The 72,089-nt window shown below is 41.6% G+C and overlaps 3 protein-coding genes across 5 annotated transcripts in view; 2 read left to right on the top strand and 1 right to left on the bottom strand.

Annotated features, from left to right (window-relative positions):
* Positions 1–19,287: 19,287 nt before the first annotated feature.
* On the top strand, positions 19,288–20,868 carry RAG2 (recombination activating 2). Its single transcript, XM_042476305.1, has one exon. The coding sequence runs from the start codon at positions 19,288–19,290 to the stop codon at positions 20,866–20,868; it is 1,581 nt and encodes a 526-aa protein (XP_042332239.1).
* Positions 20,869–35,359: 14,491 nt separating this feature from the next.
* On the bottom strand, positions 35,360–38,503 carry RAG1 (recombination activating 1). Its single transcript, XM_042459659.1, has one exon. It carries the CDS (start codon positions 38,501–38,503, stop codon positions 35,360–35,362), a length of 3,144 nt encoding a protein of 1,047 aa, XP_042315593.1.
* A 32,282-nt stretch (positions 38,504–70,785) lies between these two features.
* TRAF6 (TNF receptor associated factor 6) overlaps positions 70,786–72,089 on the top strand; it is a 30,783-nt gene continuing 29,479 nt past the window's right edge. For all 3 annotated transcript variants that reach the window (XM_042465180.1, XM_042465171.1, XM_042465198.1), the window contains exon 1: positions 70,786–70,938. The gene's annotated coding sequence lies outside the window, so the exon portion shown is untranslated. The remainder of the gene's footprint in view (positions 70,939–72,089) is intronic.

Here is a 72,089-nt window from a genome sequence, read left to right as displayed (position 1 = left end):
TCTTTTACAACCTTATACAGCACCTATGTGAATTTGAGAAAGCCTGGTGGCAGAAAAATGTTTTTATCTGCCACCAAAAGGAAAGCAGAGATGGGGCCATTCTGGCCTCTCTAGGGAGGGGGCTGCAGAGCCTGGGAGCAGCCACCAAAAAGGCCCTCTCCCTTCTTCCCACCAAATGAGCCTGAGAAGGTGGTGGGATAGAGAGGAGGGCCTCTTCAGATGATCACAGTATTCTAGTGGGTTTGTAAAAGGTGATATGGGCCCAGTATATACCTCCGTGAAGTGGCGTGCTGGTGCCAGTTCTAGCATTCTGGAACATGCAGCAACCGCACACTCTGGAACCCTAGTTCAGATGGACTCCATCATCATGGCAGCCTCCCGTCCACATGGGGGCCGCCATGATGATGACAATGACATGTGGTGTCCAGATGTCACTTCCAGGAAGTGGCATCATGGCAACACCCCTTCCCTTTTATGGCGCTGCAAAAAAGAAGCCGCTCTAGGCAGCTTCTTTTTGGCGGTGCATCAGTGCTGCAGCATCCGGCTGCTGCAGCACCAACTCGGGGCAAAGATGGGTGGTGCAGAGCTGCCTGTCTGTCAAGCCCCATGGTCCTTCAAATAGCTTGGGCTTTATAGATCAAAACCAGCTCTTGAAATTGTGCCCAGAAATGGAGTGGCAGCCAATGGATCTGTTGCAACAAGTGACTTGTATAGTCCCTGTAGCCAGCCCCAGTTAATAACTGGCTGCAGCTTTCTGAGCCAACTGAAGTTTCTGAGCACTTTTCAAAGGCAGCCTCATGTACAGCACATTACAGTAATCCAAATGGGATGTAACCAAAGCATGTACCATTGTTGCCAGATCTGACTTCTCCAGGAACAGGCACAGTTGGTGCACTTGTTTTAACTATGCAAAAATGCTCCTGGTCACTGCTGATATCTGGGCCTTCAGGCTCAGCCCTGAATCCAGCAGTACCCCCCCCCCCAAAAAAAACCCTGTGAACCTGTGTTTTCAGCAGGAGTGTAGCCCCATCTAACATCTCCCCCATCTCTCTATATATCTATAATATTATTTTATATTATATGTTATATTATTTTAGGATTTGTAGTCCAAAAGTAACCTTTTCAAGCTGTGAAAACATACATACACAAATACAACTAGAGGTGTGTGTGTGTGTGTGTGTGTGTGTGTGTTTAGACCTTGGAAATGTTATTCTTGGACTACAAATCCTACTATTCATCTGGGATAATTATGTGTTTTGTAGTGTAAAAATGGACCTTTCTCAAGCGCTGATAAAACTACATCTCTTCTGCAGAACAAATTGTGTGGATAATCACCACAGCATAGATTCTTTATTTCTGCCTTAACTTGTCAAAACAATCAATTGATAAATTAAACCTGCTACATTTTATTCTCACAGCAACCTTGTGAAGTAGGTTGTGCTGAGAGACTGTCTTATATGCTAGGGATCCTCCTGGCCAAGTTGAGATTTGAATTCACATATCCCTAACATAATATGAATTCATTAGCCTAGATGCTGAACCACATTGGTCCAATGTGCTTTATAGAACAGACTGAAACAAAAGAGCTTCACCTGGAGCATCAAAATAAACCATGTATCATTAATAAACCTTTCTAAACTCCGTAGAAAGGTTGATGGAGAAAGCACTGTTTTCAACATATGCTTTTTAAAATACCAAAATATGTTTGTGTGTGTGTCTTAGTTTCACAAAAACAAACCTAATATTAATCTCTCCAGAGACTGACTGTGCAGATAATAATTTACCAGACCATTGGAGTGGTTTATGCAAATTCTTGTGGTTTTACAAAAGGAAGAAATGTTGTTTTATTTGTCATTAGTGTTCCGTTATTACAGCTATTATTCTAAGCACTGTGGTATACTGGGGTACAGTATGAGACCTTTATGAAAGGATATTTTTTAAAATAAAAAATGAGTATCCAGGCAGTAATAAATAATCAAAGTAATCATTGTTAATGTCTTGCCCTTCTACATCAGCTCCCATCAGAGAATGTGAAAGAGCAACAGAATATTGAAAAACTGTATCCTGCATTGTTTCGTGGATGGCAACCTTTATGATGCTCACTAGGAAAATGTCTGTTTTCCACAAGTTATGACAGATGGCTTGTGTTGAGAGAGAGTGAGAGGAAGCTTGGATATGTCACACACTCCCAGGGGTATAACCACTGTCAGCTCCCTGTGCCACATACTCCCTGTAAAACAGTTTGGGGCATAAGTCCAGTTATTAACCCTGGCTGGAGTAGATTTACTGAGTTAAAGGATTTATTTATTTATTTATTTATTTTCCTGTTGCTTTTCAGTGATGAAGTGGTGTCAGCACAAAGGGGTGATTCAACACATATGTCAGTTCCATTCATCCAGATTTCCTCCAGTCTAAATGAATGTTTAGGAAAGAATGAAGTGTTTAGAAAAGAGAGGAGAAGAAAACATGAGGTTTGAAGGTTCAGGAATGAAGATTAGAAGAAAGTTATAGAAGGTGAAGATGAAAGGAAGAGTCATGTAGAATGAAGTATTAAGAAACTGATGTAATAGGAAGAACTTGACATGAATTCTTTAGCAATATGAAGAAATGTATTTGAATTGATTGTGATTGATGTGGACGTTTGTATGCATCTGAATAAAAGATTATTAATATAAATTTCATTTATATAATGGCCCCACTTTAGTTGGGTAAAACAACTGGATTTAGGTCTTGGTCTTGTGCTAATATAATGTCCAATTTAAAATTTAAAGTAAGAACTTACCTAGTTTTTCCATGAGAATGAACAAAACCATACACACACACACACACACACAAAGTATATATACAGTGTGTGTGTGTGTGTGTGAGAGAGAGAGAGAGAGTGAAAGCAAAGGATTAATTAGGGACATGGCATTGAGATTTCGGTTAACTCCAGCCATGGCAATTCTTATACTCACATGTGTACACTAGAGTCCAGATTCCCACTCCCTACTCTACTACAGTCAGAGAGAACTAGACTGGTAACTACTTCCCAGAGGACGTTTTCAGCTGCTGCTCCAAAAATCTGGAACAATCTGCCAGATGAGATCTACCAACTAAAATCTTTGGAGGCCTTTAAGAAGGCAATAAAAACAGATCTCTTCCAGCAGGCCTTCCCAAACTGATCCCCTAATCTCACTCTCCACTTGTCTAAATTGTTCTCTTCAGACTGATTTGTTCTTGACTGATCTTATTGCCCATTGTTTGGTAATTGCTTTTAAAGTTAATTTTAGGAGGGGAAGGAGTGGGAATCTGGAGACTAGTGTACTTTTATCTACCGTTTCTGTGCTTTTGATTTTATTGTTTTCTCTTTTTCATATGCTGTTACCCGCCTTGATCCAACACAGGGAGAGACGAGTTATAAATTATTATTATTATTATATTATATCTCAGTTTTCAGAGCACTGGCTCTTGACCACTGTAAAGTATACCCTAGAGGCTAATCCAGCCTTCTGTGTCTCCTGTCACTTTATCACTTCTTGAAGCACCTTCCCTTATCAAAAGCCTCATGGAGGACAAAGGAAAGGTAACAAAGACAGATGTGCAGAGTCAGCTAGAAAAGCCCCATGTCAATGAGATGTGTTATAGTGGAAACCTACCAGTGTTTATCTGGAGAAAAGCCCATTGTGTCCACTGAGATTTCCTCCATTGCATGTGTGTTCAGGAATAGAGCCCCAGTATAGAGCGTCTGTACTGTAGAAATAATGCCATTTGTTACCACTTTAACTGCCATGGCTCCATCCTACAGAGTCATGGGATTTGTAGTTTTGTGAGACACCAGCACTCTTTGGTGGGGAAGACTAAAGAACCTGTAAAATTACAAATCCCGGGATTCCATAGGATGGAGGTAAGCGCTCTACTGTGTAGATGCACCTTCATGCAGAGGAATAGGCCAAGTGTAGCTCTCCACATGTAGATTAATTGAAAGTATCAGCATTTCTCACAACTGACTGTACTGGCTAGTGCTACTGAGAGTTGTATTTAAACACCTGGAGGGCCACACCTTTCCCACCCTGTCTCCAGCAAATAGTACTCCTCTAACCAATGACTTTATTTCCTTATCAAGATGATTCTGGCCTTCCTTCTTCTTTCCCTCCCACTGCAGTCTTCTGTTGCAATGAAAATCTACTCCAGAGAGTTTCCAATGGGTTTGAAGGTTTAGGAATGAAGATTAGAAGAAGATTGTAGAAGGCAAGCATCAAAGGAGGAGAGATGTAGAATAAAGTATTAAGAAAATGATGTAATGGAAAGAACTTGGTATGAATTCTTTAGCGATATGAAGAAATTTATTTGAATTGGCATAGTGGCATAGTGGTTTAAATATTGTACTGTGACTCTGGAGATCAGGTTTCTAATCCCTACTCAGCCATGGAACTCCACTGGGTGACTTTGGGCAAGTCAAACTCTCTCAGCCTCAGAAAACCCTGTGGTAGGTTCACCTTAAAGTCACCATAAGTCAGAAACATCTTGAAGGCACACAAGAACAGTGACAAGAACAATGCTAATTAAAAATTGGGATCGGTTTCCTTAGTGCTAACATCTCTCTTTCCTTCACTTGATACCTTTTGAATCTGTGTCTTCAAAACAAAAGCCGTGTTTAACTTGGTGGCAGTCATCTCTGCTGGCTCTCAGAGGTTACAAACACAATGGCAAGTAAAGCTACATTTCATATCAGTATGTACTGGATTAATTTAAACTGGCCTGGGGAGTGGGAATTAGGAGTTTATCACATGGACTTTAAATCGTCTCAAGCCTCCCAGACCACAGCCTGGATGTGGGATGGAGGCAGGGATTATTGCATGCTAAATCACCACCTAATCACTGCCCGCCATCAGCCCAGGTCCAAGCCAGGTCCCAGCTGTGCTCCGCCAGCACTTTTTCAAAGTCAGAAGCTTGCCGGCTTCAAAAAAATGCTGGTGGAGCACAGCTGGGACCCAAGCTGATGGCGGGTGGTGATTAGGTGGAGATTTGGCATGTGATAATCCCCACCTCCATCCCGTGTCCCAGTTGCAGCCCAGGAGGTTTGAGTCAGTTTTAAAGTCCATGTGATATAGGAATTCCTTGGTAATTCTTAGAGCTCCTAGGATATAGAGCTCCTAGGTTAAAGAAAGTGTTCTGTGGATCTGCAAAATCAAATTGGTTTGCACAAGAGCAAACCTTGGTACTTCCATAGTTCATGTGTTTGTTTGTTTGTTTTGTCATCTGGAGGTGCAACATGTCTAGGGAAATAAGGGTCCCTTTGATTTCAAAGTGGCTTACTCTCAATAAGCATTTCATCCTAAACTCAACATGACATAGATGTACGTTATTTTTACTTTTTGGGGATCGTCACCATGGTCTCTTCCACACAGAGTTGCATTAATTATTTTTTTTAAATCAAATTTTAGTAACAGCCATATCCATCCTGAAAAGCGTGTAATTCTCTTTCTTACAACTGGAAAATCCAAGGATTTTTTTTAAAGATTTAGTGAAGCAGAAATGATTTTCTTTTTCTTTGAAAAATAAGCATTTTCCCCTGCTCATCCATCCAAGTTCCTTGTAATGAGGTTACTTGAAGCTATCCTTCATTAAGGTTTGCTGATCATCAGCAGATTGTGCAGAATCAATTTATGCATTCCCAAATGGGAGTCTACCTCCCCACTGTTTAAGTCAAATGAGGAAAGCCACTGCTGAATCATGGAAGCAGGTCAGCTGGGGATTAGCATCCGTTCAATTACACAGTTATTAATTCCATTAAACAATGAAAAATGTAGCATGGGCTTGGCAACAGGCTTCCCATTATTGTATGTGCAGTGTACTTGAACATTTCATTGTGATTCTTATAGGCCACTTTATTTTTAGCTGCCTGCAAAGAAATTAAATGATGATGATAATAAATATGTGCATTTCCTAAGTTGCTTGTCCATACAACTGTGTACAGAAAACACATGTGCCCCCATTTGTTTTCACCTGCTTTGAGCACACAACCAATTTATACATTCACATGGCAGAGAGATAACTTCCAGCTGTCCCGATTTTGCAGGGACAGTCTGGATTAATTCTCTGTCATTCCATTTTTTACTGTTTTAAAAATATCCAAGGTTTTATCTCCTTCATTCATTTTCCCTTTGTCCTCAGCTTACTTCAGTTACTGCAAACTGAGCTCAAACTGTAAAAGACATTTGCACTCAGTTAATTCAGCAATGGAGTAGCAAAGGAAAATCTTTCCCTTGAGCAGGCTCAAGCAAAAGTGAAATGCTGCAGCCTTTCCTAGTGTGCATATGCTTCTTCATTTATAACTTTTGCCCTCTTGACCAGACTCTGATGTTACTTGGCCATAGGTGTCCCAGTTTTCATCTGTGAAATGTTGGAAGACATGCAGAGGATCATCAGTCCAGAGATACACTCCTTTCTACCACATGAGTAAAGCTATATCTTTCCTCCTTATTAAGAGTAACTGGAGATCACATCAAAGCTATGCCTGCCTGTGTCTGTTCTGTACTATCTCAGATGTAGACCACTGATGGCCCTCCCAGTGTTCTTGAAATGTGACTCCCTCTGGCCCTAACTAGCCCTTGGTAGGTCGATGCTAAGGTTGCTATGTGTCCCTTATTATAAGATCTGGCAAGCTTGTCCCTTATGTAAACTAAATTGGAAATCAAAAATCCTGTATTTGGGGCTGTGGAAATGAAAAGAACAGATGTTGCATAAATCCAACTAAATCTGATGTTCACTTATTCTGAATTTTAATAGTAATTAATTTTAATCATTAATATTTTATATTATTTTGTATTATTTTATTTTATATTATTAAAATGGAATGAATAGCCACTTCCTGACTGTCGACACTACAGACCATGAATTTATATGGCCCTTATTGTTATTTTGAAAACATACCAGTCCTAATACATACATGGGTAAATGCTATTGACTTAGCAGGCTTGCTCTAGCTGGAACTAGCAACAGAATTCTGGCAAGTGGTGGCTGGCACTTTCCTTGTCAGTGGGATGGTAAAGCCACACTTTGTTTTAGTTTTAGGATTAGATAAAAGATGGAAATTACCTCAGGGTTTATCAGCAAGGACAATGCTGAACAGAATGTGGGCAATGGTTCTATCAGAGATATTAAACAGCAAAATGAAATACAACAAAAGAGAAAAAAGAAGCAGGCAGTATTGAACCTGTTTGGTTCCCATTGCTTATTAATTCAACAGGAATATAGCATAGACCTCCAGCAATGCAATCTGACTTTTGGGCAAATAATAAAGGACAAATGTTTTATAAACTAGCAGTTAAGACTAATGGACTAGCATGTGTGAAGTTGAAGTCTTTCATGGCTGACATCCATAATTTTTTGTGGGTTTTTCAGGCTATGAGGCTGTATTCTGGAAGAGTTTACTACTGATGTTTCACCAGCAGCTGTGGCTGGCATCTTCAGAGAATGCTGGAATAGAAGAGAGTGGAGTATATATACTGTTGGTTGAGAAGAGGTGATTCCCATGTTAATCTGTGTATTGTTCTGTTGCTGAATGGTGTTTTTCAGGACTGGTAACCAAACTTTGGCCCAGTACAGTCCACCCCAAAGGGCTGGCCTGCACTTGCCTTTTCGTGCTGGATTGGGGCCAGAGCAGCTTCACTGGTGTTTTTCTGGGCCACTGTGATTTTCTAGGCCACGCCAATCTGGTGTTTTTCTGGGCCAAAATGCCACTTCTCTGTGGCCTGGAAAAGGGGTGTCCTTGGGGCTTCAGGCCCCCGGACACCCCAGCGCTAAAGAGGAGAAATGGCCAACCCCTTTCTCCTCAGGATCATTCCCGCGGCTGTGCAGTTGCTGCAGGAATGATCCACTCCCCAAAAGGAGCTCCATTTTGGAGTTTTTTGCAGTGCTCCTGACAGGCCGCCATAAGCTGCCTGGGGCAGCATAGAGATGTCACAAACGTGCCACGCTGTTTGGTTGCAGTGCACGCATGACATCATCAATGCACACAATGTATGGATGGCATTATGTAAAGATGACGCTGTCCATACGTATTAGGGTTGCAGAGCGTGCAGTTGCCATGCGCTCTGCAGCCCTAATTTTGGTGTTGACATGGTGCTTTGTGCCCGTGTGCACCGGGCCTTTGTTTACTTTAAGAGTTTCTTCTTTCCTGTTGAAATTGTCCAGGTGTTTATGAATTTCAATGGCTTCCCAGTGCATCCTGACCTGATAGTTGTTGGCATGGTCCAAACTTTCAATGTTTTCAAACAGCATTTTATATGCAGGATGGTTTATAACATGTTCTGCCACTACTGATTTTTCTGCCTGACCCAGTCTGCAGTGTCTCTCGTGTTCCTTGATTCATGTTTGAACACTGTGTTTGGTGTCCCTATGTCAACTTCTCTGCAGCTGTACAGTATGCAGTAAACTCCTGTGGCTGTGAGAGGGTCTCTCCTGTCCTTCACTGGTCGATCTATAGATCATCTGGATGTTGTGTGTTCCTCATTAGTTTCCCTATTCTGTCTGTGACTCCCTTAATGTATGGTAAAAATACCTTCCCTTTGGGTGATTGTTTGTCTTCACTCCTATGAGTTTTTCTGGATCTGGCAGTCCTTCTGATGTCTGAGCTGGAGTAACAGGCTAATGGTTACTCCAGGCTACAGACATCAGAAGGGCTGCCGTACCCAGAAAAACCCATAGGAGAGAAGACAAACAACCACTCAAAGGGAAGGTATTTTTACCATACATTAAAGGAGTCACAGACAGAATAAGGAAATTGGTGAGGAAATATAACCTCCAAATGGCCTACAAACTGACCAAGAAAATCCAGCAGATGCTACATTCAGTGAAGGACAGGCGAGACCCTCTCACAGTGGCAGGAGTTTACCACATACCATGCAGCTGTGGACAAGCCTACATAGGGATCACCAAACACAGTGTTCAAACATGAATCAAGGTACACAGTAGACACTGCAGACTGGGTCAGCCAGAAAAATCAGCATTAGCAGAACATGTTATAAACCATCCTGGGCATAAAATGCTATTTGAAAACACTGAAATTCTGAACCACGCCAACAACTATCAAGTCAGAATCCACAGTGAAGCCATAGAAATTCATAAATACCTGGACAATTTCAACAGGAAACTCTTAAAGTAAACAAAGGCCCGAGACAGACAGGCCGAAAGGAGTGTGGCGGCGGCAATACTAGGGTTCCAGTCCACACAGCAACTGCACAGTCCCGAACCCTAATATGTAATGGCGGCGGCCTGATGGTGGCAGCCTGTCCACATGGGTACTGCCATTTCACGTAAGGGACACACAGCATCCTCACTTCACTGCATGTCCGTTACATCCCAGGCACCACTAAAAGAACCTGGAAGAACCGGGCTCTTTTTACTCCGGAGGGATGTCACATGGTTTGGCGCCTGCGGCATCTCTCCAGAGTTAAAACGGGGGCCTGCAGGCCGCCATTTTCGGGCAGTCTGTACTGAGCCAAAGTTTGGCTACCAGTCCTGAAAAACACCAAAATCAGGACCCAGTAAATGCAAATGAAAACCACCTAGGGTGCGGGGCATTCCCAGCAGACAATGGATCATTAAGTAAATGGACACCCTGTAGGCCTTGCCATTCAGCAACAGACAATCCAGTACACATGAAAAATCATCTTCTCTCAACCAACAGTATATACCTCATTCTCTCCCATTCCAGCATTCTTTGAAGTGCCAGCCACAGCTGATGTGAAAAATGAAACTCAAACAAACTCTTCTAGAACATGGCCTCTAAACCCAAAAAATCTTCAAAAAAACTATGCTAACCAGGGATGTAGCAGGATTTTAGGAAAGGGGGGGTCCAAACTAAGTGCCACCATATAATGGGCTTGGGTCGGCGACACAGCAGCAGCACCTTCATTTTTCTAATGGAAGGGGGGGCTCCAAATACCCAAGAACCCCCCCCCTGGCTACTCCCTGGGACAAATGTTTAACTGTCTGGTTAAATAAAACACCCTAAATAATGGTGCCTGAAATAAGCTTATGTAGGCACAGAACCTGTCTGATCTTTGATTGCATCTGCACTACAGGAATAATGCAGTTTGACATTCTTTAATTGCCATGGCTGAATGCTATGGAATTCTGGGATTTCTATTTATGTGAAATATTTAGCCTTCTCTGCCAGAGAGCTGTGGTGCCACAACAACAACAACAATAAAATGTTTCTAATAATTTGAGCTACCATATTAAGAGGGGAAAAAAGAACCTAATATTTCTTCACACATATGGTTGTTGTGATATAGGGCTGATTGAGTCTGAAAGGGTTAAAGCTGCAACTCATTGGCAGGTTTCCTTCTGAACTATCTGAAGTGAGGGAAATGGTCACAGTCAGTTAGTCACATCAATGATCACTCAGAAGCACATCTGTGTTGCCTACACAAACAGTTTCCTTCCTTGCCTCCTTTCTGTGATACGAAGCAGTCAAAGAAACATCCACAAGTACTGACATTTGAATCTCTGTTTTGGTTCAAATATAACAGTAGGAAGGACACCTGTCCATCAGCCAGGTAGGTCCTGATGCTATCATATACCTGTCCAAGTGCACAATTTTTCATTTCCCTTTTTTTATTTTTTATTTTTTATTATTTTTTGAAAAATAATATAGGTGTACTTCAGCAGCAGGAAAGGCATGACAGGCCAGCCTTAAACAGAAGACAAACTGTGAAGCTTTAGGATACTGCATTGTCTTTAAGTGATTATTTACAAAACTAGCTTAGGACCTACCCATAAATTTTAGAGAATTTTTAGAAACGAAGTCTTGTGATGTGTAAAAGCAGCACTACATTTTCCGATATTCATTCATGCTTACATATCACAGAATATCTTTTTTTCTTTCTCCTGTTCCTCCACAGCCTCCCTCTGACACACTGTGGGTATGGGAGAGACAGTGGCAGAAAAATTACTTTTGGACTATATTTCTCCAAATATTCCAGCCACTTGTACTAGATAAAGCATTCTGGGTGCTACAGCCTAAAAGTTAAGTTTTCCATTCTCTGTGCATATATGCATGAAGTAACAGCACAGGGTGTAGCACTCCAATGAAGTCTATATGCAGATGTGGTGATCCAATATAGGATCATCTTATGGTATAAGATGAAGTAGGATGACTAGACATTCATACCCACTTGCCATGGGAGAACAATTTCATCCCTCTTAATGAAAGTTACAGGATATTTAATGTTTTATGCCTTAATTCCTTCCCTCTTTCTTTTCCTTCTATTTATAATATAGATCTTATTGGTGCATTTTATTTTATCCCTATCAAAATCTTTGTACTTTTTTAAAAAAGGACAAGGGGGAAGTAGAATCGGAGGGGAAAGGGGATATCTGAATCTTGGGGCATGTTTAAAATTGAGTACTTTTAAAAGGCCCATGTTTGTAAAGGAGTTGGGGGGTATTCATTATAAATCATGAGTCTATCCTTTTTCCCTCTTCATAACAGAGCTGTGGAGCATATTTGTACAGCACCTGACTTACTGCTTAATTAATATTTGTCATTACATTATTCACATAATTTTATATTTTTCACATGCACATTGCAGAAATTGGTGGTTCACTTCTGTTTGCAAATGACAGAGCACAGAGAGTCTAATGAAGGTACCACTAGGTGAATGGATGCTCAGAACAGACTTGGTTCTGCCTTGCATATATTTATTTTGTCAAAACCCCAATACATAATAGAATTTATGCATATACATCTGCTTTTCAAGATGATTTAGAATGCCCCCTTTTACATCATACAGTTAAATAAATTTGATACTACTGTAACTGCCATAACTCCACCCTATGGAACCCAGGGATTTGCAGTTTAGGGAGGACTCACTGCTCCACCAAACTACAAACCCCAAAATTCCATAGAATGGAGCCATGCCAGTTAAAGTGGTATCAAACTGCCTTACTTGTGCAGTGTGTAAGGGATTAATTTACTTTTAGAACTAATAATGGGCACTGATATTGAGAAATGACCACCTGTTTCCGTGGAGGGCATGTTATGTTCTTCCAGATATTTTGGACTCCAAATCTCTATCATCCTCAGCCGTGACAGTTGGGACTGGCAGCATTTAGAATCTAACAACCTGTCAGGACCTAGTTCCCTATCACACTTGCATCTAAAAAGCTATTTTTGTACTAAAGGGAAACAAGTATCAGACCTCAGAAAAAGAAGGTTAAGTAATCTTACCTTTTTAAAAGGCAAAAAGATTTCTTTGAATTTTTAGCAACCTGCTGTTGGGCCACATGCTGTGAAGACTTGGGGGAAACCAGCCATGTTTCTGTAGAACAAGGTTACAGTTGGAAAATGTTGTTGTTGTTGTTACGTGCCTTCAAGTCATTTCTGACTTACGGTGACTCTAAGGCAAACCTATCACAGGGTTTTCTTGGCAAGATTTGTTCAGAGGGGATTTGCCATTACCTTCCTCGTAGGCTGAGATAACTTGATACGCCCAAGCTCAGTCAGTGAGCTTCTATGGAGGAATGGGAATTCAAACTCTGGTTTCCCAGTGTCCTTGTCCAACACTCAAACCACTACATCACGCTGGCTCAGTTAGAACATACTTCTAATGATTATATTTATTGGCATTTATGTAGCACTTTTCACATGAAATGTAGGTCCCATTCCCACTATAAAAAGAATCGGATTGCTGAGCGAATTAAATGATGCTAGATCCCATTTGAAACCAGTTCCTGTCACGATGTGATCAAATCTGTCATGATAAACCGAGGCAAAGGCAAAATAACTGGTTTTTCCAGACACCAGCTAAAAAGAGGTCCTTTTGAAAAAATGTGATTCCAAAGCTTGTCAAGCAAGTGGGAAAGAAAGATTGGAATCACAGCATTTTGGAGGAGAGGGACTAATGGCAGAGGGGTGTTTAACATCCCTCCCCATTTTTTGGAAGATGTCATCCCCCCAGGTGCTGTCTTGTCATTGTTGGTGTGATGTTTGGTTCCTTTAAAAAAAACTAAGCGATGAAGCGACAGAATGGTTTAGCAACTACTTGCAAAGGTGCTAAACCACTCTGTCACTTAAGCGCTTAATTGTAGTTACAAAAAAGAAAGAAAGAAAGAAAGAAAGAAAGAAAAGAAAACATGCCCTGTCCTCCTTCTCACAAGCATCCCTGGGTCCCAGTGCCCTCCATTTCCATCATCATCATCCTCTTCTTCTCCCTTCCTGGCATGGCGATGTCCCTTCCCCATCCCCCAAGCTCCCTTCCCATCCTTGCCTCAGTCTCCTCCTCCTCCTCCTCCTCCTCCTCCTCTCTTCTCTGCTCCCCCCCTCCACCTTGCCTTGTTCCATTGCCATCCTCCTTGTCACACTATCTCAGCCTCACACTCTCTCAGCCTCCACCCCCTCCCCCATTTCCAAGCTGGGCTTACGTCAGATGATTGACAGAGGAGTTTAAAGCAGTGCTGCCAGTGTGAACCACAATCACCTCAAAAAAAAAAAAAAAAACTCTGATCACACAGGGTAAGGGGAAAAAAAACTTTTCATAATGAGAACTAGGGGTCTTTTGAAATTGCTTTCCAAACCAGGGCAGGAGCAAATCACAAAGCGATTCATCCTGCCAGTGAAAATGGCCCATCAGTGTGTCTTTGTCCATGTTTTTGTTCCTGACATGCACACAGACTTGTGCACACAGAGGTAAAGATGAGTGATGAAGATGTGGCAACTACAGTAAAATAAAATAACTCACCACGTGGAGAGCACACCAGAGTACTACATCAGCACAGATACTTCTTTGTGATCAGCTCCTGCATATAAATCACAAAATATTCAAAATCTGATGCTAGTCAGATGTTACTTTGGGGACTATAGCTCACATAATCTCACCCCCCGACAGCATGGTCCATTCCCATTCTGCCCGAGGGATTCTGTGAGCTGTCATCCAAAAAAAAAAAAAAATTAAGGTTCCCAATCTATAGCTTCTGCATAGTGCAATCTGAAGCGACCCCTATGTGGCACTTGTAATGTGTGCACTGACTGGAAATACTTCACAGGTCATCAGAACTAAAATGCAGGAATAGGAATAGAAATTTGAAATGCATTTCTAGCACAACATTCATGGACATTCAATCATATTCTTCACCATGGTTGATATCAGGGCTATAAATACCTCACCAGCATATTTTAATGTTTTTTAAAAGCAGTCAGATTAAACGCACACAAAGTGCATAAATAAGTATGCTTTGTGGAGAGGGCAATTGGTTACAATGTTTGCAGTATGTCAGATTGGTCCTTTTCTCATAAAAGCCTGTGTAGTCACCATGAGATAGATTAAAAGCAGAATGTCACATGCAGATAATAATTAAAAATAAATGGGGATGGAGGCCAAGTGGTTCAGAGCTGCCCTCCCAAAATGAGACCAGTGATAGTAGGGAAGAGTTTTATGGACTCCTCTCTCTCTCTCTCTCTCTCTCTCTCTCTCTCTCACACACACACACACACACACACACACAGAGAGAGAGAGAGAGAGAGAGAGAGAGGTCTTGATTCTAAGTTTTATCATGGCTGTGAACAATGGTACCTGATGGCACCTATGTTGTGGAATGGTGAGTTCATTACAGGTTTTAGTTGGAGCTATCCAGGATGCAAGAGCAGCATGGTTTATGGTTTGTGTGTCTCTGTTTGTTGTCTCTGGGAGATTAGGGTTCAAATCCCCACTCAGCCATGATACATCAAATAAAAATACTGATTTCAGTTAATTTAACCACGCATTGCTAAGTTATTTTATGATGCCCTTGAGCCAGTTTTTCACAGGGTTTGAGAGTTTAACTAGGATTCTATGAGACCAGGACCTTGTTCTGACTATGGTTTAAACTGGATCGTGATTCCAAATGATCCTGCTTAAACTGCCATGGTTCCCACTTAATTCAAATCACTGAAGCGATTTGGAAAGGGGGGCATGGTTTCTACCCATTTAACCCAGGTTTTATCCATTTAACCCATTTCAAAAAGACGCTGGTAAAATGGGGTGTTTTGGGGCAGAATTGATTTATTTGGAAATAAATCAATTCAGTTCAAGTGGGAAACAGGCAGATTCGAATTGGATTCAAATCTGCCCTGCTTCTCACTGGCAGCTGCTTCCCCGGCCTCCATGCCTGCTCTGTCCTCAGTCCTCCGTCCTCCTGGCCTGCCTCTCTCTTTCCACCCTGGCGTGCCTCAGTCCTCCCACCTGCCTCTCTCCTTCCACCCTGGCCTCTCCTCTGCCCCCAATATGGCCAGGAAGATGGAAGGAGGCATGGTGGGCAAGCTGCAGCTGTTGCTTCCTGCACCAATTCTTGAAACCGGTTGCTTCCTACACCAATTCTTGAAACTGGCGAACTACACTGTTTGCTGAACCGGTTTCAGGAATCGGTGCAGGAAGTAAACCAAGAGGTAACTGGGAATTAGGCCAAGTTTGAAAAGCCACTGAGTGACCTTGGGAAGTCACACTTGCTCAGCCTCAGAAGAAGGCAATGGCAAGCTCCCTCTGAATAAAAATCTGGCCAAAAAGACCCTGTGATAGGAGCAGCTTAGCACCCCATAATCAGAATAGAAATAGCAAACATTTCTATACCACTTATCAGTGCACTTAAGCAATCCCTAAACAGTTTACAAAGTGTAAGCTAATTGCTCCCAACAAGCTGAGTACTCATTTTAGTGACTTACCAAAAGATAGAAAGCTGAGTGGGCACTGGAGCCCTGCCTGGGATCAAACACAGCCTTGTGGCTGTGAAATTGCTGCAGTACCAGCATCACTGCACTATCAGGGCTCCTTCAAGAAACAACTAAAAGACACACAACAGCAGCAAGAACATCCAGGATGCTGGATCTACTTGGGAGATAGAATTCAAGAACTTTGATATCACCTTTAGTTACTGAAATCCAGAAGCTGATCCACATCCTGCCTGACATGGGAAACATCAGTTGCCATTGACTGGGAAACAATCTAACTGTAAAGTCTAACTATCAAGCCATTACACAGTCTGCTGGGCCAAGTCAAGCAATTCCATCCTACAAGCTACTCCTAGTCATCTCCCAGCCATGGGCTCTGCCAGGTGAAGGATTCCTTCTTGGTCATAAAGAAATGCATGCAATTTTATGCTTCATGTGAAAGTCCAGATGCTAGAAATTTATTTAGGCTGGGAGCAGACAATACATAAATAAATAATAATAATAATAATTTTTTTTATTTATATACCGCTTTTCTTAAAAAATCAAAGCGGTTCACATCCAACATCCTACTGCCCATTGTTTGTATCAGAAGTAAACTGTTCTTCTTGAAGCTTTCAGCAGCACTGGTTCATTTCTAAAGCAACGTATACAATCATTGGCCTGAGACAGACAGGCCAAAAGCATCGTGCTGCCGCCGATACAAGGGTTCCAGAGTGCACAGCATCTGCATGCTCTGGAACCCTAGGACATACAGATGGCGGCCTAATGGTGGCCTCCTGTCCACACGGGGGCCACCATTTTGACGTAAGCAAGGCACAGTGTATAGATGTTACTGCATGTTGCTTACGTCATGAGTGCACCAATGGTGACCCAAAATGAACCCGTTTTTTCCGGGCTCCCTCCACCTCTTTTTGGGGTGGAGAGACTCTGCACAGTTTGGCTGCTGCGGTGTCCCTATGTGGGAAAACAAGACACATCCAGTCCGGCCTTTCCCACAGGTGTGTACTGGGCTTACTTTTCTAAAAATGTCCCTTTTTAGTGTGTTTCAAATCAGAAGTAAAACTTGCAAACACTTCATATATTACAGGTATGCAGCCCAAAGTGGATCACAGTGTGGCCAAAAATGGCCCACTCCAGTTTCAGTTCCTTCAGAAGTGGCTGGGCTTTGTAATAAAGTTGTCAACATCTTTCAGTAGGGGCTTCATAGTGGTGGCTCTGTAACAGATGGATGGGGATTAACATAAAACTCAAACATAGATGTAGCACATATTTACTTAAATTTATTGGAACCCCAGGATATGAGATAAAAATTCTTTTGTGCTCTACTTTGGGATTGCTCGCTGTTAATGGGACAACTCTGCTCTATAGTAAAAGGAAGAGTTATATTTCTTTCATAAGGAAAGAGTGGGCAAAGTGACCCACAAGGATGTTTTGTAGCTCTCAGTACTTCCTGGCTGCCTTTTGCTGAGCAAAAAGAGGGTGAGTTGCCTCTTCTCAAGCCTCTAGGAATAGCCATTCACTTCTTCAATAGGGGTGCAACCACACTGCAGAATTAAATCAGTTTGATACTTCCGTACTTGTCATCACTTGGGAGCCATGGGATTTTGTAGTTTGGTGAGGTATTCAGCCTGGTTTGTTAGAGAGATCTGGTGCTTGCCAAACTACCTGTAGCATAGCATAATGGCAGTTTCAGTGGCGTCAAACTGATTTCATTCTGCAGTGTGGCTACACCCTAGGTTACACAGCCTCATCTGCATATTTAATAATTAAAAATACCAGTTTTTCAAAACCAGTTGCCCCTCATTTAAAATATGCAGTTGCCATTTTGGTGGTTTGTGTGGCCCCAGGAGTTCTGTGTTAAAATTTCTTATTTTCCTGTTCAAGAGATCTCAAGAAGACAGACCGTAGTAAACTTTCTAGCTAAATTCCTGGAATGCTGAGGTTGACATTTCTAGCCTGTGTGCACAATTAGTGTTGGTCAACCAGTCAACTGTACAATCTTTTGCTATTGTAAACTGCAAAGCAAATAAATTGAAAGCCATCAGCATAGAGCAATAGTTACCCAAGCCCAAACCATTATGTGAAAGTATATTTCACTGAAATCATTTCTGTTCCAGAAATCATTTATTATATTATGACTACTCTAGGGGCACAGATCAATGGATTGCAATGTTTAAATGAAGAAACGAATTCTGAACCCAGAACTTGGAAACATTACTTTTTGGCTTACAAACTCCATAATGTCCCAGCAGGCATGGCCAATGAGTGTGGTAGCTGTGAGGTCCTGGGATTTGTAGTTCAAAAAGTAACTTTTCAGAGCTCAAAGAGAAAGATAAGGGATGAGGCTCTTGGTGGGTCCTGGTGCCAAGAAATGAGTCCCATACTCTCCAAAGTTCTTCATTTCTACTCATGGCACCATTATTGTGGTTGGATTTCTCTCCTCTCAAAGTCATAATCCTACCAGTGTGCTCTTGCTGATCATTTGCAAAGGATCTGAATATTACACTCTGAATATATGGTTTCAACTGCAATCAAAGAATCTCTCATTCATATAGTTTCAATAAGAAATTCACATGGATCAGCAAGGTCAAGTCAAGATGTTCAGCTGACTGAGGTGAAGGATAATGAGATTGGCAGCTGAATCTCACTTCCATGTGGGTTGGTTACACCACATCTTGCATCAGCAGCCTAATTCAGGAGGTTAGTCAGGACCAGCTGTGGGTACAGATACAGTTCTCACATCCAGTAGTTCATCATCACTCCCCACCCTGCAGTATCTGTTACTAGAGACAACTGCCTCACTTTGCCTTATGGTAGGACTGGTCCTGATGATGAAATGCATAGGAAAGAGAGAAGACCTAGACTTTCTGACCTGAGCTGTGCCTGTCCAGCCCTTGCTCTTGTTTGGAACAAATGGTCTTTCAGGCACAGACTATTGGTAGTTCCACTGAACTGAAAGAGAGCTGGATAAGGACATAGTCATGCTCTTGTGGGTTCTCTTGTGTCTCATGAACTTCCACAGAACTTATGCAAGAAAATGTTCTGAAATATTGTGTCCTAAGGACACCAAGACCTTTACATTTAACTACTTTCATTGTCTTCCATGTGCCACCAACCCCACATTTCTGAAGAGCCCTCCTCCAAAGTAGAAGCTGGTGCAACTTGTTCAGACAATCCTGAAATGCCTCTTTGCCCTTGGTTACCACTAAACAAGGGCTGACATATGATGACATTTTTGCAGGTTTATGTTGCTCTGTTTCTGTTAGAAGCTCACTGAAAACCATGTTACTGAACGTTTACTGCACTGCATGACTACTGAGCCATATGGCCTTGTTCTCTCTAGAAGTAAATGTGTAATTTCAAAATGTCACATCTAATTTAGCCCCTTGATTACCTTTGCCATACCACTTTTTTTCCAGACTGTGCTTCCCATAGCATTTTTATGAAGGAATTGCTTCCATTGACAGGCGGTGATGCTAGGATGAGGAGAGATTACTTGATCCATTCAAAAAAGCTCACATAGCCAAACAGTGACTGATTTTATAATCCTGGATTTCATCTTCTCGTTCTGTTTTTCAGATATTGACAATAGCATCATGGCTTGTCTCCCACAGAAGATGTCCCTTCAGATGATATCAACCATTCATAACTCATCTCTGATTCAACCAGGGTTTTCTTTGCTGAACTTTGATGGCTATATTTTCCTGTTTGGACAGAAAGGCTGGCCAAAGAGGTCCTGCCCCACTGGGATTTTCCTTCTTGATTTCAAAAAAGAAGAACTAAAACTGAAACCATCATACTTCTCCAAGGATTCCTGCTACCTTCCACCTTTACGGTACCCTGCAATTTGCAGTGCAGCACAGTCTGAGAAATGCCAGTATATCATCCATGGAGGGAAAACACCAAACAATGAACTTTCTGATAAGCTCTACATCATAAGTTTGGTCAGCAAGAACAGCAAGAAAGTCACATTTAGGTGTACTGAGAAAGAATTGGTTGGGGAGGTCCCTGAGGCCAGATATGGCCATACCATCAATGTGGTTCACAGTCAAGGTAAAAATATGATTGTTATAATTGGGGGAAGGTCATATATGGCTCATGGACAAAGGACTACTGAAAACTGGAATAGTGTGGTGGACTGCATGCCAGATATATTCCTGATTGACCTTGAATTTGGGTGCTGCACTTCATATACCCTACAAGAACTTCAGTGTGGATTCTCTTTTCATCTTTCCCTTGCTCAAAATGATACCATCTACATTATAGGAGGTCATTCCATTCAAAATAATACCAGACCCCCTAATCTCTATAGGATAAAAATTGATCTCCCCTTAGGAAGCCCAGCTGTCAGTTGCTGTGTCTTGCCAGGAGGAATTTCAGTTTCCAGTGCCATTATGACCCAGATCAGTGACCAAGAATTTGTCATTGTTGGGGGCTACCATTCTGACAACCAGAAAAGAATGGTTTGTAATACAATCAACACTGAAGATAACAGGATAGAGATAGTGGAAAGGGAAGCACCAGAATGGACCCCAGAAATCAAACACTGCAAGATATGGTTTGGGAGTGACATGGGAAATGGAGCGATTCTCTTTGGAATTCCAGGAGACAACAGACAGCTAATATCAGATGCAAATTACTTCTATGTGTTGAAATGTCAAGGAGAAGGTGATCAGGTCTCAGAACAGATGACACAAGTGTGTAGTCAGAGTTCTACAGAAGATGCAGGAGAATCCACTCCTTTTGAAGAGTCAGAGGAGTTCACTTTCAGCTTTGATATTAATGACATTGACATTTACAATGAAGATGATGAAGAAGATGAGTCAGATTCAGGATACTGGATCACCTGCTCTGCAGGCTGTGACATTGATATAAACACCTGGGTACCCTTGTACTCAACAGAGCTCAACAAGCCAGCCATGATCTTCTGTTCCAATGAAGATGGCCACTGGGTCCATGCTCAATGTATGGATCTGTCTGAGGATACCCTTATTCATCTTTCACAAGTAAATGTCAAGTACTTCTGCACTGAACATATCCATTTGGCCAGGGGACTGCAAACTCCCAAGGAGACCATTCCACTGAAAAAGAAACCCATGAAATCATTGCGCAGGAAAAAACCCATGAAAATATTCACCCCTGAAAAAAAGTCCTTTATCCGGAAACTATTTGATTAAATTCACATAAGTACTCAATAGTCAATATTCTTTTGAGATGCAAAGCTGTGGCTCCAAATCCGAGGCCAGTTATAGCTCAAATAATTTTTAGACTTCTTAGGAGTGCTTTGGTTCCACTTGTTTGTTTTCAATCATTTGGTGGCAAAGGAGGGGAGTTGAATTAAAAGGCTATTTCCTTGAGTTTGGCCTTTATACTGTATAGTAAATACCGTTCTGAGCTGAGATCCATTTTCAGTGTTATTTGACCCTTTAATATGGGATCATCATTATGACTTTGCTTAAATATGGCAAGGGGTAACTCTGTTGTTAAGATAAGAAGTAACAAAAGCACAAAGGTACTCTTCATTGGTTCACTTTGCATGGCTCCCTCTCTGTTAAGAATTATAACAAGTTTTGTTTTGCTAATTGATCCCTTAACTCAGTATAGTTTACACCAAGAATGGGAAATCTTTTCTAACCCAAGTGCCACATTGGTATCCAGGAAGCATATCAGTAACAATTTGCCAACAGTATACAGCACCAGATTCCCACACTAGACTCTATGTGGGCTGACAGCGGCTGTTTCAGACTTTATTGGAGGTGCCAGGTTTAAAACTTAGAGATCTTCTGGCAAAGCATATTGTTTACTGAGCTACACCCCACCCCTTGTTGACCTTCAGCTGACTAGAATAGTTCTCTTCAGGTTAATGAATTTCCCTGAATTTATCTTTTGTTATTAGATTGTTTTAGTTAGCTATGATCATGGCCAAGATCTTATACACTTGTAGTGTAGCATAAATGTACGCCAACATAGTTTGCTTGGCTCCCATAGTTGTGCAAATGATTAAGATCAGTTCTTGAGATTGGCCATTGCACAAAAGTTGACTAGCTCCCCATACATCAAGCTAAAAGTGTGAAAGAGGTCTATGGATATGCTTGCAGAATGATAGGGACAATTCCTACCCAGCCTCTAAAACAGTACAACTGCTTCTGCAGATTTGTTTTGTTTTGTTGTTGTTTTGCTAGTGTAATGATCCAATGGGATTCTGGCCTATCACCTACCATGTGTCTTTTGGGGTGTTTGGATATGGCATTAATGCTCCCTGAAGTGAATGAAAATATTTAAAATAAATAAATGGTTATATGATGTGCAGTGGAAAGAAGCTAACTGATTTCTGCATCTTATAAAAAAAGAAGTGACTGTGGTGCAGGTCTGAATTTAGATTAATGCTCATAAATGGGTTTTTATTTTGTTTCCAATAGAAGAGAGGTTTGAGATAAGGAGACCAAGACTGGCAAGGCATACTGCTACTTGAAATATGGGCTTTGAGCATGTTTTTTTTTCATGTGTTGAATTTGTAATAAATCAAAGGTCTAAACTTTACATGTTAATTAAAAAAACGTAAAGGTAGATTTTGCAATGTCACCACCAGAAAAGTTTTTACTGGGTATTATGGATAAAGAATTGGGTAGTAAATATGGACTACTTCTTTGTTATATGATAACAGCAGCAAGAACACTGTTTGCTTAAAGTTGGAATTGAACCAAAGCACCGACAATGGAAGAATGGATTGTTAAGGTTGCTGAGTTAGCTCAAATTGTCAAATTAAAGTGGGTCTTAAAGGATAAATTAATTGGAGACTTTTTTTTAAAGATTAGAAACCATTTATGGACTTCTTGAGAAACAAGAAATCCAACGATGTAATAATCCATGGTTATGGCTGCGAGTAACTCTAGTAAGTTTATTTAGTTGTCTTTGTAATGGTATAATAACCTATTTCTTCTTTTGGGTTTTTTATTATTACTGTTTGGATTGGGAGAGTCTGAGCCCTTTTGTGTTTTAGTTAGTGTTCAGTGTATTAATCCACTTTTGTTTATTATTTTAGTTTACTGTTTTAGCATTGTGTTTTAACCTTAGTTTTATTTTAGTTTTACACACACACACACACACACACACACACACGAATATCTTTTTCCATTTTTTCCTTTTTTTTCTTCTGAATGTTTATTATTTTGGTTGTGAATTAGACTGTCTATATTAAAATTAATTAATAAATAATATAAGAGATTTGGGCTTTAAGCACTATGGCATTTTGTACTGATGACAAGTTGCACAACAGATGTTTGGGCTTTGTATTGGTGGCGGTGGCAGTGGTCTGGAGATACAGATGCACCAGAAGACACTGTTAGAGACACCACCAAATTATTTTATAGACAGTCATTTTGGTCTACACTACTTGCTTCCTCGGACCCAGGGGGACCCAGTTTATCCCCACCCACCTCCTTCACCAGGCCAGATCTATCCCGTCACCTCATTCTTGCTCAATCCTTTGGCCATGTAGGGTTGCTTAACTTTGGAGCAACTTAGAAAGTAAGGAATGGCCAGGGAGATGGTGGCAATCCCCAGGAGAAGGACATTTTTTTTCTACTTCTCTTCAGAGCCACCACTGCCTCCCCAGCTGAGCCTCGTTTATGAAGCTGCTCTGAAGTCAAATGATTCTATGGGCCAAAAGTGTCAGCCAGAATAATCAATGGCAAGGGGCTAGCCCAATGTACCCACTTAGGCCCACTTGGATGGGGATAGACCAGGTCCTGCTGGGTCAGAGAAAATAAGTTGAGGTAGACCAGGCCTGTCTGTTTATGTTTTTATGTACAGGTGCAACAAGGATCTTAATTTTAATCAATTGCAATCTAGGAGGGCATCAGAGATGCCTAAAACACATGAGGGCTGGGGGAGGGGTGGAAAGAAACAAAATATATTGCAAATCCATGATTTGAAGGTAGGTTTTTTTCCCCATAGGGATGACATCATGAGTTACCGCACAAGGTGACACCAAACCTAGTGATTCCACTCATTGGTGGACTCTTGCCCAATTTATGTTTAGGTCTCTCATTTTGTATGAAGAAGGATGGCCCTTGATGAGGCCTTTGTTGTGCAATTGCCCTTCCTTGTGCATGGATATTTTTTCTGGGTCCAGTGACTTTGATGCCTTCAGAAGACACATAATGCAAAGGAAATGTCTCAAACAACAATGTAGAGAGAGCAGCAAAAATCTTGCAGCTGTTAGAACTATTGGGACATCCAGTTTTCAGTTGTGATTAGAGTTGGACATAGGGTACAAGGCCCTGTGCCTAGTCCAGCTGACCTCCACACAGTGGAAAAGAAAGGCCAGCACAAGAGAGCCTGCTGGACTCATGTAGACTCCCAACATGATTCTCAGTATGTGGATAGAAGTGTGGCCAGATATAGGAAGAACTCCCTCCTCCTACAGTTCTAAGCATGCAGTTACAACTGGGAACAACTCCACCCAAGCCTTTCTATCCCCCAAAGAGCATACACAGTAAACACTGAAGAAGGGAGATTATCATGGCCCTTTTTTGTATCTTTTCATCTCTCTGTGCTTTAGTCATGCTGAGTATTACAAGGAAGAATGCAATAGATGGTGAAGAAAGAGAGTGAGACTGAAAAACTGAAAGAAAAAGAGAGTGAGAGTGAAAGAGAAGGAAGCGCAGAATTCTGAAAAAGGAAGGAAAGGAAAAGCAAGAGAAGGGAAACAGTGTAATGGTTTTTAATTAATTCTCCAATGGACATGTGTGTTTCTGCAGGTTCCAACTCGTTTCTTCCCAAAAATCTTATAATCTTTCTCCAGATCAAAGCTCCAGTTCATTGCATCAGTATTTTATTATAAACATACAGATTAACATACACACCACCAAAAATACAGCTTGTGCAACTTGCTCCTGCCTCTGTTTTTAAGCATCTTATCTCCTATTTTTCTGATAAATTAAATGTAACATTTTTTGCTTAGAAAAGGTGCCATTCATTCCAGTAATCTGTGGGAAAACATTACAGATCTGTTTTATAGATAGCAGACAGACCCCTATCCCTCATCCCTCTCTCTCTCTCCCTCTCCCTCCAGTCTTCCTCCACCATCACAGCCAACCACCCTGCTAGAAATATTGGCCAGAATTCTGTGTCTTTAGACTTTAGAATAATCTGTACCACAGCACAGGCAGAAGCAGCAGGAAGAAACAGGCCATCAGTGCATAAACATGAAAGAAGAAAGGCATTGGAAAAAGAGTCTGCTCAGACTTGGCAGATTGTACCTTCCTGCCCTCACTATAGTTGTGTGACTCTGGGAAAAATGCAACCATTAAGATGGTACATCAATAGGATGACAGCCACTTATTTCCCTTCAATTATAAGTTGTTTCATAAATTCTTGTTGTTGTTGTTGTTGTTGTTGTTGTTGTTGAAGTCCGTCCCTTCAAGTCATTTCTGACTTATGGTGGCACGAAGGCAAACCTATCATGGGGTTTTCTTGACAAGATTTGTTCAGAGAAGGTTTGCCATTGCCTTCTTCTGAGGTTGAAAGCATGTGACTTGCCCAAGGTCATCCAATGGCTTTCATGGCCGAGCTGGGAATTGAACCCAGGTCTCTGGAGTCATAGCCCAGCACTCAAACCACTAGCCCTTGTTGGCTTTTGTTTCATATATTACAGGATTACAAATTGATCATGAGCAGCCTACTGGACTTCTGCCTTTACGACACCATGATGGTAGGAGTGGATCCTCTTAAATGGAATGCAAAGTCTATAGAATGATAGTAACACTTACCAGTGGCTTCCATGTCAGTGGTGCTGTTAATCTACTCTGGATTTTATTCCAAACTTTAGAACAACCTCAAAACACTAAACTCAAAATAAGACCAGCACCTAGCTCTTTGAGAGTTTGGAATATATCCAAGGTAGATTCACTGCCCTGATAACACTACACTCTCTTCCTTTCATGGTGTAATGGTCCGAGTGTGGAACTAGAAGTCCAAGAGACCAGACTGAATCCCTGTTCACCCATGGAATCCCTGTTCACCCAAATCACCGCATGATTTGGAACAAGCCACATTCTCTCTTAGCCTTAGAGCAAAGAAATGGGAAACCTCCTCTAAATAAATCTTGCCAAGAAGATCCTATGATAATAGGTCACCATAAATCAGAGGTCCAAAACATATTGCAGAAATAATCCAGTTTTAACTGCTCTGGTTCAATGCTAGGGAATTCTGGTTACTTTAATTTTTTAAGACATTTATCCTTCTCAATAAACTACAATTTCCAGAATTCCCTAGCACTGAGCCAGGGCAGTTAAAGCAGTCTCAAACTGGATTACTTGTGCAGTGTGTTTGGACCAGAATCAACTTGAAGGCATATAATGACAATAAAAAAGAAAAGGTTGGAGCTTTTGCCACAGTGGGACACAACTAAGCCAGAAGGAGAGGCTTTGTGGTACGGGGGTGATAAAATTACTAGCTTGCACTTTCCTCTTGGCATTTTAACCCCTGAATTTGCTTAATAGGCACATCCAAATGTCTCAGATTTCCTTTAGAGTCAGACTCCATCCTGTGCAAAAGCTGGAAAAGTTGCACTTCTCAATTACAACTGACAGTGTGCTGACTGGACCTTTCTGGGACATGTAGTCCAAAATAATAACTTTCCCAACCACAAGATTACATAGACAGCCAGCTCCCATGGGTCTACAATAAAAATTACTGTTACTGCTGATCAGTAGTAAGCTATTTGAGAAAGAAAAAGAACTAGTACTGTATGATCTTTGTTCTTCCTTCTCAAATGGCTTACCACATTCACTTTTTGCTCTCAAACTGCAATTTCAAAATTGTTGTTGTTATCTCAACTCCTTAAATTAAGCAGATGCTTCCTTTTTATAGTTTTCAAATTCAAACTCAAACTGCTCTGTTATTCCAATACTTACCTGAATCAATCAGATGTCATTCTAATCAAGGTTTTGTTCTTGGTATGAGACTATACCATATCAAGATGGCATTGTACAAAATTGTATTCAGGTTGGGCCCCTGAAAAATCAGGACTTCTTCATGTAGCTCAAAAGCTATTCACCACTTAGGAAATATCTGAATCAAAATCCCTTTTCACTCCGTGTTTTATCTTCCTGTGTACCTAATCCATAATAACCCTTCCCTATTTTTCTGTCCTCAAATGTGTTGTGATAGGATCTCAAAAACTACATTCCCCACCTTTTTATGTGAAGATGTAGTTCATTTGTGGTGAGCTCTAAGGTCTGCTTCAAATTCTTCAGATCAGCTGTAGCAATCTGTGGAGCTGGATTCATTTCACAGATGTAGAGTTCCCTGAGACTGTTGTTAAGAGTGATATAACTGACTTCAGCACCAAGTTGCACTGTAGGGACATATTTACTCTATGAGAAATGTTATGTCAGTCAGCTTCCTTTTGTCCAGGAGTCACTGCTGACAGAATTGTGTGGACTGATGTGGAAGCAGGATGTTCTTACTTTAAAGAAAGCACTTGCAAGGCTAACACAAAATATTTGCCTGAGACAAAGACAGAACCTTATTGCATGGAGAAAAAGACCCAAAATAGATTTGTGGTTGCAAACTCAAAAGCAGGTATTACCACATGTAAAATTGCTGCTGCTGCTGCTGCTGGGTGACTACAACCTGGGTCCCAATTGTGCTCATCCACCTGCTTTGCAAAAATGGAAAGCTCCTGTTTTTGCAAAGCGGCCAGCTGAGCACAGCTGGGGTCTGGGTTGTAGTCACCCAGCATCAATGGTGGTGATTTTACATACAGTAATACCCACTTTTGAGTTTCCAATCCCAAATCTATTTCAGGTCTTTTTCTCCATTTGATAAGGTTCACAGTGTCATCCAAGGAGAGGAGGGTAGATTAAGAGGAGCAGGACAGGGCAAGTGGAACATACAGCACTTACCACTCTGGGCCCCTCAGCATCTGTCATATGGTGCAATAGGCTCACTCTGCCTAATGTTAGACCTGCAACTTGTGACCAGTGACTGGAACACAAGAGATTAGTATACAAACAAATGGGTTCAAATTACAAGAAAAGAGATTCCACTTAAATATTAGGAAGAACTTTTTTTATTGTATACAACATTTAGCAGTAGAATAGATTCCCTTAGAATGTGGTGGGACTCTCCATCTTTGGAGGTCTTTAAACAGAGGTTGGCTGAATAATTTCCAGGAGTAATTTAGTTGTGTATTCCTGCATAACAGGGACTGGACTATATAATTCTTGTGGCCCCTTCCAAGTCAAAAATTCTATGACGCTGTGAATCATCAGTTCTTTCTTATTATATGATTCTGTCACAGAATCCAACAGTGCCCCTAGGAAATGCATCTTGATCTTCGTTCTTGCCAAGTGTGGTAGGATTGGCACTATTTGACCCCATATCTGGAATAGATTCTTCTCTTCAAGACAACAGGATTTGGAGAGGTAAGACTGCAAATGTTGTAGGGTGCTTTACACTCTCTGAGACACTAATTTGGCAATAACCTGGTTATTCCCCGAAGGGGGATTAAAAGTATCATGCCAATAGAGGACACAAGAGCCAGTGAGATAAGAGATAGGCCACTTGAAGAGGACTCTAGGACATGCTCCCTTTTTTGCATAAGAATGGTGTTGGACAAGCTAGAAGTCATATGTGACTATCATACATGCAGTTTCTTCATGAGGGAACCCATGTGAGAAATAATTCACCATCCCAGCCAAAAGCAACACAAGAGAAACCTATGCACTATAGTGCTGAGCAGCCTAATACATATGTGAAATGAACAGGAACATTTCATGCACGTATGTCAGCTTACCATTAATAGCCTGAAAACACCACACATATGCCCTTATAGGCAAATACATATTTGGAACCCCATATAAGAAGAATAACTTGTGGTAAAATTGAAATGAGAAATAATCAGTTGTGAAAGTGTCAAGCACCTTATTCTGTTCCTGTCTTCTAGGGGCATTCTTCCTAGAACAACCCTCCACAATCGCACACACTCCAGATGTGTTTTGATTACAATCCCTATCATCCCTGACCACTGGCTATGTGAGTAAGGGCAGCTGGCAGAAGTAGTCTAACACATCTGAAGAGCAACCAGCAATCAGACCTCTCCAGATGTTCTTGTTCGATGCATACTTTATGGGTCCTTAGTGGAGTATTTCTCATTCCCTGCTCCAGCATTTAGCAAAATCCATAGGATCTCCTCATTGCATCCATACAATTTTGTGAGATTTCTCAAGCAATAAGAATAAGAGGGAAACTCAAGAAGTTTATTAAAATCTTTAATTTAGCAAAAATATGTCACAAAAGAGAGAGAAAACAAAATGGTAACATGTTTAACATTTTAAAAATTTATATTATGTTGGTAAAGAGTATACGGGTCAAATGACAGACCAATCTCTAATCACTCTGATTTCTTTCCCAGACATGAAGTTGCTAGCTTATGTTTACTTGCTAACACAAGTAAACATAAGGGACAAGTAACAGTTTAACATAGTATGAATCATTGCCTAAAATCATAAGAACCATTCCTACTGTAGAAGTAAATAAAAGGTGTGCTCTAAAAACAAGGAATAAAAGGAGTTTCATCCTACAATGATATGGGGACCATGGTGGCATGGATTGTTCCTGACATACAGGAAGCAATTTTTAGAAGTGTTTTTAGAATTCTATATTTTAGTGATAGTGGTTGAATACAGAATTTCAACATTCTATAGAACACAGATGAGTACACTACAGGATGCCTGTAGCCTCTAGACACAACTTTTGTACCTCCTTAAGTCCCCCACCAGTTCCCCTGGACTCCAGTTTTAATAAATGGTGTAATTTTTGCCCGAATCAAACAGTAATAGCAATAGCAACTACACTTCTATACTGCTTATAATTGCACTTAAGCACTCCCTAAGCAGTTTACAGTGTATAAGCTAATTCCCCCAACAAGCTGGGTACTCATTTTAGTAACCTCGGAAGGATGCCAAGTTGTGTCGCCCCTGAGCCCTGGCTGGTATTGAACTCACAACCTTGTGGTTTGTGAGTGAGGGGCTGAAAATCAGGCATTTAACCACTCCACCACCAGGGCTCCTACAAATGCATGAAGACACATGAAAATATGCCCTAAAGCATCCCAGAACTCCATACTACCCCCAAATACCTCCATTTTCATTTGAAGTCTATCTCAAAATGATGTCTGTGAGTCAAACAATGACATTTCCTGTCACCATTTTGAAAGGAAAGGGGGTATTTTGGCTTGCTGTGGGTGTGTGTCCCATGGGAGAGAGGTTGGTGGAAATCAGCCTCTGTCCCCAATGCAGTTGGCCACCCATGCTCCAAAACCTTGGACACCAAGGATCAAACCTATTGAGCCTCCAAATTGTTTTTTTTTCCCCCATTTTGGAGTGGCACTTGATCTCAAAATTTGGAATAGAAGGGCTGACTCAAGAGTTTAAAACCTTCGATACTGGCTCAAGCCCATTTCCCTTAACTACAATGTAATAAAGTGAACAAAGAACAGACTGGGACATAAGAAACCAATTTCACTTGGTAACATTGGCCCAGTCCAGACGAGCCAAAAAGGACACGCTTGTCACGTGCGAGGGGTGCCTCGGGTGGAGCTTCTAGATGCCCCTCGCCCCTCGCACGTGACGAAGATGTCAAAATGGTTGCGCCCTGTCCAGATGGGCACCATCATTATGACGTGCCAGATGCATAGTGTCCACATGTCACGGCACCATTATGAAATAGCGAGTGCTCTATTGGCGCACTGCGACATAATGGCATCGCAAGAAGAACCTGCTTTTTGTGGGTTCTTTTTGGTCTGCGGGGAAGTCCCGCAGTCTGGAGGCTGCCGCTTTCCCATGGACCAAAACTAGGCGCCGGGAAACTGTCCTTTTGGGGCAGTCTGTATCCTGTCATTGTTACCAAAAAGAGCCCCTGCCATCTATCTGCCTTCAGATTCACCATCCAGTTTAATCACTGGCTCTGGTAGGAGTTCAATCAGCCAAATTAATGCACTGAATTAATCAAATTAGCTTAGATCCAGGTTTCTTGGCTACCAATCAGGTTGAAACACCACACACAAATCTTTAAGACAAGAAAGCTAGAGAAAATGATTGCCAGAAGCAAGGTTTCAATACAGTTTAACAACAACAAACTTCTCAACTAACAGTGTGAGCATCTGAGGTATTTATACCTATTTAGAGCAGAAAGGAAGTGTAATTCCAAAGAGGAGAGGGAACGTTAAGTGCTTCCACTTATTTAAAGCTACTTCAAAGCCGTGGCCCCAAGCATCACAATAAACCATTCACCTAACCGTGAGTCAATAGTAATGCATTTCTTGACAATCAGGAGGAGGGGACCCATTCTCATTCAGATGGCTGTGTGGGCCTCCCATTGTTTTTCTCACCCTTTATCCTAAAAAGAATCAGTTTCAAGTGTATTTTTTGGTTTTTTAATAAGAAAAAGAGTCAAGACTCTCTCAACTAAACAGACTCCTCTGTCTACATAAAATAACAGAAACAAATGCATCACTAAGTGAAAATCAAATAGATAGAGAGCAAACACCTCCCCCATAACAATAACAACAAAAGCAGCCTCTACTTTCCTAGGCAGCTTGTGCATACAACCCTCCCTCAAAACAAAAAAAACCTGACATTATCCCTGCCAGGTGTCTTGGGGGTCTAATAGTGTAACTTCCAAACTAATATCTCAAATGAGAATATTGGCCATCCCTTGTAGTCCTCAGGCACAAATATTATGAAGAAGCTGTGTAGTTCAGAGTGCTAAAATTTCTCTAAGGCATATGTCGTTCAGAAGATGGAACAGAATCCTTACACACACACACACACACACACACACACACACACACACACACATATCTATATCTCTGCTGGCTCTAATAAGTAAAACATCTGGCTCCATGAATACAGTGTGTGAAAAAAGGGGCAGGGGGGTGTCTTGTGGATTTATCCACAAGCTATGTTAGCTACAGCTCAGGCCCTAAAAATATAATTGTATTTAGGGTATTTGTGTCTCTGTGTGCTATCAGAATAATGCATGGTAGGGTGGACAGTGCTATGGGCCTCTTAAATTTGGCATGGTTTAAGCCTTAGTTTTATTTAACTGGATTCTCAGATTCCAGACTGCAGTCTACCAAGCACACTCATTTGAATCTCCCCCCCCCCCCCATCCCCAATCATGGAGGCTTTGGAAAGAGATCACAGAAATATATTTTGGAAACAGATTAGGTATGTGATACCAAACTATTAACCACTGTGCTATATATCCCAGACTAACGAAGGGGCAAAATAATTGAAGTGTGGGTAGATTGGAACAGATCTGTTGAACTGATCTCTATGGGAAAAGGAAAGTACTGGGCTGATTGAGCCTTCATGGCTTGTCTCTAAATGGGTCTGGTCTTGAACAATTGAGGCATGATAAACATTTATGCATTCACCAGGTTTATTTATGAGAGCCAGTGTAGCGCTGTGTTCTGAGCACTTGGCTAGAATTCTGGCAGACCAGGATTCAAATCCTACTCAGCCATAGAAACTTACTGGGCAACTGTGGGCAAGCCACTCTCTGTCAGCCTAAGTGGAAATCAGCAGCAAAACTCCGCTGAAAAACTCTTGCCAAGAAAGCACCATGAGAGGTTAACCATAAGTTAACCTATCTACTATGCTACTAGGTCTGTATATCTCTTGAAGGGAAAAATCAATAATAAAAAGGTTGTTTATATTAAAATCTATTTGCCACATATCTACCCAATAAGGGGATTCAAAAAGCAGAGGCTTGTAAGAGTCACGAGATGTGAGTTCTGTACAGTGATCGCTGTGTGAAAACATCAAAGGCTGGAAATTTGATAGGATGGATTAATAATTTACAGGCTGCCCAATCCTCTTTACAGACAACAGTCCTCTTTTTGAAGGGCTGTCAGAGGGCATCCTGTCAAAAGACATAAAGCCATGAATCCTGTGTGAATAGTGGCTAACATATCAATAGTAGCACATGGCGAATTGCATGCAAAAAGAAAATCAGGTCAAGGTAGCATAAACGTAACTTCCTTGGACTGTGTTTAGAACCAGATGAAAATTATTAATATACATATAGATGTATAAATCTAAAAGTAGAGAATAATTGTGTATATTAGAGTATTATCTAAGCCACTGAAATACCAGTCAGAATATAACCAACTGATATAAACTCTACTGTAAAGCTAAAATATGGTATATAAAAACACAATGGAAAAACTTCTTTTAAAAAAAATAGGAAGTGCAAGAAAACACTTTTTAGAACAACAAAATTGGTTTAAAACACATTAAATGATAAGACTGCTACTATAACATCAATTGGGTTGGGTTTTTTTGTTCAGAATTTGGCAACAAAATATGAGACTGTAATAAAAAGCATATGCTGTAGTTGTTTGAACAGCCTAGATAGGCATCATCCTAGTGTATGAACAATTTAATAAATACTGTAATGAGGGCTAATAGATAAGCAGCATTGCAGATATGTAAATTACATTAATCAAAGTCCAAAAATGCAATCAAAGCAAAATGTGTACAATGGAGCAAGCTGAACTAGTTACAATAAATTCACTGGAGTTTTAGCAAACCTATGAAATTGCTGGTGCTGATGGCAGTAAGAATGAGATTGGGCATTGGAAGTCTTCTGGCTAAACATCAAGCATTCACTTCTTTTTCTCCTATCGTATTGTTCAAATATATGCATGTACACCAACAACAATCTACTACAAGTTCACCAGTATAACTGCTTGTTTTTGGAACAGCAACTGTTTTTAAATTATTTACTTAACACAGGCCAAAATACAAGAGAGTTGCTGTTTTTATTAGCCATGTCCATTAGCCATACAGTGCAGTTTAGAAGTCTGAGTATTGGAATAGGATACAAGGGTCCAAATCCTCCTTTCTGCCAAGGAATCCAACTGAGTGACCTTGGGCAGGTCACAAATTCTCAGCTTACAAGGAAGGCATTGGCAAGAAATCTTGTCAAGAAAACCCTGTGTTTTCAATAACTCTTGCAATGCAAATCCTATGATGGGTCACTATAAATCCAGTCAACTTGAAGGCACGTAACAATAAGAATAGTAGTTGCTGTTCCAAAGCATTTGACCAGCACTAAAAGGCTTTTTAAAACAGTTCGTTGAGGTATGTAGATAAGTTTTCCATTAGTCAAACTTGGGGAGTGAAGCAGAAAAGCGAAATCGTGGTGGAGTTAAGATTGCAGTGTTACAGTTTTAGTACCATGGACAGATAACTGTAAAGGATATTGCAAAATTGTTAACTTTCCAAAATACACTGCCAAAATAATCCAGTTTGAGAACACTTTAACTGCCCTGGATCAATGCTAGGGAATTCTGTGATCTGTAGTTTTGTGAGACATTTAGTCTTCTCTGTCAGAGAGCTCTGGTGCTACAATAAACTACAACTCCCAGGATTCCCTAGCACTGAGCCAGACAGTTAAAGCAGTCTCAAACTGGATTATTTCTGCAGTGTGTTTTGGACCACAGATATACCAAAAATAGCTTCTGTGTGCTTCATTTATAACAACTATTACATACCTTCACAAAAATATTGTGGGCCCCATGTGGACCTATTTATCTCCAGTTCAGAATGAGGTAGCAATATTTAAACCCATTCAAAGTAATGGGATTTGTCACAACTAGCTTATCTCATTAATTATAATTGTATTTAAGCAGGACTGACTTTCTCTGGACTGAATAGAATCTAGATTTCACCTCATGAATTTCACCACCAATGGGTCTTAAAGGAATCCAAAGTCATATTGCTGTTGATGGGTTTACTCTAAATATGACCAGATCTGTGTCCTACCTTATGTGCTTTAACTAATGATATTCTGATATATTTCTATTCCCTACTTTTTAGATTCACACAATTACCAACTGTCATTATTTTTTAAATTTAAAGAACACCTTAAACACAAATCAAAGATATATTTTGTAAAATTCTGATTTAACAGCACATAGAATAGTTAAAAATCAATAATTACAGAGGTTATTATTTTAAACCTAGTTTTATGTATATTATATATCTAAAATATCAGGACCCATTTAAAGCCTAAAATAGCTTCCCAGTTAAAAACATTTAATCAACATTTTTGCACTCAAAGTTTTATATGCTACAAGCCCTGTATATAAATGCCTTAATGTCATGGATTTATTAGAAACTAAAGACTGATGGTTATTAACATGGAAATGTTTTAAAATGAAGTGAAATATTATTTATTAGAGAAGTTAACACCCCACCCTTTATATAGATTCCTAGAGCACTCAACTTTACAGTTATAAAAATAATTTTTCAGTAAGTAGAATTTAATAGGATCTACAACTGGCACTTCCACAGACTTTTCTGAACTTTCTGAAATTTTCTCCCTCCCACAAAAAAAGTTCATGATATAGTGAAATCAGGATAAAATTACCCTTTCCATTCTCCACATACAAGCTGAACAAAGTAGCCCAAAACAAACTACCACGTTCTGAAATCTTTTGTCCAGAACAGCCCACATAATGCCTTCGATCAAGGGCAGAACTCTTTACCACCATTAAAAGTGTTTAAGAGAAATGCTATATTCAGATCTGCCCGCACCCTATTAAAGGCAATTCAGCTGTAAGATCAATGCAAATTATTCCCCCACTTAAAATTCCATAGAATCAGGAATTTCCAAAGACTCATCCAAAGTCATGAAATCTCGCTCATTATTTTCTGGACTAATTGTAAACCCCTGGCTTTTCAACATATTATGAGCATTCATGAACTTTTGTAAATGTTTTGAGGTATACAGCCAATGGTGCTTTAAGACATCTTCCATTTCATAGCATTTTGATTGCCTGGCATTCATTTTTCGAAAACGTCTGAATAGTTTGTTCCCAGACTCATTTCCTTCACTTGCCCAAGCACCAATAGAGCCATCTCTTTCAATTATTTCTGGAACATGAGCAAGGGTTTTGTGAAAGTAATTGGTAATCTTTCCGCCATATCTGTAACGGAATTTTGTAGCCAGCAGCTCTGCAAAACGTTGGGAATTGAAACTATACTGGCATACTAGTTCTGGGCATTCTTTGGTGGGACATGAAGACCGCCACACTGGTTTCATCTTCAGGTAAAGCTCCATGAGTTCTCTGAGGGCTTCATGTCTCTCCTCACTCTTTAGCAGTTCACAAACTGCTTCCACAGTCTCCTTGGTCATAAGCTTTCTGGCAAAATTCCCATTCATCCTTGTTACGGGCTTCAAGTTCACCTTCTTTCTGAGGTGTTTGTCAAGAGCTGACTGCCATCTCTTTCTCTCTTCTTTTGATGCATCAGGATTTTTGTACACTTCACCAATCTCAAACTGGAATATCTTGTAAAATTCAGCTGCATTGCCAATGTCACAGTGCAAGGCATCTATCGAAGGAACAGTCTCTAGAAAGGGCTTTGCAGAAACCCCCTTCACTCTGTCACGCAATTCATCAACGGTCTCTTGGTAAGGATTGGACCTCCATACCTCGTACCGTTCTAGGTTTTCTGCATGACTCCTAGTGATGGAGTGAAGGATCAAATTCTGGGAAGCTTCCAGGCGTGTTGCATCACACAGCGTGCAAATGTAAGTAGAACCTGAGGCTTCAAGGCCCTCTACTTCACGAACTAGCTTTTCATCATAGCCAGTGCCTCTAAAGATAAATTTGAATGTTCTGGGGATTCCAGCCATATCAAGTGTCAGTACACTGTCTTTCATGGCCTCTCTTTCTGCCACAAGAGGACTCAGGATGGCTGTGAGTGTCTCGTGGTCTGACTCATCAGCCAGCATAAGGCACAGTGGTTTGCAACATAGCTCTGAATTGGGCTTGTTTTCTTCAAAAATCCTTATGCTTGCATTTTCATGAGTGGCAGAGATGCTCATGAGTGTGAAGGAGAATCGAACTGCTTTCTCAGGGACAGCTGGTCCACAACCATGTTTCTCACTAACATCTCCCATTCCATCACAGGACTCTTTAATCACCACAGTGAAAGGGCCTTTGAAGTAGTCGTCCAAGTTCTTACTTTTCAGGCCTTCTAGGATGTCTTCTTCCATATCCATCAAGGCAGAAACCAAAGCTGCATCATATCGAAATCTCTTTGCAATTGTATCTACTGGGTAGTCATCAACCAACTGTTGTATGCCTGAAAGCCCATCAATAATGCCTACTTCTGTGTTACTAGAGACATTTTTCAAGGGTGGTTTCCACTCAAATGGATGGTAACCTGGCAAGAGGGACTTTTCAGCAGTTCGGAGCGCATGGAGTGGCTGGAATATCTGTCTCCCAGTTACAGCTTTTACAGTCCTGTACATTTTATGGTACTGGCTACAGCTGAGAAAAGTATTGACTCTGATTGCCAAGCAAACAGCTGGATGGAGGCCTGTCCCTTTCCCTTGCATTATAGCTTCCAACTCATCAGCTTGTCTGTGTTCATTTCTGGCTCTCAGAGCCAGTAGGAACAAAGTTAGACACACAGATTTGACATCTCCCCCTTCTTCTTTTTCAGCAAAAGCTTTTACTTGTAACTTCAGTTCTCTTAGGCGGTGCTTTTGAGCTCTCCGTGTCAATGAAAGTAAGTGTTGTCTTGGTCGGCCACCTTTGTTTATGTACACATAGCCCTCTTTGTCTTCTACCTCTTTGTGTCTGGAAAGATGGTAACAGTATTTTCCCAAACAGATTTCTTCCTGACAATCTTTTACTGGACATACCACAGGTAGACTATTCAGGATGTTCAGGAATGATTTCACAGGGCTTACTAGATCAGTAGGAAAGCAAGGATAGCGACAAGCTGGACAATAGCTTCCCACTATTTTGAGATATTTAAGGATGCAGGCTCTGCAGAATAAGTGTTTGCACGTTGTTTCTACTGGGTCAGCCAGGATGTGTTCACATATCTGGCAAGAAATTGACTTTACAAAGTCTGCAGGATAGTCTACTGCAAGGATTTTGGTACTGAGATGAATCTTCTTGCAGCTGGCAATCATTTTCATTAAACTCTTTTGACTGACTTGTTTTGGATTCCTTATTTGTCTTATTTTTCTAGCATGTCCAGATACCATTCTCAATTTTTTGCTCAGCTGTGGATTAAGAACTTGCTTCTTTCTCTTTACTCCATGTAAGGAGGCACCACAAACATCACAGCTTGAGGAATGGGGATTCCACTCCACTGGGCTTTTCCTTGAGAAAAACATTTCACATGGGGAATTGTTTAATTTCTTTTGAACCACAGTCCAACATTGATGACAAAACTTTGTAGGATGGATTGTGTCAATATCTCCCTTCACATCAATCTTAAAAACTTTGGCAAGAAGATCTGGCCAAGATGTTGCCTTTTTCTCTTTCTTTCTGAGAAGGGCCTGAGTCTCATCATCTACTGGTCCATGAACTGGGTAGCTTCTCTTATGAGGATCAGTTTTAAATGAGCCTCCACAGAGGCGGCAGAGATGCTGCAGATTTGCCTGATGTGTTTCTGCCTCTGTATGGCTCATAGAAAAGGCACTTTTATCTATTGGCTGCATACCTTTGTTCAACTCAGTGTCTGTTTCAAAGAGTGGATGTGGCACTAGAGCCACTGGCTCAATCTCTTTCTCAATGACTTTATCCAGAATAGCTGCCACTTTTCCTTTATTGTTGTTAGCCAGACGGTTGTCATCAGGAAGTGGCTTCTCAAGTGATCTTACTTTGAAGAGCTTGAATTTCCATTCTGAAAATTTCTTATATGGTTGTTGACTTTGTTCTGACACAAAGCACAAATTCATGCTTGGAGGTGGAAGCATCTCCATTCTGGTAAATGTTTAATTGCCTGTGAAAGAGAGAAAAGAGAGTAGATGTTGGTAAGGAACTTCAGTGAACAAAAATAAATGATAAGATGAACAATGAAATGATATGATGAATAGATGTTAATGCTAATGTTAAGGTCAAGGCTGCTTACATTATTTGATACCTAATTTAAAATATTATGGCTGGCATCCTCTTGGTGATATATGCAGGCAGAAGTCCGATTTACCCATGTGCTTGCCTTCATATGTGTTTTTGTTTGTTTGTTTGTTTGTTTTTTGTGGGAAACTGATGCATCTTTTTTGGGAAACTCATGCAAGGACACACAAATCACAAATATCACCTCCTGCCCCATACCCCACACTAGCTGGAAGAAGGCATGGGACAGCTACATAGTATCCAAATATGTTATTTGAGGACTTCATCATCTTAGACCTTATAAGTGTCATCTAAAGGTTCCAGAAGCTGATTTCATCATCATGCATCCAGATCAGAATGTATCCTATATTACTATCCCCTGTCACCCTCTGTCCAGTAAATGGCTGGAGCGGGTGGCAAGAGATTGGTGAGTTCTTCAAAAAAGGAGGTAGGATGGGTCAAAGTTTCACCTGGGGCTTGAAAATGGGAGTGGGGTAGGCACTAGACCCTTCACAGTTACCCACCCCTGATTTATAATTGAGCTGGGGCACTCAGTTCTACTGATTTGCTACAATAACCAGTGCTAAGTGTTAATTTGGCTGACATTTTGACATCACAATTCTCACCCTAAAACAAATGAGAAATTGTGTTGTTTTTGTTGTTGCTACATTGAGTTAATGTTTGTCTATTCACCAGAAAAACAGCAATGGAATTTACTGTGTAAATATGTTCTACTCATCAGGGCTTGGAAACATTAGAGTGTGGACCACAACCCCGAAAATTTCCCACTCATCATGGCCACCATGGTTATGGGATCTTTAGTCCGAGAAGTAACATTTCTGAGCTCTGTTGTCCATAGTTTTGTGAAAGGTGGAAAGAACCAAGATTACTATGCAGAACAGACAATTTGTACCCTGCAGGTATGGCTGCACAAGGAATCCATAATATATAGTGGTTGAAGGGCAAGGTCAGAAAGTGTCCAGGGTGGAGAACCTATAACTACAGAGGTCATTGGTCTAAAACTCCTGCTATACTTCACTCTTGGTGGAGGTTGATCAGATTTAGAGTTCAACAAATTCTAAAGGGAAATTCTAGAATTCTAGTGGGAATCATCCAGATGTTGTTATCATGTGGCTGTTGGTGTTTAACTCCAGCTCTAGCCAGCAAAGCCAATGTTAAGGAATTCTAAGAGTAGCAAGCAGTCTAAAAACATCTGGAAGGCCACAAGATTCTTACCCCTGGTCCAGAGGTCCACAGTTTTCACATGTTCACATGTTCTAGGTGATTTCACACACTTGCATATTCCTGTTATCATACTCTGAAAAGTTGAATTCTACATATCATATTGCTGTTAAAGACACAGGAGCAGACCAGCTGTGGCAACTATAGGCATAAAATCCCATTGGCCTTTTGAGCTGCCGCATTGCACTGTCGATTCATGTTCATCTTGAGTCAACAGTGTGATGCGGCAGCTAAAAAGGCCAATGCAATTTTAGGCTGCATCAATAGAAGTATAGTGTCTAGATCAAGGACAGTAATAGTGCCATTATATTCTGCTTTGGTCAGGCCCCACCTGGAATACTGTGTCCAGTTCTGGGCACCACAATTCAAAAAGGACATTGAGAAACTGGAGCGTGTTCAAAGGAGGGCAACTAAAATGGTGAAGGGTCTTGAAACCATGCCCAATGAGGAATGACTTAGGGAGTTGGGGATGTTAAGTCTGGAGAAGAGAAGGTTAAGAGGTGATATGATAGCCCTGTTTAAATACTTTTTATTAATAATTTTTATTATACAAAAAATACATATAAAACAGACATTACAAATGTCATGAAAAACATACAAGAAAAATCATTCATATAAACAAACAACAAATTACATACTACAAAAAAATTATCAGAAATACTATACAAAAAGATCATTTTTCAGCACTTCCAGTAGATCATATGATACCCTGCTTACTTAATTTAATGTATTCCCACTAAATTATAGTTAATTGTATAACTTCTGTCATAAACTATAAGAAACTCATCTTCTTTACATATCCTCACTTAATTTTCCCGAGATGAACCAAAGAGAGGGGGAAAAACCCATCCATATACGATAATTATAAAAGATAATTATATCTATTAAATCTATTATTTCTATTTATTAATTTATATTAATATATCTTATATCATCACTATAACAGTTTTACTCCACAATAAGTATCTAAACACTCCCATTCATTTCTGAAAGACTCAATTTTATCATTTCTTAAATTTGCAGTAAGAATATCCTATCTTTTAGCCTCCCTAATCTTAACCAACCATTCCTCTTCTGGTGGTATCTGCGAACTTTTCCAATATAGAATTCTGGCCAAAGTAACCATATACAAAATTAAATGAGATACTTTTTTGCCTTAACACTATCAATAGAACAGGCCATATTTAACAGAAATAAATGAGGATCCATTGGAATATAGCCCTGTTTAAATATATGAAGGGATGTCATATTGAGGAGGGAGCAAGCTTGTTTTCTGCTGCTCCAGGGAACAGGACTTGGAACAATGGATGCAAACTGCAGGAAAAGAGATTCCATCTCATCATTAGGAGGCACTTCCTGACAGTAAGGGCTGTTCGACAGTGGAACACACTCCCTCAGAGAGTGGTGGAGTCTCCCTCCTTGGAGGTCTTTAAGCAGAGGCTGGATAGCCATCTGTCAGGTATGCTTTGAGTGAGATTTCCAGCACGGCAAGGGGTTGGACTGGATGGCCCTTGTGGTCTCTTCCAACTCTATGATTCTATGATTATGTGAGAAGGAAAAGGGATAGAATCCTTGTGGTTGATGAATGCAATCAGTGTTATTACAGAAGATAACAATGCTTCATAAACACCAGGGTAGTCATCCACTGAGTCTTTCCCAGAGAATGTTCTAAACGTAAGGAAACTATGGCTCATAATATATACTTGTAAAGAATCCCTGATATTAATTGTCATACATAATATGGTAATATATCATATAAATAAATAAATGCTGCCCAAATCTAGGCAAAATAACAAAAAAAAAAACTGTATCTGTTCAAAGGAGTTTGTAGCCCTAGAGACATATGTACTGGATTTTAGTTACTCCATAGTAAATATTTATATTGATGTGCCTTTGATCCACACATCACTTAATACATCTCTCAGCTGCATTCCACAAATTGCTCAAACCAGCTTATTTTGCAAGTGGGACTTCTAAGTCCCATCATTTTCAATGGGGCTAATGCAATTTATATGAAAAATTCCTCATTTACAGACATCTGAGATGCAAGCTTCTCACTTGTTCATTCTGCTATGGATATGAACTAACAAGCTCATCAGATTGAAAACTGATACCCAGTTCTAAACATTGAAAACAATGATTGAAAACAGCAAGAAACAGTAATCTATATACTGTAGTTTCTGCTTTAACTCAATGAGGTATGGCTTTTCAAGTGTAAAATAAAATGTTTCATAGCTCACATATTTGTACCATGACAAGTCTGGCCAAATGTTCATCCATCCTTCTCCAACACCAACCAGTCACTAGGAGCTGTTTCTCATAAATAACAGATAAGGGAGAAAACTTAGCAAAACCCTAAGTACCACTGAATTAAACGGGGTTTACTGAGCAGCAAGCTTCCTGAGGATTGTGCTGCTGATGGCCATCTATACTCTACATGCAGAGAAAAGTGGCATATTAGTGAAACAAGCTTATTCTCACTCCTTGTGGTGAACCACATTGCAGTAGATGTCATTAAATCAAAGCAGTTCATAACGTCATCTCACCTTGTCTCACCTTCCCACAGTGAGTCATCAAATATCACCCACCCGGGCCTAATACTTTCTGTGGTTCTGCAGCTCAGGAGTTAACATGAAATTGATTTCATCCCCTTGCTAAGAAAAGTTCAATGCTAAAATGCCAGTGCAACATTACCTAATCCCTACGGCCTCATCATCAGATACTTTATCTGGTCTCAATGTAACTCCTATCTACTTGCTCAGGAGATTTTACAAAAGGTCTTCCCATTAGGGATTTTTCCTCACATATTACATCTGCATGTATCCGTGCTTTCTCGGTTCTAATTAAATGAAATAACCTTGCCCAAGGGCACAGCCACTGAGATGATGTCCTGTGCAAGGTCCATGCACAGACATTCTCAGTGTCTTTTGGCCCTGGTGTTCTATCTTAATAGGCAGTCACATACTCTTACAGTTATCTCCAAACAGCTCCTTCCCCTCCCCCAATATTACAAGGGCTGCTTTCAGATTGATGTGTCCTAGTGCTATTAGTCAAAAGATGGAGCTGTTCCACCTTTCCTTTCTTAATACATTTCTTTAAAATAATGTTGAAGTAGCAATGAGAAAACACAGGAGGGTTCAAATGACAGGTGATATCATTTGGAGCCCAGATTTTTTAAAAAAATATATGAATAAAACTGGGCAATGGTACAATAAAAGCTTCATCTGAAAGTACACTTAGTCGGACAACTTCTTTAATTCTCAAAAGACCAAAAATATTGTTAAATCTATTAACCTTCTTGCTTTCCATGCAAAGTGTCAAGGAGGATGTTCTTTTCACTCTATGAAATTTAGATGGAAGGACACAATCTGTTTTTTCCTTTTTTTTTTTAATGGGGCATTGGTTTCATTCCAAAATATCAGACTGGCTAGAGGAAGCTGCTATTTTTCTATTACTTCTGCTTAGGAACTATACCCTTAAGTAAACTGCGGTCAGAACTCTTATTTAATTTATCATCATCTTCCCTAAGATGGATTCTGTTCTGGAGAACAGGTCTTGATTCTGAGGTCCAGGCAATAAGAGAAACAAAGCCAACATAAATTTTAGAGGTAGAAAATAATTTAATCCAATAACAGTTCTCCCAAAACATTGTAGTAAATTCTATCTGCCTACCTTACTCCCACTCCCAATTTTGTACTGTCGCTTGTTATATCTTCTCACCTGGCACCACGGTCTTTCTTACATGCAGAGAGAGATGTACATCTCTCCCCTTTACTGCTTTGTGTTTATAAAGCTCCTTGAGATGTTGTTTATCTTATTATAAACCTGTCCCTCCTCCCAACTCCCTGTACAGTTTGCTTACTAACCACAAGCTGCTTACAGTCATCCACAGTTGAGATGTCCCAGCTCCAGCTGACACCTGGTTTGGTTTGTGTGTTTTTTTAACACACCAGTTATGCAGCTCATCAAAACAATATCTTCCTGTGGGAGACCAGGAGGTTACGGATATATTTCAAATGTTGCTAATTACTTTCCAAAATTTTTCTAACCACAGCTATTGGGTTATTTGCATCATATAGAAAACTGGACTGCCACATTAGGATAATAGCTGGAGCATGGGAATTAAATGTACAGCTCTTCAGATGTTATTGGACTGCATCTTCTATCTTAGGAAGATTAGGAAGAAAAGGCTTAATGTGTTTTGTTAACTAGTGGGAAACACACAAATCAAGCCTGTTCATGTTAGCATTGAGAGGGAGGAATTTTCAATACTGAGTTACCATTGTGCTACTCATTAATGTTAATATCAGAAGCCATGGGAAAGACAAAGAAAATGCCAGATTATGGTTTGATTTGACACCTTTTTTACCAAGTGACACATTTTCTTGTTGGCTCCTTCAAGGATGCTCTCTGAGGAATATAAGGTGCCCTTTCCAACACAAGTTTTCCTAGAGTTCTACAAACTGCACAGTTCAATTGCTATTAGTAGGAATTTTAGTCCAACAAATCTGGAAAGCGATTAATTGGGGAAGGTTGTCCTTAAAGATTGTCCTGTGCAATCAAGTTTAGCCAGTGATGTGCTACATCTCATTTCTTATTTCTCCTCCCTTGCATCCCCAGCAACATGTGTGCTGTTCATTCACCCTTCAAATATCATGTATTGTTTAAAACACGTTGGCATAAAAACTGAGTAATTTTTGTCCTAATGCCTCTAAAGTGGCTGAACATACCCTTCAAAAATAACTTTAGGGCCTGAACAGACAGGCCAAAATAAAGCTGCTTCAGGTCACTTTGGAGGTATGCTGCTTAAATAACACACACATCTTAAGAGGCCAGAAGCTGCACCAAAGCTGTGCTCCAGTCCTTAGAACAGGAGGATGGCTTTGGTGTGGCTTCCGGCCTCTTAGGACGCATGCATCATTTAAACATCATACCTCCAAATGACCCGAAGCAGCTTTATTTTGGCCTGTCTGTTTGGGCCCTAATATTACTTGTTTCACACCAAAAAACCAAACAAACAAAACCTGTGTTATTGTCATTATTACTCATTATATTGCTTTTCAAATGTAACTCTATTATGCTCTTGTTGTGGGAAAAGAACTAGTTATTGGAAAGCTGTGTTATATTCCAAGCCAGGATCAGATACCTCCAATTTCAAGTCTGCTAGAAACAAGGATAATTCCTGCCCACCTTCACAGCCAGTTGTCATCCCTTCTTATTTGAGAAGACAGCAGGAGTTACCAATGGTGAAAAAAATCTAGAAACAGAAAATTCCAGAAAAAAATACTTTCTGGAGTACAATTCCAAGAATTTAGGAATCTAAAAAATAAAAATAAAAAAGGGAATCAAGGATTTAGAAGACGTTTAAAAAAAAACCACCTGCCCTTTTTACAGTTGCAAAACAGTAAGGACAAGACTCAGGTCAAAATGATAATGGGTGAATCCATAAGGGAGGGGGGGTTAGATAACTAAAGGAATCATACCAAACTGTTGAATCAAAGTGAATCATGTGAATCTACAGAGAAGGGTAATGTAAACCAAATAAGAAAATCAGTCAATAGCCACACATTACAGTTTGAGTCACAGTCTTGAGGTCAAAGAATTATAAATCAATGGAGTGTTTATTGACTCCCTGTCTTATCCATCCATTCTTTCTTTCAAACATGTATATGCTTTGTTTCTTGAAACAGCTCATCTTAACATGTTGTCCTACAACTGCCATCATCCTCTGTCAGCACACCATAATGAGGATTGTAATTCAAATACATCTCAAGAGTGTCACATATGTTGGCAGCTGCTCTAATGGCAGTTACTGCCTGCCCCTCCACATTTTTTTTAACATTTCAGAATGTGGTTTTATTTTGTTTTATGATAATGTTTTTGCAAACATTATTCAAAAAACAGTGGCTGGAATTCTGTATCACCCACTTAGTTACATAACCACCTTACTTACATAGCTAAGTACTGTCTCCCAGCCTGACCTCCCCAATTCTCACTTTCCAGATAGCAGCTGCTGGAATGAACAGGGGACCTCCAACCATGAGGGAGGACTGGAAGACCTTTGTGGTCCCTACGTCAATAGCTTCTCCACTAGAAATTACCTCCAAACCATTTTATTTTTTTTTTCCTTTCTAGCTTTCCTTCAACCTTTCTCTTGCTTTGGGATCTCTCCAAGGAAAAAAACTACTGAGTAGACAATTTGGATGGAATATATGAAAGATTATTTTGTTTTTCAAAAGAACAGACATTGGCAATTCTTTTATGCATCTGTTTATAATCTCCCATTACTTTTAGCAAGAGTATTTGGTGAGAACATAGGAGAGAGCCTTTTTACTGGAGACACCCAGCTTGTGGAATTCTCGTGACAAGCTCAGTTGGCCCCCGTCTGCTTTCTTTCCAACAGCAAGCAAAAACTTTTACTTAGGCAGATATTTACCACTTGTGGAAGAAGAGTCTTTTAATGTGGTATGTTATGCTTTTATTGTATTTTTTACATTTTAATGATTTTTAAAACTATTTTTAGTTTTTTCAGTATAATTATTTAGATGTTTTTGTATCAAATAAGCCTAAGCTGTACTTCATTTTAATTGGTTGTAAGCCATCTTGGGTCACTGAACAAACACATATAAATAAATAAATAAAATTTTGTTAGACTCAACAGTCTTGATGACAATAATGTTTTCATACTTCCCAAGACTAACAGCAAGAAAATGACCTCCTTTTCTTGACCACTTGCACAACTGCAAGACTTCCATGACATTTCAGAGAAGCAAAATATTATTTATCATTTATTTATTTATTTTAAAAGGCCAGTGGCTAAGATGTGTATAATCAGAGCTGTACATAGAGACAAGAGACACATAATCAGTGCATAATCAGAGCTGTACATAGAGACATAGAAACACTACACAGTTATAGCACTGTGATTCCACTTTAAGTGCTGTGGCTCCATCCTATTGAATTTTGGAGCTTGTTATTGAGTAAGGTACTAGAAGGCCCAAACATTTAAACAGCCCTCCTAAACTGTAAATCTAAAGATTACAAAGGATACTGCCATGGCTGTTAACATGGAAAATTTGCATTCTAATTAAATGAAAAGATCCATGGTTTAGTCAGTGGGGAATTGTATAAATTCAGCAGAATTTACAATAAATGGCAAGTTAGGAAGAAAATATTTCAGAATGTGCAACTTTCAAAATTCAAAAAGGATGTCGACAAATTGGAGCGTGTCCAGAGGAAGGCGACCAAAATGGTGAAGGGTCTGGAAACCATGCCTTATGAGGAAAGACTTAGGGAGCTGGGTATGTTTAGCTTGGAGAATATACGGCTAAGGGGTGATATGATAGCCCTGTTTAAGTATTTCAAGGGGTGTCACATTGAGGATGGAGACAGCTTTTTTTCTACTGCTCCAGAGACTAGAACAGAGAACAATGGATGCAAGCTCCAGGAAAAGAGATTCCACCTCATCATTAGGAGGAACTTCTTGACAGTAATAGCTGTTAGACAATGGAACACACTCCCTCAGAGAGTAGTGGAGTCTTCTTCCTTGGAGATCTTTAAAGAGAGGCTGGATGGTCATCTGTTGGGGATGTTTTGATTGTGATTTCTTGTATGGCAGGGGCTTGAACTGGATGGCTCTTGTGGTCTCTTCCAACTCTATGATTCTATGATTCTATGATCTTTCTATGACAAAGTCTCACTACTTTGACCAAAACAAAAGTGGTGGTGGGGGGGAATGGAAATGCAATTCAACCCAATCAAAACAAAGAGATTTCATATCCTTTGTCTTGCTTCACTAGCCAGATTGTGCCTGACTGTGGTAGAAGAACAACCCAGATGTGAAAAGGACATTCTTGAAAAGGGAAAGCAGTATAGGCAGGGGAAAGTGTGGCAGTCTCATAGCTAATCAGGAGACTGGAATCAGTAAAGAGTCCCAAGAGAAACATATGTAGAAAGCTAGAGAAGTCCAAGATGGAACAGATGTACAAGGTGCTTAAAGTGATGATGGGAGTGAAGATGGAAGTCATTGAAGTAACTGGTATAAAACACTGACTTAATGTGAGTGGCAAACAGAAAGTAGTCAAGGGGCTAAAGCTTTCGTAAACAGAATGAAAGTTTAAGAGCAGAAGCAAACAATTTTTGTAAAAATACAGTAATACATACAGAAAATAAGTAGAATTATCCAGATATTCAAGATCCCATTGTGCTTAATTCAGTACAAGTAGGGTTGACATATCCCGCCAGTAGGCGGGACTGTCCCAGTTTTTGCGGTACTGGGACGGTCCTGTCCTGGTTGCTGCCAATTCCTGTGTTTGGCTGATGATACCATCGCCGCGGCCGCTGATGCAACCAGCCACCCTCCTCTGCCTCTGCGCAGATATGCTGCCGATGGCATTTGCGTGGGCCGCAGCTGGCACCAGCTCGCGCTCACCCCACTTGTGTGCCCGTGCACAGGGCTAAAAAAGAGGTGCTCCTCCCCTTGAGACTGGCTGGCCAATAGCAGAACAACGGGAGGCGGGGCTGTTTCCAGCTCCAGTCTGCCATTGGCCAGCCTCAAGGAGGAGGCGGAGCTTCTCTGTATTTAGTCCTGGGCCGGAGCCTGTGATTGCTGGCAAGGGGTGGGGCTGTTCCAGCTCCAGTCTGCCCCCATTGGCCAGCCAGCCTCAAGTCCCTGCGCGGGCCGGCGGCAGGTGACTAAGGCGGCGGCGGCGGAGGAGGAGGACCACCACCACCACCACCACTGAGGGTAGGCCTCTGGGCCAGGGGTAGGGGAAAGGGCCCTTTCCTGGTGCCACATGGCGCCATTTCTGGCCTAGGCCACAGTGGGGAAGGGGAAGGAAGGAAAGGGCCATTTACTTAATTTTTTGATGACAACGACGATGATGATGATGATTACCACTCTCTCTGAGAGAGAGTTTGACTTTCCAAAGTGTATTTTTTGTGCTTTTAATGCTAACAAGTCTGCCTTGTTGTGATAATGATGGTGATGATGACGATGTTGATATCAGCAAGCCTCTAAGGCATGGGCCCACTCTTTCTGAAGGCGAGAAAGTGTGACTTTCCAAAGTGTATTTTTTGTGCTTTTAATGCTAACACAGGTCTGCTTAGTTGTGATATAGTTGTGATGGTGATGATGATATTGATATCAGCAAGCCTCTGAGGCATGGCCAATGTAAGTTGCTCTGATTTTTTACAAACTCATGAGCAGTGAAGAAAAATCAAAGTACAGTGGTGCCTCGGGTTACGAAATTAATTCGTTCCGCGGCTAATTTCGTAACCCGAAAAACCTTCATAAGCCGAATTGCCATAGGCGCTAATGGGGAAAAAAGCCGCGGCTCCATTTAAAACAGCGCCGGAGTTTTTTCGTAACCCGAAAAAACTTTCGTAACCCGAAACAATAAATCCCTATGGGATTTTTTCGTATCCCGAAAAATTCGTAACCTGGGTATTTCGTATCCCGAGGTACCACTGTACCTTGACCAAGGACACACTTCTGAGAAGTACAGTTGGTGTAAGAAACCTGAAACCGAGGGCACAGCCCCTTCTTGTTAAACCACCTTGACATGTTGCATAAATATGCATAGTCATGTTAACCCATGTTAAATGTTAAAACCAAAGAGGTTATGGAATAAGCAACTAAAATATGTAAGAAGCTATGTTAAATATATAACCATGTTAAATGTTAACCCATGTTAAGTGTTAAACCCAAAGGGTTTGATTATGCAATAAGCCTCTGAAATATGCAACAGGCTGTCATGGCCAGCCAAGATCAGCTCTCGGAGGATGAGGAGGAGGATGAGCCTCCTCCAGAGCAAGGGCTGATTGAGGCAACGCCAGGTGCTGTTCCTGCCCTGCCAGGTCCCAGCTGTGATCCTCCAGTCCCAGAGGAGGAGGTTCAACCAGGTCCTAGTGCCACAGAGAGGCTTCCTTCGGTACCACAGCCTAGTGGTGAGTCTGGAGACGAAGCTTGCCTGCAGGTGCCTTCTTACAAAGAGAGAAGAGCCGAGAGTTCTTGCAGACGCAGATCACAGAGGATTGCCGAGAGGCAATCAGCCAACCAGCCTCAGGTGGCACAAGGGAGAGTTTCCCTTACTTAAGTGGGAGAGAGACTAATGCTGGTTGCTAGAGTTTATTGCATGATCCCTCGGCATGATTGCTGCTAGCTCCTAGTATCTAGATTCTCTGTTACCTTGACCTCGGACCGGACTTCGTTATCTCTTGGCTGTTTTGACCCTGGACTGTTTGACTACGCTGTTTCCCGGTATCCTGACTTCGGCTTGACTTTCGGAACGTTGGAATCTCTGGAATCCTGACTTCGGCTCGTATTCTTGACCTGCCCTCAGACTGCTTCTTTGCTGGGTCTGCTTTACTTCCACTGAACTAAAGGCTCTGTTATCAGCTACGGTCAGTGTTGCTGGCAGCTTTCCCGGACACAGGCCATGTTAAATGCCCAAATGTGCTGTTGTATGTGTTTTGGAATGGGGGGATAGGGTTGCCATAATTCTCTACTAAAAATTGGCACAAAATGTAGGACAAAATTTAGACCAAAATATAGGACAATTGTAGGATAAAATTTAGCCCAAAATGGAGGACATTTAAGAAAAATTGAGGACCTAAAATGTCTTACATTTTGGGCTAAATTTTATCCTACAATTGTCCTATATTTTGGTCCAAATTTTGTCCTGGTTTTTAGTAGAGAATTATGGCAACCCTGAGGGGGGGGGGTTGGCCAGAAAGGGAAGTACATTTCTGCCATCTGTCTAGAGATAATGCCAAAATGTCCTCCATTTTGAGCATGCCTAAGAAACATGTGTTTATATTAATGCTTTTTAAAATTATTAATTATTTTAGTTGTTTGTGTGTCCTCCATTTTAAAAATATGTCCTACATTGGGGTTGTCCTACATTTTTTTACATTTGTCCCAGTTTGTAGGTTGACAGTTATGGCAACCCTAAGTACAAGGTCAGAATTAACACAGGTCCAAAACACACTGCAGAAATAATCCAGTTTGAAACTGCTTTAACTGCCCTGGCCCAGTGCTAGGGAATCCTGGAAAATGTAGTTTATTGTGGCACCAGAGCTCTCTGACAGAGAAGGCTAAATCTCTCAGAAAACTACAGTTCTCAAGATTCCCTAGCATTGAGCCAGGGCATTTAAAGCAGTCTCAAACTGGATTATTTCTGCTGGATTGTGTTTTGGACCATAATATCTTTTATTATATCACACATTTCAGGATTCCATCCCTAGCTATGAAGATTTGAATCTGGTTTTGAATCTTCCATCTGCAGACTTCTGACAAGCTTTAATGCTGGGAAAATATTTATAAACATGCTCCATATGAATCAAAATCATAATCCAAAGAAAACAAGTGATCCTGTTTCCCTCCTCCTCCTTTCACTTTTTTTTTTTGCAAGGAATAGGAGTCAGGAAAAATTCATGTCACAGTACTATAGGATTGAAATAAAACTGCACATGCCAAATATTTTTTACATATACAAAAGTTTAGTCCTTAAGACCTGTACAAACAGAATTGTTTTGAATTTAATTTCACTTTATGTGCCAAGAATATATGATTCAGAATTCGATGACTTGGACACCTATGTGAGTTAATGCAAAAAAACACAACAAAAACTGTGAACACTGTTAACGGTTACCACAGGGCTGAGATAAAGTATTCTTTTCCTGTTCCTTTAGCACCATCATGTGGTGGAGAGAATCTTTGTACTATGAATGTCAATATAGATTTGCCTACAATATTTTTCCCCAACCTGGTACCCTCCAGATATTTTGGACTATGATTCCTGTCAATCCTGACCATTGGCCATGCTGGCTTGAGCTGAAGGAAATTAAAGTATCAAACATTTACAAGACACCAACTGAGGGCAAGCTGGACAATAAGGTTCACTGCCCAGTTTCTAGCCAAATTGCAAATGTATGGTTACAGTGGTTTTACCGAGATTTTCTTTTCTTCTCTAGTTATCTTTTTATTGGCATTTATTAAACGATTATATTCAATAAACACATCTCAAGAGCATGCAATTCCATGGGTATATTTGAGTCTGATAGCAGATAAACAAGGTTTTTACTATGCTCCGATCACGGAATCATATATATACAAACATGTCCATTGCTACAGCATACCTTCCAAAACAGACAAAAAAAAATCTATAAAGCTTTAAACTCTGTTATAGCAATATTCAAGTTTGGCTTTCAAGGCATTTTGCATTAGCCTCAGACAGATCACATGCATACAACACAGTTTACACACTGAGGCCAATGGCAGCAATTTTCACTAGAGACACATTACCATGCAACATGAAAAGGTTTGTATAATATTTTATTTTATTTTTATGCCACCATTTTCATATGCAATTATCATATCATGAAGACATGCCAGGACCATGCCTCCTGGCCCTTCCATTGTTTTTGTGTGCCCTGCCTCCTCTGCCCCCATGTTGTTCCCATGCTGGAAGCAAGTCTGCCAAGTTTCTATTGCAGGTTTTCAGCTTACAGAGACTGAAGTTGTTGGCTTCCCTCAGCAGACATGCACATTTTGGCCTGTCTGTTTCAGATCAATGTTGGATTTTTGGCTAACCTAAAGCACTTAGTGGAAATGGGAAAACTGTCTATTTTGATTTTAAAAAATTCATTATCCACATTTCTCAAAGACTGAAAATTTCTAACTGACTTTTTGAAAAATAATGGTGATTTCATTTTTATCATTTTATCAATTAATACGAGTTAAATATATAGATGAAATGTAATTAATAGGTATGATAAGGTATGATACATAGGAGTGGAACTTAAAGATGAAATGTGCCTACAGAAAAGATAGTTGGAAGTCATATTTTTTCTTTTATTTTGTTGTTGTTGTTTGGAATGTGTAGTTTGCAGTTTATTGTGTGTGCCTTGTTTTGGTTAACTCTGTTATCCAATTTTTATTTCCTGTAGGTTTTTTATTATATAAAAATATGTTTTTAAGAGAGAGAGAGAGAGAGAGAGAGAGAGAGAGAAACCACCTAAATAACAATTTTCATTTTTGAAAATAATTTATTAAATGTGTATGCCACTTCAGTTGTACTTGCGGAATATGCAGGATTCATTATAGAATTAATCTTAGGGAACAGTTGTAGTGCTACCAACTATATCCATAGGTATAATATAACAGAACAGTCTATAAGCTGAAAAATAAGCAAGGAAATGCCAGGAAAAGCAGTTATGTGCAGTCAAGAAAGATGTACTAGATTTAGGAGTGCTATTTACTTCATATAATGAGAAAACATTTACTCCATAAATAAATCTGCTAATTTGGCTGCATGTGTGTGTTCATGTTAGAAGTGAACACCCAAAAGTGAATGGACTTTTCTCACACACACAATAGCAATAGCAAGTACAGTTCTATACCACTTATCCATGCACTTAAGCACTTTCTAAGCGGTTTACAATATGTAAGCTAATTGCCCCCAACAAGTTGGGCATTCATTTTAGCGACCAGAATGCAAGGCTGAGTGGATCCTGGAGTAGGGATGCCATATCCTGGCGGCCCCCCGGACAAAAGGCCCCTGCCCGCCCCGACCCGGTTCCCCCCCAATTCCGGCCTTTGTCCCAGGCCCAGCCTCCGGGCTGGGTGCACTCATGCGGCCATTACCGCGGCCGCTAACGCGGCTGGCCAGCCACCCACCTCCTCCTCCTACATGGCCACGCCACGCCACCCTCCACCTCCACCGCTCCTCCTCCACCGCCCCCCAGTGCAGCTGCTGCGCAGCCCGCGGCGCTTGCCTGGGCCACGGCCGGCAGCAGTGCACTCGCCCCTTTTGTGTGCTTGTGCACGGGGCTTAAGGGGCAGTGCTCGCCTCCTAAGCCTTCTGGCCAATGGCAGATGAGCAGGGGCTGGCCTAGTTTCCAGCCCCAATCTGCCATTGGCCAGTGTCAGGAGCCTTGGAGGAGGAGGAGGAGGCAAAGGAGGAGGATAGGCCTCTGGGCCAGGGGGAGGGGAAGTTTTTTTTTTAAAAAAAATATATCCAACCCAGCCTTGGTTTTTTATTTTATTTTATTTTATTTTATTTTATTTTTAAATATATCCAACCCAGCCTTGGTTTTTTTATTTTATTTTATTTTTGTTATTAAATAACAAAGTGTCCTCCATTTTGACCATGTCTAAGAAACATGCATTTATATTAACATTTTTTTAAAAATCATTATTTTTGGCGTGTCCTCCATTTTTAAAAAATGTGTCCTACATTTGTAAATCTTGTCCTACATTTGTCCCGGTTTGGAGCTCCTGACTTATGGCAACCCTATCCTGGAGCCCTGCCTGGGATCAAATGCACAACCTTGTGGCTGTGAATGGCTGCATTACCAACATTTAAGCACTGCACCACCAGTCACAATTACATTGGATATCTATGAGAAGTTGGGCTCTATTAAAAGTAGGTGGTAAACCCCAGTAGCCAAGTAATCTCTAGGTTTATCAGCAAAAATTTAGCAAAAATGTTTCGGCAGATTATTCCCCCCCCCCCCAAAATGTACTCTTTCACACACAAAAGAGGTTCAATTAAAAACAATTAAAATAATATATTTAAAACAATATAAGTTAACATAAAACATACAAAAGTTAAAAACATAACACATATCCCAAATAAGCCTCCCTGTCATGGTTTTTAAAAAGCTTACCAAAATAAAAACGTTTTTACTTGCTGGCAAAAGGCAAGGAGGGAGGGGTCCAGCCTAGCCTCCTATGACTTCCAGAGGGTGGGAGCAGCCAGCAAGAAGGCTGTCTCTTGTGTTCTCACCAAGCGAGCCTGCAATGGTGACAGCACTGAGAGAAAGCCTTCCCATGAAGATCTCAGAGCTCTGGTAGGTTCATATGGGGAGACACAGTTTCTCAAATAGTCTGGACCTAAGCCATGTAGGGCTTTATAGGTCATGACTAGCACCTTGAATTGTGCCTTGAAACAAACTGGTAGCTAATGAAGCTGTTTCAACAAGGGAGTTACATGCTCCCTGTAACTGGTTCTAGTCAGCATTCTAACTGCAGCATTTTGAACCAGCTGAAGTTTCTGAACAGTTTCCAATGGCAGCCCCACATAGAGTGCATTACAGTAGTCCAAATGGGATGTAATCAAGGCATGTGTCACTGTAGCCAGATCTGACAGATGCAAGCACACCTTCTAGTCCCCTGTTGACTTATGGTGACCCCATGAATTTTAAAAGGTTTTCTTAGGCAAAGAATCCTCAGAGGTGGTTTGGCCACTTTCTTCCTCTGAAATAAACAGCACCTGCAGTTCAGTGTTGGTCTCCCATCCAAATATTAACCATGGCTGACCCTGCTTAGTTTCCAAGATCAGATGGGATGTAGTGTTTTTGAGATATTTAGCCCAAAAACATGACGATAAAGGAAGATATCATGATGGTGGTGGTGGTGGTGGTGATGATCCCTGTCCCCAGCAAACTGTTGGATAACTTCTACTCTGTAGAGTATATTTGCCAACATGTTAACCTCAATTTCCTTGTTTACAAATGTGTTAGCAGATTTGAGGTTATTTTCATTCAGTGCTAGCATTGGCAATAGCTTTTCTCCTTGATTCAGACTGCGAGGTCAAAAGTGCCTCAGATGCTGAGCAAGTCTTCATATCACTGTCCAGCCTCAGATCCACAGGAATACTATATTATCTTATGAAGACAGATGGTGGCAAAGGAATAGAAACAATGAAAGAGTTGCCTCTAAATGCTGTTTGCTTGTTTCTTCTTTATATCATCTGTTAAAGTGTCTCTCTAGAATGAGTGTACTTGCTTATCTTTGAGAATAGAGGTAGTGATGTGGGCTCTTGCAGACAAGCTGCTTCATCTATTTTTCCCCCCAGATCTGTCGGTTAACAGTAAACCTCTCTGAGCTGAATTTTTAAGATGAATCGACACATAATATTCCTCTGCTTTTCCCATAACTATAAGATCAGTTCCAACTATGTGATATAAAGCCATTGAATGAAATGGCCAATTCCATTAATAAAATACCCTTGAACAGCTAGCAAACCACTAGCCAAATTCGGTTGACTTCAAACCAGCATTCCAGGCAGGAAGGCACAGCTGGTCCACTTGATACATCTCATAACTGGCACTATCTTTGTAGAAAGCCTGCAGCCATATGGCTTACTTGGAGACAGAACAACTGCAGGAAATGAGGACAGCAAATAAGGATAGCATTCCTTAATGTTTATGGTTACTAGGAATCTTTCCGAGCTGGCCTGTAGGTATATGGCATGATTGATCCCTCTAGTTTCTCACTTTAAAGGAAGGACAGACTCTAAATGTGACCTCCCAAAACTCTCTGTCCTTTTGATGGCATTTAGTACTGTGAACCAAAGCATCATACTGGACAAACTGGCTGTGTTGGAAGTATAAGGTACCACACTCTGGTGACTCATGAGTCTCTGTACATTTTAAGATTCGGAACAATGAAAAGTTTTAGATGAGAGGCAGTAGGCCCTCCTGAAAGAGCAACAGAACAGAGATATTTCCAATACAGAAATAGAAAACAAAGGAAAAGAGGCAGGGGGTCGATTAATATCACACATAGCACCAGAAAAATCAAGAGGGAATCTTGATCCCAAGCATTTCACATAGAGGGTGACCTTAGACCATCTGAAAATAGCATATTGCCACCCCACAGAACTCTCAGAAAGATAGCTAGACCATGCATATCGGGGGAAAGTTAATCCCCAATAACAGAACAAGCAGACATCTTTTCATGGAAAATGATGCTTAAAATGGAACAGCAGCCTTTAGTCTACAAATTACTCTCATGTCTCAAATGGGTGGGATTAAACTATCATCCCAAGAAGAGCAGATATTTAACAATGATTGGAGCTACCTTAACAAAGAGGCAACTGTACTCACACCAGTGATGCTATTTTGAAGTGTATTCCCTTCCGTGGAGTATGTATTGAAGATGTAACAGTGAGGCTAGCAAGACTCATCAGACTAAAGCCTGCTATTACCTTCAGATGTTTCATGCGGTGATTTAGAATGAACTTGCTTCTCCCTCTCTGTTACCATTCTGCTTTTCACCCTTCTCCTTGCCCTCCTCTTCCTCTCTCACTCCTTTTAATTGTACAATTAAGGTAAGAGGGACAGAAGATAATGACTTTGGGATTCTTGGCTGTTCCATGCCAAAACATGTTCTCTTGTGTTTACTTGCAGATCACACTTTTTGATGAAAGCACCCAGTGATTCATTTTACAGAAAAAATGTTCAAGACAAATTTCCAGACAAAGAATTTTCCATTCTTGATTCACTGACGTCATGGCTGTCTATTTATTGTTGTATTGGCCGTAGATAAGTTTTCTCTGACTCAAATAGATCACTCCTTATTAACCTTTACCAAACAAGGCACTTGAAGATGAGTGAAGTGTTCATGTTGGCAGGGGGTAGACAGAAAAAAGAAATGCAAATCAGAAAAAGACAAATTGAATTGATTTTAAAATGAGATCTTATGCTTTGGGACTGCCATTCCCAATCTGACAGTTCATACACATTGTTGGAACCCCACCATTCCCAAAAACTATCATAAAATGAACTTTGTAGTCAAGGTGGAGAAAATTCTAGATTGGGGGAAGGCAACTTTAAAAGGATAAAAATGAGCTTTTTGAAGAAGCCAGTAATAAGATGCATTCCCCTAAATTCAAAAGTGACAATTTCCATGCCGTTTTCACTGTTGTCACTGCCCATCCAGCCAGAAGATGTGGATTACACTTTCCTGGAACAAATGGCAAAACTTTCACTGAGGCAAACAACAGCACTAATGGGAGATGTCAACTACCCTGACATCTGCTGGCAATCTACCTCTGCTAAGAACAGAATGTCTAATATGTTTTTGACTTGTCTCGCTGATAACTTCATTCCTCAAGAAAGTGGAAGAAGGAACAAGAGAATTGCTGTCCTAACCGTAACCTCACCAACAGGCTAGAAATAACAGATGAAGTGAAAGTGGCAGGAACCTTAGGGAAATCTGACTGTGTCATCTTGGTATTCATGATACAGTGGCTGCAAAAACTAACCTTTGCTAGATGTGTACCTTGGACTTTCCATTTCAAAATGCTCAGAAAAAGGCTGAAAAAGTTTGAAAATGTTTTTTTTAAAAAAAGAACAAATGAAATGAAAAAACTAGGGTGATTTTTTATTTGTCTCACGACTCGCATATGCCCTTTCCATTCCAGTACCCTGAAGCTGCTAGGTTAAAAAGAATGTTTCAGAAGGATACATCTTCTTTCAGTCAAGTCTGAAGTCTCAATGAAATGCAGCTGTTGGCCACTGCAGTGGCATGTCTCATGCCTTGCTTCTTTGCTTGTTTCAAGCAATTTGTGGCCTATTCAACTGCACAGTCATTTAGCAAGATATGCAATTTCTTTTTAAAAAGAAGAAACCCACTTTCTAGTCACTGCAAATTAGTTCTAAGAAAGTGACTTAGAATGCATCTGCTCTGCAAAAATCATGTTGTTTGAAACCACTTTAACTGCCATGGCTCAATGCTATGGAATCCTGAAATTTGTAGTTTTGTGAGATATTCAGCTTTCTCTGTCAGAGATCTCTGGTTGCCAGGATTCTGCAGTATGGAACCATGGCAGTTAAAATAGTGTCAAACTGCATTATTTCTGCCATATGGATGTAGCCTTAGTCTAAAAAGAAGAATCTAAATTCAAGAAAAACATATAACATGCGTAGGTGCTATAAAGGCACCTATGCATGGAAATTATGTCTATTGTTCGCACATTACACAATTGTTAGAACAGAGCCTAGACAAGTTACTTTTTGGCCTATAATTCCCAATACCTCATCTGGAATGGTTACTGGCTGGAGAAATCTGGGAACTGCAATCCAGAATATTAACTTTCCCAAGTTCTCTACTGGCCAAGACTGCATTTGCACTGTTAGCTGTGACAACACCAGTTTTTCATAAATTATTCCAAGCAACATAGAATAATAGAATCACAGAGTTGGAAGGGACCAGAAAGGCCATCCAATCCAACCCCCTGCCATGAAAGCAATCTCAGTCAAAGCATACCCGACAGATGGCCATCCAGCCTCTGTTTGAAGACCTCCAAGGAGGGAGACTCCACCACTTTCTGAGGAAGTGTGTTCCATTGTCAAACAGCCCTTGCTGTCAGTTCCTCCTAATGTTGAGGTGGAATCCCTTTTCCTGGAGCTTGCATCCATTGCTCTGGGTCCTAGTCTCTGGAGCAGCAGAAAACAAGCTTGCACTCTCCTCAATATGACATCCCTTTAAATATTTAAACAAGGCTATCCTATCACCTCTTAAACTTCTCTTCTCCAGGCTAAACATCCCCAGCTGCCTTAGTTGTTCCTCATAAGGCATGGTTTCCAGACCCTTCACCATTTTAGTCACTCTCCTTTGGACATGCTCCGGTTTCTCCACATCCTTTTTGAATTGTGGTGCTCAGAACTGGACACAGTATTCCAGGTGGGGCCTGACCAGAATAGAGTGGCACTATTACTTCTCTTGATCTAGACATTACACACTTCTATTGATGCTGCCTAAAATTGCATTGGCCTTTTTAGCTGCCACATCACACTGTTGCCTCATGTTCAATTGTGGTTGACTTGGACTCTCAGATCCCTTTCACATGTAGTTTCATTCAACCAGGTGTCACCCATCCTATATCTGTGCATTTCATTTTTCCACCCTAAGTGCAGTAACTTACATTTCTCTGTGTTGAAATTCATTTTGTTAGCTTTGGCCCAGCTTTCTAGTCTATTGAGATCATTTTGAATTTTGATCCTGTCCTCTGGGATATTAGCTACTCCTCCTAATTTAGTGTCATCTGCAAATTTGTTATGTATGCCCCCAATTCTGTCCTCCAGGGAGTAATCAATATTTTCAAAGGTGACCGTACTAAGCATGTGTTCAGTATGGAATTCCCAATGTATGATAGCATACTTGTAAATTGCTATTCAAACCAGAATTCAGGTTGAGACATCCACACATGTATGTGCCCCTTTCACATACAGATGAAATTTTGGGAGATGTGGTGGGAGTTGGTGTTCTCTCTGTGCAGTGCCCAAAGTCCCTTCCCCAACTTATATTAAAGGCCTGGAGCTGCACTCCATGCTTCAGTATGAATGGGCAGGATTGCAAAAGTGACTGGCAATTCACCTCCTCCCACAGATGGATGCATAATGAATACACAATAGGTGAAACCTCCAGAGATTTCAGTGCTGGTGTCATGACTGTGTGGTAGGCAGACCTGCCAAACCTGCATACTCACACTGAAGGGCAAAATCCATGGATGAAGCAACTTCAGGATGGGTCAGCGTAATATAAGATCCACGTACAGGTCTTTACGCTATGCTGAGGGGATGTTGAATTGAAGCCTCAGTGTTAAAATCTCTGGATTATTGGATGTATCCCTAGAATTTTTCAATTTGATAAACTAAATCTGCTTGCTTGGGTGAGATAATGGGCCCTTGGTATCCACTGGGGTTTGGTTCTAGGACTCCCCCCCCCCATGGGTGATGCAGTAAAATGGTGTCCCTTATATAAAGTGGAATAATTAAGGTTTGCTTTTGGAATTTATATCAATTTTAAATATTTTAAAACCATGGCTAGTGGAATCCATGGATGAAGAATACAGTATGTGGATATGGAGAGTCAACTGTAGTACAATGGACCCATGATATCCACTGAGGTTTAGTTCCAGGACCCCCCCCCCCCATGGATACCAAAATCCATGGCTGCTCAAGTCCCATTAATAAATAATAATAATAAATAAATAAAATTTTTATTTATATCCCGCCCTTCCCAGGATCAGGGCGGCTTACAACAGAGATTAAAAACAATGGTGCCATAACAATATAAAAACACTTCTACAGGCGAACCATACTAACAATAAAAACAAGACAAAAGTCAACAGGATAAAAAAAACCCTTAGCCCAACCTCTTGGCCACGGAAGAGGAGGGAGGCCCACAGGATTTTTAATCGGGGAATGCCTGTTGGAACAGGAAGGTTTTTAAGTCCTTCCTGAATTGGGCCAGGGTGGTAGTCGAGCGGAGCTCGGTGGGCAGCGTATTCCAAAGGGCTGGGGCAGCCGCGGAAAATGTCCTCCGGGTGGTGGAGGCTAACCTAGCCCCAGGCACCTTCAGTAATTGCTTCCCAGACGTTCTGAGGGTGCGAGGCGGAATGTACGGGGAGAGGCGGTCCTTTAGGTATCCTGGGCCCAAGCCATTTAGGGCTTTATAGGTGATCACCAACACCTTATATTGAGCTCGGAAGCGGTGTTATATGGCTGGTCCTGGGAGCGCCAGTGACCAGCTGGGCTGCCATATTCTGCACCATTTGCAGCTTCCGAGTTTGGTATAAGGGTTACCCCATGTAGAGTACATTGCAGAAATCCAGTCTCGAAGTTACCAGAGCATGTACAACAGTTTCTAGGTCCCTCTGGGCCAGGTATGGGCGCAGCTGGCGAATAAGCTGAAGCTGATGACAGGTGCTCCTGACCGTCGCATTCACCTGAGCAGTCAGGTGAAGCGACGAGTCAAGAAGCACCCCCAGACTGCGCACGGAGTCCTTCACAGGGAGCGTGACCCTGTTCAGGACAGGTGGAATCACCGCCATTCCTGGACCAGGAGAACCTATCACTAGTACCTCCGTTTTCTCTGGATTCAACTTGAGTCGGTTTTCCCTCATCCAGCCCATTACTGACTCTAGACAGGCCACGAGAGACGCCATCCCCAGTCACTGCATCAGTTGGAGACATAGAGAAAATGATTTGGGTGTCATCAGCGTACTGATAACCCCGTGCCCCATGTCTCCAGATGATCTCTCCCAGCGGTTTCATGTAAATGTTAAATAGCATGGGAGACAGAATGGCTTCTTGAGGGACGCCAGTTTTAAGGGGCCTCTCGTCGGAGCACACGTCTCCCAGCTGCACCATCTGGGACCTCCCGGAGAGGTAGGACCGGAACCACTGGAGCGCAGTGCCCCCGATCCCCACCTCTGCCAGGCGTCCCAGAAGGATACCATGGTCTATGGTATCGAAAGCCGCTGAGATGTCCAAGAGCACCAGCAGGGACACGCTTCCCCTGTCGATGCTCAGACGGAGATCATCGACCAAGGCGACCATGGCCGTCTCAACCCCGTAACCCGCCCGGAAGCCAGTTTGAAATGGGTCCAGATAATCCGTTTCATCCAAGACCGCCTGAAGCTGGATCGCAACCGCCCTCTCGATCACCTTACCCAAAAATGGTAGCAGCGAAACAGGCCGATAATTATTATGTACCAGGGGGTTGAGGGAGGGCTTTTTTAAAATAGGTTTCACAATGGCCAATTTAAGTTGAGATGGAAATAGCCCATCCCTCAAAGATGTATTAACTATCCGGCGTAACAATGATGTTACCGCCGGTCCCCCCTGGGCCGCTAACCATGAGGGACAGGGATCAAGAGAGCAGGTCGTTTTCCGAACACTTCGGAGGATCTTGTCCACATCCTCGGTACTCACCAACTCAAACTGATCCAGTTTAACATAGTCCACGGAGGCTCTGGACACTTCTACCCTAGGTTCTGCTGAAATGTCGGCGTTCAGACCCTCGCTTATACGAGAGGTTTTATCCGCAAAAAAGTCGTTAAACAAGTCACAGCAGGCCTTAGAAGGTTCAAGGATCTGGTTCAGGGCATGAGGGAGCTGAGTTAGCTCCCTGACCACCCTGAACAACTCTGCCGGACGTGACTCAGCGGACGCAATACGAGCACCATAGAACGAATTCTTTGTTGCTCGTATTGCCTCTCCGTAGTCCTTTAATAGTTGGTCTAGGAGAGCCTTATCGTCTAAGCGAAGGTGTTTCCACCAACGGTACTCTAGCCGTCGCAGAATCCGCTTCCTTGCCCGGAGGTCTTCCGTATACCAGGGCTTACGTTTAGAAGCAGGCCTGAGAGGGCGCTTGGGAGCGATACTGTGTATAGCCCTAGAAAGACCGGTATTCCAAATACCGGTGAGGGCGTCAACAGAGTCGCCGTCATTACCAACCGTGAGCCCCTCTAAGGCTTCCTGGAACCTCTCAGGTTCCATCAGCCTTCGAGGGTGGACCATCCTAACAGGTCCGCCACCCCCGGGGGGGATCTGGGTAGAGGCCTTGATTTTCACCTCTACCAGAAAATGATCCATCCATGGCAGGGGGGAAACATTAGCTATTTCCACCCACGGATTTTCCGCCTCCGAACAGAAGACCAAATCGAGAGTATTACCCGCACAGTGCGTGGGACTCTGTATCAGCTGGGACAGGCCCATGGCCGCCATGGTCTCCATGAATTCCCGAGCCGCACCAGATGGAACATGGCTGGCCGTGAGGGAGATGTTGAAGTCGCCCAGGACAAGAAGCCTGGGCATCTCCAACATCAGTTCAGCGACCAGCTGTGTCAGCTCGTTAAAGGAGTCCGCTAATGCATGGGGTGGCCAATACACTAACAGAATCCCTAGACTGTCCCTAGCCTTTAGGATCAGGTAAATACACTCGATAAAGGAGGTCTGTCGGATGTGGTTCCTGGTGAGGGACACGGTGTTCCTATGTATCAAGGCCACACACCCCCTCGCCCACCTAACCTGCGCTGGTCCTTCACCGAGAACCCAGCAGGCAGGGCCTGAGCCCTCACCGCATCTCCTTCAGGCCCAAGCCAGGTCTCGGTAATGCATGCCAGGTCACATTTACTGTCCTCCACCATATCGTGGAGGATGTGGGTCTTGTTGTTAATAGACCTGGCATTGCACAGGAGCAGCGACAGGGTTTGTGGCACGGTTGGAGTGACCCTCAGGTCCTTCAGGTTGGGAGGGGGACAGGAAGGCGAGATAGATATAATGCATCGATCACGCCTTCCCCTGGAACGGAAGTCCCTTCTCCCACCGCCATATCTCCCCCTGCCCCACACAACCTCAATTGGAGCTCCACCCGCAGTGATGTTATCCCCGGCCCAGGCATCCCCCGCATCCCTATCCTCCCCCCCACCCTTCTATGGCTGCTAGAGGAGCAGAGGTTAGCCACCACAGGCATCCTCTGCTCCCGGGCTAGTCCAAAGCCTCCCTAGCCCTATAACACCTGCGCAGTTTCGCAGCGGTGCCCCTTCAGTCCGTGGGCGGCACTCCCGGGGCGGTGCGCTGATACGCACCTCCGACACCCCAGGAGGAGGCCGCCCGGCAGAAAGCGCGATGCTGGCAGGTGGTGAGGGTCCGGCGGATGAGGAGGCGAGGAGGGTGTGTCAGGAAGGTCCGACAGGCGGCTTTATGCTCGCCTCTCTCACAGGCGAGCTCCTCCCTGGCTTCCCTCCAGGGAAGGTTTGCTTTTTGGAATGTATATATTTTAAAAATATTTTCAAGCCATAGATAGTTGAATCCATGGATAAAGAATCAGTGGATATGGAGGGTAGACTGTAGAGTCCAGGAGGCAATATTTGCATCTCCTATATGTCCTCCAGTTGAACCTTTCCTTGAAAAGAGCAAATGTCTCTCATTCAGAACTAGTTACTTGTAGTATTGCAATGTTCTCTTTGTGTGATGGCCCTTCAAAATAATTCATTATTTAATTAAATAATTAATTCAATGTTTATTTATTTATTTATTTACTTACTTACTTACTTACTTACTTATATGTTATTTTTTCTTCCATACAGAGCACAAAGTAGCTTACACTATATGTTAAAACAAAATAGCTAAACATCTGGAATAACAACAAAAATCATTAAACAACAAGCCAGTAAAAATATTAATTCAAAACAGTTAAAAACACATTAAAGCCTGTTACATAGTAAACCAGCACACCCATTGCACTACCCCAACCACTGAAAAGCTGAAGACCTGTTTAAATAAGGCATTTCCCTTCTGCCAAAAAGAGAGCAGAGAAGGGGCCAATTGAGCCTCTCCCAAAGAGAGAGAGCATCACCAAGAAGTCTTCCTCCTGAGTCCTCCACAGAGGGATCTGTGATAGTGATAGGACCAAAAGAAAGCTTCTCCTCTCAAATAGGGAGGTATGATCTTTCAATCTGGATTATCAGAATGTTATTGTGAGGGTCGGGGTGGGTGGGTAAATAACAAAGCATATAACAACAATTAATGTCTTCTTAGCAATTTGTTTCTACTTTCCATTTAAAGTATTAGGGTACTAGCCTTAAATATCTAGGAACATGTTACCTAGGAATTGAATTAAATAGAATTAAACACTTTAAAATTAAAACATGTTAAAAAGATCATTAACAATTTAAACAATAAATAAAAACAAACAACAATGGACATGTAGACCTACCTCACTCTTGAGAGTTAACACCTTTCTACATGAGATTAGACAGAGTTTCTCAACTGTGGTTCCAAAATTGCACAGTGCTTCCCACAAAGGAAGTTAAGAGAGGTCTATTACAGAAGTTTCTATACTCTCCAACATTTCACAGATGAAAACCGGAAGACATGGCCAGGCAACATCAGAGTGTGGTCAAGATGGTAAATGTTATAATAAACTAGGAAAGGCTGTAGCTTTCCTGTAAGCTTAATTTTGCTTAAATATATAGGGAAGGACAAGATTCTGCTCCCTCATCTCGTCTTCCCTTTACTGAGTTAATTGAATGCAAACTACTTTTGCCTTTGAATTCAGTTTATAGCAACTGAAGCTGAGGACAAAGAGGGAGATGGATGGAATGAGAAGAAAGAAGGTGGGATGTTTAAAACATATCGGAAATGAGGGGCAACATAGAGATACTGTAACTGGGACAGTTGGACAGGTATGAGTTTCTCTTCAATAAACCCTTTCTAGTTCTGTATTTAATGACTGGCTCTAATATTTTTGAGATGCTCTGCTGGGAATAAAGGCCAAAAGACCCTAAGGGGAAAACAAATTAATAACCAGTGCATCGAAAGTTTAAAAGTTGGCAAGATATCCTCTTCATAATTTTTATTATAATATGTACAACTTACATGGCTGCTGCATTTTAATTAAATTGCACAAAGCACTTTGATCAATAAAAAGCACATGATAAGCTAACAAGATAGTACTAATTCTAATTCTAAATTATCAATTATAGCCCCTTTCTAGATCCCATAGAAGAACTTCTATCGATTGCTTGTGCTGTTTAATGTGCATAGCTGACATCAACTCATTGTAGCCTTTATTTTCATGTCAACCACTGGGAATATTCACAGCTGTTTTTCTTTTCTTTTTAAAAAATTATTTTTATTAAATTAAAACAAGTTACATATAAATGATGAACAACCAAAAATAATAATACCAAACTTATATTGTGTATCCTCCAGTTTCTTTGTTGTATTTTCAAGGTTTACTGCTGTTTTTCAAACGCCACAAGATGGCAATGTTGACCTATATAACAGCCTTTCTTTGCTATGAAGCAGTTCACTTCATTTGTCTCTCTCAGCAACACATGACAGAACAAAGAGTAGAAAATAAACATATGCAAAAGACATTTGATAAGATACACAGCACTCCAGGAGTAGCTTCTTACAGCATATCCATACCTTTTCTAACCATTTTGAATAAAATATTTGCTTTATTTTATTAGATTTACCATGCAGACTGTTGACAGACCTGGCACTGTAGGCATACTACACATTTTGGGTGTTGCAGAAAGACAGCAAATTGTGCTAAAGACACACACAGACACCCATACAAAAAACTAGCAATATAAAAGGTGGTAGCAGATAGTGATTTTTAGGATTGCAAAGGGCTATACTGTGCCAGTTTTAAAAGCAAAGTTCCTGTTGGAGATTTTGTGAAGTAAAATGGCTCAGCTGCCTGTGGATCCAGCAATGTTGAGGAGCCAAGGGAGATAGTGACAGAGTGTCTGTCTGCCCTCAAGCAGGGATGTAGCCGGGGGGGGGGGGGGTCTGGGGGTCCGGACCCCCCCCTTCCATTAGAAAAATGAATGGTGTGTGCTGCTGCGCACGACCGCACTCAAGCCCCATTATAATGGGGGCACTAGTCTGGACCCCCCCCTTCCTAAAATCCTAGCTACGTCCCTGCCTCAAGACCAAATTGGTGGTGTTTTGGCAAGCACCTTTATAGGGCAAAATGTATCCCAGGGCACTTTTAGGATTAAGGTGAAGTTTCCAGGAGTGAATTCAACTGGAAATCTGTAAAGGGCTGGACAATCACCATGAATCTCCCTTGATCAAGGAGTAACAATCCCAGAGGGAGAGAATCTTGGATTCCTGTTCATGTGTAAGTCCAAGGTTTATCACCCACCATCACTCCTACCAGTGAAGAGACAATGCAGATTTCAATCTTCATTGATCTGTCCTGGCTTCCCCTATGCTGAGCCAGCAGGATCTCCAAATATGATCATTATATGCCATGGCTACTTTTCCTGCACTGTGGTGCCCTCTCGGCTACACACCTATAACATTCTTTAATATTAAGTTGATATCAAAGGGGGTGAAAGAGTACTCCTCGCCAAGAAAGCTTCCAGCAAGAAAATACTCACTAAAAGCCTGCTTGAGCAGCTTGCACAGGAAAGAGCCTTCTCAGTGGTGGCTTCTACCTTCCAATGGGGATAAGCTGCCCTCTCTTCTCCTTTTGCCAGCAGTCAAAGGTACTGTATTCTTGTTCAAGCAGGCTTTTCATGAGTATTTTCTTGCTGGAAGCTTTCTTATAGCAAGGGCGGATTTTGTTATGTTTTTCAATTATTTTACATTGATTAACTTATGGTTTTAACATGCTGGTCTTAACTGTTCTTTATTGTCACTGCTATGCTTTTATCTAACTTTGTTTTAGGGTCTGAGAGCCACCTTGGGTTCCTCACCAAAATAAAGGTGGCAGGCATGCATTCATATGTGTGTGTGTGTGTGTGTGTGTATACAATGGGCCCTTGTTTGACGTGGGGTATCCATTCCAGATCCCCCGCGTAAAGCAAATAACATGTAAGCTTGAGCCCCATTATAACCAATGGGGCTTACGCCACGCAGCCACACATGTACCGCATGGCCGCGCACGCAATTCGCAAGTCCCATTGGATATAATGGGGCTTGTGCTTCCCACACAACATGGCACGCACACAAGGCGTGCATGCATTTCCCAGGAGGCTTCACTGTATGCATATGGCGCGGGCTCACTATATATATATATATATATATATATATATATATATATATATAATTCATCAAATGCAAATTTATTTACTGCATACACACACACATACTTATATGTAATAAATAAATAAACCCTGCATGTCATAAATTTGTCATGAATTTTGACTGACCCTTACACCCATTTTGGAAACCTATTACTGTACACCTATTGCCCTTTACACCTATTTTGATCCCACACCAGGTGAAAGGCAGCATACACACACACAGAGACAGAGAGAGAGTATATATACACACACACACACACACACACACACACACCCCTACAGCGGGTCCTTGTTATCCGCTGGGGTTTGTTTCCAGGACCACCCCCCCCCCATGGACAACAAAATCTGTGGATGCTCAGGTCCCCTTAAATAGAATGGCATAACAAAATGGCGTCCCTTATATAAAATGGCAATCAATCAATCTTTATTAATGCTTAAGCCAAAGGCCATTCGCATGATAAAATATAAAACCAGTAACAGCAATTCAGAATTATAAAATATTCCATCAAATAACATCCAGATTTAATACATAATATACTTCCAATCAATTAAATAAGACAACGTTTTAAAAAAAAAACACTTCAAGGTTTGGGTAAAATCATCCACCTAATAATCATTAAAAACATTTAAAAAACAAAAAACAAAAACAGCTTCAAAGTTTAGATAAGGTCATCCCCCTGACAATCAACTGTAATGTCTGCTATTACCCTTGCCCGAATTTTGATTGCTGCTGAAGCAAACAGTGAAACCTTATAAGTTACCTTAGAATCGATATCAGACAAGAGATAATAAATCTTTTCGGAAATGGTATTAGACTGTAAATTGGACAGAATAGATCCCATAAATTTAGTTCTTGGACCAGTATATAGTGAGCAAGAAAACAAATAATGAGGCAAATCCTCGATTTCTGGGGCTCCACAAATACATAAACGGGAATCCTTAGGTATATGTGAATATCTACCGTCAATCATAGCTGAGGGCATTGTTTGGAAGCGAAGAGCTGTAAAAGCCTGTCTAAGCTTTAGAAATGTAAGATTCCCTAGATAAACAGCCATCTGATGGTCCAATTTATATAATCTAAACCATTTGGAAAATTTCGAATTATTAATAGCCAGTCTATCCAGATACACATCATGGTTAAAAATGTATTCACGAAGCTTCTCTCTTGAATTCCAACTGGAAGAATTTTCAATTAGAGCAGGATATGATTCAAGCAGCCTCTGATGTCTTGAGCTCCAGACTTTGCAGCTTGATAAATATTGAAAACACAACTTAGGAAAAACCTTAACCGTAGAATCTTTAACAGATCTCCAATAATTAAATAAAGTAAAATGAATGCGAGCTCTAATGGAAGGGAGGCCAACCTCAGCCCGGACCAAGGCTGCAGGCGTGCCGGGTGGAAGTAGGAGCAATATAAAATGGCAAAATCAAGGTTTGCTATTTGGGATTTATATATTTTCAAGCTATGGATGCTTGAATCTGTGGATAAAAAATCCATGGATAAGGAGGGCCAGCTGTGTGTGTGTGTGTATATACACAGTTATTATATGCAATAAATAAACACTATGTCATGAATTTCAATTGCTCCTTATACCAGTTTGAAAACCTATAACACCTGTTGTCCTTTACACCTAATCTGTTTCCACGTTGGGAGAAAGGTGGCATATATATACTCTGTGTGTACATATGTCTGTCTGTCTGTCTGTCTGTCTATCTATGTATTTCTGACTTATGCTGACTCTAAGGCCAACTTATCATGGGGCTTTCTTGGCAAGTTTCTTCTTCAGAGACGGTTTGCCATTGCCTTCCCCTGTGTATAATATATGCAACATATATGTTATATGCAATAAATAAACCCCGTGTGTCATAAATTGCAACTGCTCCTTGCACCAATTTGGCAGGGTGACCAGAGGCCCTCCTTTTCCAGGACAGGTCCTCCACTTCAGCCTTCTGTCCAGGAGGAATTCCAAAATGTCCTCCATAGTGAGCATGAAATGTACACTTAAAGGCGTGTGTTGAGCTTTTCTGTGGTCAAGTCCTCCGTGTTTTTTCTGGACCGTCCTCCATTTTGCTGCGCCTTGTCCTCCTCCTTGGCCGTGAAGACATCTGGAGACCCTGCAATTTGGACACCTGTTGACCCTAGAGAAAGAGAAGAGAAGAGCATACTCCCTGCAGCTACAGACACTAAAATGCCTCAGGCAGAAACAGTCACACACACCATAAAAAACAAAGGTCCCAAACACACTGCAGAAATAACCCAGTCTGAGACCGTTTTAACTGCCCAGGCTCAATGCTAGGGAATCCTGGGAAATGTAGTTTTGTGAGCCACTTAGCCTTCTCTGTCAGAGAGCTCTAGATCCACAAGAAACTACAATTCCCAGCATTCCCTACCACTGAGCCAGGGCAGTTCAGGCCGCCTCAAACTGGGTTATTATTCCTGCGGTGTGTTCAGTCTCTCTTACAAGGGCTGCTATTCCACTTTTACTGCTCTGACTGCCTCCTGTTGCATTCTGGGGCTCGTAGTTCATCGAAAGCCAAGAGTTTCTTGGCTGAGGAGTCTGAACTCCCCTCCTTAAAAACTACAAATCCCAGAATGCAACAGGAAGCAGCCAGAGCAGTGGAATAATAGTGCTGTAATAATGTAGTGGGACCAAAGCAATAGAGGAGGCGGCTAGAGCGTCCGCGGGGAGGCAGGGCGGACAGCGCCCCCTGGAGGCTCGGAGGAGCCACAACCGCGAGGGGAACGGAGGAAGGCAGGCCCGGCGGGGCGCTTGCGGCAATATCGGCTCCGGCGGCAGGGGGCGCTGTGTGGCTGTGTCCCCTTCCGCCATTTTAAGCGCCTTCTTCCGCCGAAGTGACGGAAGCTGGTTTCCTTCTGTTACTTCCGCAGCCGCCCGTGCGGTTCTCTGGGGCGCCTTCCGATGGCTGAGGTAAGCGCGCCTCCTTCCTCCCTTCGGCTCTTCCTGGGGGCCAAATGGCGCCCTTCCCTTCAAGGCCCCTCCCTTGCTGCTGCTGCTGCTGCTGCGTGCCTTCGAGTCCTTTCCTACTCAATGGAGCTATCAAGGGGTTTGTCTGGGGGCAGATGCCTTCAGCGCCTCTCTTCTTTGGCCCTGGCAGTCCTGAGGCTGAGAGAGCGTGACTTCCCAGAGCCGCCCAGGGGCTGAGTCCTAGTTTCCAGACTCTGTCTTCTTCATCGCACTCTTTTGCTACATGTTGCGCAGCCCCAGTTCTGGGGAGAGAGCGGGGTACAAGTCAACAGAATAGGGAGGAGGAGGAGGAGGAGGAGGCTGGGAGAGCCAGTGGCGCAGTGCTTTGAGCGTTGGCTACGACTCTGGAGGTTGGAATTCAGATCCCCAGCCAGCCATTGAAAGCCACTGGGGCAAGTCGCTCTCTCTCAGCCTCAGGATGGAGAAGGCAAACGCTCCTCCGAAGAAACACGCCGAGAAAGCCTCAGGATGGGCCTCAGGGCACACAGCAGCAGCAGCACCTCCAGCAGCCAGCGCTCAGGCCGCTGTGCCCTCTGAGGCTTTTTACAGGCTGCATCCGTACTGCAGAAATAATCCAGTTTGAGACAGCTTTGACTGCCATGGCTCAATGCTGGGGAATGGGATTTGTAGCTTTGGGAGACTTCTCGGTCAAAGAACTCTGGAGCCACAACAGACTCCAAATCCCAGGATCCCACAGCAGGCAGCCATTGAGCGAAATCGGCGTCAACCTGGACGGATTATGCAACGAAGCCTGACTTCTCTCCAGAAGCCAAAATGCGGCTGTTGTGCTTTCAGCTCGAGGATAGCTTTTTCCAAAGCCTGGTGAGGAACCAAAGGCTCCCCACATCTGCTTCTATGGGGAAGCCATGCCTCTGACCCACTTCCAGGGTTTGGCTTTTCAGGAGGCCCACCAAAGCCAGTGCCACCTCACTTGCTACGGAAATGGTCACCCAGCAGGATTTGGCTCCACTTGGCAACCTCCCTTCAAGTTGCCATGGTGAAAACTGGAGAGGGCTCCTCTGCCTTTAAAGGCTGTGTAGAAGAGGGCATTTCATCCAGTGCGTTGCTTGCTCCCTGGTTGTGTGACAAGCGGC

Source organism: Sceloporus undulatus, chromosome 1, assembly GCF_019175285.1.
Source record: "Sceloporus undulatus isolate JIND9_A2432 ecotype Alabama chromosome 1, SceUnd_v1.1, whole genome shotgun sequence".
Lineage (NCBI taxonomy): Eukaryota > Metazoa > Chordata > Lepidosauria > Squamata > Phrynosomatidae > Sceloporus > Sceloporus undulatus.
The sequence above is the reverse complement of the archived record's forward strand: the minus strand, read 5'-3'. Positions and strand labels throughout refer to the sequence as shown.

Excerpts from the sequence above, each read along its gene's own strand:
- RAG2 (XM_042476305.1), top strand. The coding sequence starts at position 19,288 with ATGGCTTGTCTCCCACAGAAGATGTCCCTTCAGATGATATCAACCATT.
- RAG1 (XM_042459659.1), bottom strand. The coding sequence starts at position 38,503 with ATGGAGATGCTTCCACCTCCAAGCATGAATTTGTGCTTTGTGTCAGAA.